Below are 63,701 nucleotides of genomic sequence, written 5' to 3'. Positions count from 1 at the left end.
CCTGTTAAAGGCTCTATAGAAGAAGTTTGCCATACTTGTAATACTGTTTTACAAAGGCTCCTGGGATTTTTGTTTCATTTTGCGTATGTCAGGTATGATTTGTATTATTTTGAAACATGGACGTTTCAGCGGTTTTTGTAACATGCCAACTCACTGTACTCAAAAGTTTCTGTGCTTCAATTGAATTAGTTCTGATGTTATGTTGTAATCACCTTGAACAGAACGACACAGACGAGACACTTATCTTCATGTCCTTGTCGTCATTTACACATTCCTCCTATTTTGAGTTGTATCATTATCATTGTCTTTAGCATGCTTTAATGACTAAACGTCAGATTACATGTAAGTGTAAAAACCTGTTGCATTTTACATCGTTGTTCTTCAGGAGCTGGAATTAGCATTAAGGCTTCCCATAATACAGTTACATTAGGGGTTTTTTTATGACAAACTAATTGATTCATTCAAATAATTTTTTTTTGTTACTTTTTGAAGGAAACTTTTCACAGCTTTTTACATGAGCAGTATAACCAGTAGTATCAAAAACAATGTAAATGATGGTTGATTTGCTATTGTTAGCTGATGACTTTTTTTTACAGTACCAATAAAGTTTTTCTCTTATCCTTCTCCTGGAAAAAAAAATCATTTTTGTACATTTTCCATGTCACTATCTGCATGTTTGGAATTGGTATTTATTTAGATTATGGGTGTCACAATAATTGTAACAGAACAGGAGGGCATCAAATGTTACACATATATTTCACCATGCCAGGATTCATGGCTAGATAGAAAGCAGCATGATTCACTGCAGACTTTTTTTTAAACTAATGCAAAATTCCCATATTGTTGAAGGGTTTTAAACGGGAATAATTAAATTACTGTATTTTTTAAAAACGTTTCCATGGGTTGGATAAAAAGTGGCGCATAGGCCGTTTAGACAGCTAATCCTCTCTCTGTCTAAACAGCTTCCTGGTTTTCAATTTGTTCAGACTGCTGCCTGTTAAAATACAAGTTGCTAGAAATGCTCCACAGAACAAACCCCAGTTTGAAAAAAAATCTATTGAAGCTTTCAAGTGGAAAAGTAAAAAGCTGAATAGTTTAGTATGCAAGCTAGCTCCCTAATGACTTCCATGTACTTTTGTCATCTCCATTAAAAGTCTTAGAGCTCCATTTAAATTATTCCAGAAACTCCAATGGGTTCACCTACAGCCTCCTCTTTATCAAAAGTGTTGACTCTTTTAGCCAGTTATTAACATGTTAAACCTAAGCCGAAGTGTAGCAGTTAGTAACCATCCTCCACAACCCACGACAACTAGCGAGATCTAGCTAGCTGTTGTGCTATATGAAAATACATTCTCTGCTGTAGAAGGGTTTCCAAACTTTGAATTTGATACAGTCAAAAGAGCAACCATGAGCGCTTCCAGCTACATAATTAGTGTGGAGTCTACATTTTTTCCCCTCTGCATGCAGAGGATCAGAGGATGTGGGATGTTGAAAGGGGCTGGCTGAATAAAAAAAAATGAAGAATGGAGAAAATGAGGCAGTCAGTCCTTGAAGCAGACAGGAAGGAGCGAGCTTGCAAAATAAAAAGAAATAAAGAATAAAAAGTGGAAACAACAACAGCTTGAACCCTCTCTCTCTCTCTCTCTCTCTCTCTCTCTCTCTCTCTCTCTGTCCCATCCAGTTCACCATCCCTTCATTGCCTACAGCAACGCTATACCAATAAGGCATTTAGCAGAAGCTAATTCTAAGGCGCTAAATCTAATCAATAACATTATGTCAACATAATATATCTCCCTCAACATAGTCAGATTTGTTATTACGCAGCTTCCTGTATAGTTGTGCTTGAAGAAGTGATTGTTTGGGACACACTTTCCAGTCAGTTTTTCAGTTTTATAGTTGCTGCGTCAACTCCCACTTTAACATATAAATATAAATGTCCAACTACATGAAGAATCCTTAACAGCCAATAACAAAAACTTCAGCATAATGTTGAACTTTATTCAACTGAAAGTTTACAAAATCACTAAGTAAGTTAGCACTCGAGAATTCAACCAGAAAAATTACTTTTGGGGAAGTTAGGTGTGCTAAGAGTTTCCAGAGTTAGCAAAAAGGCTAAAGTGCTGCACAAAACATGTTCTATTAGTAGATTTGCAGAAGTGTTTGAAACCATTTGCCTAAAGTTGAATCTCTGTCCAGTTCTTCTCTGATGACCTCAGCTACAACATCTTTAAACATGCAGCTTAGAGACTTCATCTAGTCCAAAGCACCTAAATCCATCTAGGAGTCTGTATCAGTACTTAAACATTGATCCAGTCTGGAAGGCTTGAAGGGGCTCTGGATGAAAATGTTCCGTAAAAGACCTGCAGTTGTAACTGCACTGAATATTACAAAATATCGAGTCATGATAGCCATTTAAAAAGGTTTCACAACCATGTATCTTTTTCCCTCCCATTGCTAATTTTATATGATTTGAGTTAGTCTATCATAAATCCCAATAAAGTATGTTGAGATTTGAGGCCGTGGGGCGATTAAAAGTGGATAAGTTCAGAAATATAAAACATGCATTTTGTCAGCTGGAAGTCTTTAGCATGATTGTGCGACAGCGGCCATCAGGGGTTCAGACTGGCAGATTTATGAAAGCATGCAGAGCTTTAAATTGGCGGATGGAAGGGTGATGTGCATTTTCATGATCGCTGTAATCTTGAGCATCTGTGTCAAGTTTGAAAAAATGAACTTGTTAAACTCTGCGGTTCAGATGGAAGAATCTGAGTTTTGTTTTTTGGGTTTTTTTGTTGTTTTTTTGCCCTGACAGCCAACCTAAAATTTTGTTGGGTTGCTTTTTGTTTTTTTTTAATACACCCTAATCTCCAAACAAAAGCCTTGCTGGCTGGGATAAGAAAAGGCATGTTAATGGTCCTGCAGTTGCACCACAACAATCATTTCTATGCTATAGCTCCGTTTCTGGTCTGGCTCGCAGATCTTCAGACGATATTTGTGGGAAGTAAGCTCCTCCCATCAACCACTGTCATCAGGCTGACCAGGCTGAGGGCACATTCATGCGAAACCGCCTCAAAAATATATCATTATAGAAATCTACAGCTGCTGTAATGAATGTATAGTTCTGATGAGAGCTGAAGGAGGTGTCGACCAAACAGCCTGGGAGACGGCTGTGCCGTCCACCGGCTGACATGTTTACGGTGAATCTCGTTCACTTTAACCTTCCTCTCTCCTCCAATTTTTTTTTTCTTTATCGCTGCCAGAAGACAACCGAGGCCCAGAAGAATGTGCTGATGTCTGAGTGTTTCATCTTGGTCTCACATTACCGCCCAGACTGAACCTCACTGACCCATCTCAAGCAGACACACACATACACACACAGATGTTGGTATTTGTCTTTGTGGCTGTATTTTGATGCTTCCAGTATCCTTGGTGACCGTGTGAGGAAAACAGCGGGCTGGAAACAGCTGTCCTGTGAGCGCGCGGCGGTGGTTTTTCTGTCACCACATTCACTTGGTTCTAATCCTGGACACAAAGCCGCAGGGGGTTTGTCGTGAGGGTTTGGTGTTAAATCAGATCCAAAACCAACCTCTCAACAACGACGTTTTGACTTAAAGCTGCGGTATGTAAGTTTTATTGAAAAATTTATATTTTTTAAATATTTGTTGAAACTGTACGTATGGTATGAGACAGATAATCTGGGAAAAAATATAGAGCTCCTCTGCCCCAAGAGGCCGGTGTTAGCGCTGTCAATCACCCTCCATGTGACGCTGCTCATCCCCTTCTTGCTCTCTTCTGCGCTGCAGCTAGCATAGCCTGTCATGAAAGCTAAGGCTAGCTAGCATAACCACCAATGAGGGCGGATAAATGGTTTCCCTGTAATGTTAAGTTGTTTCTCCACCATTAGCATGTTGACCAGCAAATGAGTTTGATTGACAGCATTAAGCCCCTCCTCCTGGATCTGATTGTTTGGTTTTGGAGCATTCCTCCAGATGGCAATAGTAGCTCACAAAGGAGGTCGATCTTTTCACAGATTATCTGTCTCATATTTTACTGTCACGACACAGTGGGAGTTTGAACAAATATGTAAAAACCATATCGGCTCTGAATTCCATCCACAAATGCATTTTTTATTCTAAATGGAAAATGAACATTGTGGTAGTTCATCCAACTAAAAGTGAACGGTGATGCTGTGGGCAGGGAGGATGTGCAATAGCAGTCAGTCTCACAGTGAATCCAAACAGGCCTCTGACTTAAGACTTACTGTCTTAACTCATGACTGTTATGATATGCTAACAGCTCAATATCAGGGCAACAGAGTCAATATTCCATCTAGTGTGTCCTGGATGAGCCCATCAGCGATTAGCAAGCACTGCTAATCCACCTCATTTGCTTTTGCAGCTCCTCTTATAATCTCTGCCTGGCCGTTTGTTTAATAAGCCAGACAGAGAAAAACATATTATCCAATGATAAAAATACCAATAGGTTATTAATAATGTTTTATCATTGGATATTGTGTGTGTATGTGTGTGTGTGATACTGAATTAGTCTGAACCAATACTTTGAGAAAACACCTTTACACCTGTAGCTCCATGTCTCTTTGACCATGTAGAGATTGATATTTTTGCCCTTTTTCTTTCCCTTTACAGTTAAGCACTACTATATGCTACAAAATAAACTCCAATACAGTTTATTGTTGTAATGTGAGAAAATGTGAATGATTTAAAACAGAACATATGTTGCAGGGCGCTGCTCAGTCCCAAAGCTGACTTCAATCAGGAATTTGATGGTGTAATAAGTCGGTTAGAAAATGTGTCTTGCGTGATTTGCTGCCATTTACAGCTGGACCAGAAAGGTATTTTTGCCAGAGGCGACGAAGCGAAATACACAATCACGTTAATCTTCCAGTAAGCTTTTATCATCTATACATCATCAGTCATAAAACATTGGTATCTTTGGACTCAGGGAGTGGAAATGGGAGTGTGGTTCGTAAATATCTGGCGAAATAAACATGGTGCAGATTCAACAGAAATTGTTCACCTGGCTGTCAACCCTGATCACACTTACTCACTGCTTTCTAGGAGCCTCGCAGCGGCGATAGCTGAGTTTTGGAAAACCTCCAATTGGCTGGGTCAGATCTTCCATGGAAAAGCACCGCGCTCATGTTACCATAAGCTCAGAGTGCTTTACAGCTCCCACTGATATCAAGTTTCATTTTAAGATTTGACACATGTTTTGGTTTAACGTTCATTAATCTTCGGATAATTACCAACCTGTGTAGCTTGACGGATGACTCAGCACCTCACAGACGAGATGCACTCAGGGGGTTTTTCTCAAGTTGGGGCTGTCCATGTCTCAGCCCACACCGATAAACACGAACTGAAAAACTCACATTGTCCAGGATAATCAGCTCAAAGCAAAGAAATCAAGAGTATGTAGTGAGAAATAAATGTCTTTCAACATAATATTCTCACACGTATCGGCGATGACACCAAGGTTTAAATCTACTCTGTTATGTACATAGAAAATGTTTTAGATCTTTGAACTGAGCTCTTTAAAAAATGGTAGTAAAACCAAAAGTTTTGCGTTTATATTTTTGCTTTGACATCGTTGCCAATCGACAATATGTTGTGTTTTATTAACTTTATATTCTAACACACTATTTAAAGTAGTTTTACTGACATGGCGCCATGTTTAATTCCTAACAGGAAGTTGCAGTTGTTTTGAAGCAATATGATTGGCTCACCATTGCCCCCTATGTGTTTAGCACTTTTAAAACAACGGTGAGCGGCGGTTAAGTGTGGGTTTATGTGAATGAAAACTTTTCAGAAACCGATCAAGTGTGTACAATATTATTTTTTAAGCGATATGACGGAAATATAACATTTTATAAATTCCTGCCTACGTGTGTACAAGGCCTGAATGTCATGTGAAGCACTTTGGAGTTCCTATGCAAATGCAGGCTTGTTAATTTTAGCATTCTAGCTTCTGTGGCAGTGCTATTACGGTTACCACTCTGTGTATTCATGCATATTAAGGTATATTTGGTGTTAAAACTACAAAAAGAAGCAGCTGTAAGCGTTTTTAGAGGGGCTCTCAAGTATACACAGATTTTAGCTATTCACAATTCCCAACACCCGCAAATATCACACGTCAACTGTAATATCTAATTTTGGTTAGCTCATTTTGGTTAGCGACAACTTTAAGCTACCATAGGCTGCAAGGCAAAAACACGAAAAGCTAGCAAGTCACATCACACTCTCTTGCTAACTTAATGTGTCTTTTAACACACTAAAAACAACCTGTTTAGGCTAGGTGATTATCTTCAGCTGTTGGGACGTATCAGAATGCTAGCTGGCTGTTCTCTGTGACGTTTCAGCAAATAGAAACAGAAATTAGTTTCTGGTTTAGTTTGAAATGTTGACGCCGAGATGTAGACCCACCATCGCTACCGAGAACATTTCCTCATCAATTCAGTCCTGGGTTCACATTTTACTGTCAATTTACGAACCTTTTTGCATGTTTGTTTTTTTTGTTTGTTTGTTTGTTTGTTTGTTTGTTTTGATGCTACATACAAAATCAGGAAAACCATTTTTCACATCCTACACATGAATTGTTCATGAATAAATGGAATGTGTTAAAAAGACTGATTTCCACTTGGTGACTGTGAGTCCAGAGAATTCACTCAAACATGTTAGAGTGAAGTCAGATTTAGACCGGAGTGACATCACTTCCAACTTTACCGTGTTCCAGATGCAAGATTAAAAACAAATGGGATGTTTGAATTAAATGCTGTTTTAAGTGAGCACACTAAGTAATACAAACCTGCAACAATATTTTTCTTATTTCAAATAGACTTGTGATCCAATCACTGCCAGAAGTTGCACAACCCTTGTACTAGTAGCACATGTAATTCATTACTCACAGCAAAAGGTTTCAATAATTTCTGATATGGAATGTTTTATAAAAAAAATTTTTACATAAAAACATAAATAATTTTCTCCTTTTGCATAATATTTTGAGATTCTGCACCATTTTGTTTCTTGAATCTATCACTTCTACTACTTAGTCATTCACAGATAAAAGTTTAAAGGAAATAAGTCTTCTTTTTTAAAGAAAGCCATAGAAACGTTGTGTTTCACTGTCCATTTTAATTTATTTTTGAAAATTTCAGTACATCATTTTGCAGTTCTACATCGACCTAATCTTTTCAGATCTTCCTTTGTTCACCCTTCCCTTATGTCATCTGTTCAGATAATTCTTGCTGCAGCTGCCATGCCACTTCTTTTCCAGTCTAGGGTGAAAGGAATTACAGTTCTCTGATGCAAACGTGGCACCAAGAACTGCCCTCAGTGCCCCCCTTACTACCCCTCTCCCCACTCACCAACCCCTCCTCCTCTTCCACACTCTTCCTCCTCCTTTCTGCCAAACCAGTGTGACCACTCAGGCCTCGGGGCAACTTGTGTGGCACAGACTCCCCTCCCCATCTCTGCCTCCACTTCCTCATCTCTCTTGGGGTCTGTCGGTCTTCTTCCATGTTGGCTATTGCTCATTTGTTTTTTTTTGTTGTTTTTTTTTGTTTTGTTTTTTGTTTTGCCAGCCCTAAACATTCTGTTAAATTTGACCAATTTCATCCTTTTGTTGTCGCCGTTTGAAATGTGCAGTTGTGGATAGATGCCAAAGTTTGACTAGATCAGTCTAGTTTAGCTCAGACAGCCTCCAGTAAACCCCATTGTAACTTTTTTAGCTTTGAAAGCTGTTCAGGCCTCTGACTGTGAAGTGAGAGAAACAAAACAGCACAACTGATCCCAACACACAACCACACACTTTTTGTTCTAAAGAGAGAAACCTCCTTCAGTTGCAGGTCTTTAGGATGGTGATACGGTCAGGGTGAAGGTATTGGGGTCACACAACACAGTCACTGCCTGCAACAAACACGGGACATACTAATGCGTTTGTTGTTGTGCTGGTATGACACAACGTTGGGTGTTTGGGTTTAGCCCTGGCTTCCAAGTGAGATTCCAACTGGTGGTGGAAGTAATTTCCTGAATCTGCACAACCATAAAAAAGCTTACCGAACTCCAGTGACCCGTGACGTTTCCACCGCTGAGTGGAAACGAGGCTCTGGTGAACCTGCAAGAACAAGAGGGGATGAATAATAAATGACTGGATGGACCGGGTAATATATCTGTCCCACAGCTAACTACACATGTGGAGGGTGCTAACTCTATTGACATTTCTTATTGGGTGCCCAAACAGAGAGGTAGTTAAGTTTTGGTTTTCAGTAGCGACATTTTTATTGGTAATAAAATTGCGCATATTGGAACGACGAAAATCAATTTGCTTAGTGGAAACTTCATTTAAAAAAAAAACAACAACAAAAAAAGACAAAGGGTTTTTATATTTAAAAGCACTTACTCTGGTAAAAAAGGTTTTCATAAACCAAACATCAAGGCAACAAATACATAAATCTTTGTTCACTTTGTAATAATTCTGATAAATGAAAAGGCTATTAATTTTCACAGGATGTTTATTTCTTTTTAAAAGATTTGCATTTATTTTGGTGGGCCAGAAGAAGAAGGTTAACCCTGGGCAGCTTTCCTATCTCTGGTGCAAAGTTTAGATTGTGTCTGACTGACAACCCATCCATAACATAGATTATATAAACTTTTAGTGTCTACAATTCTTTTATCAACAGTGGAAAAAAAGGGACCTACCAGTCTAACTAAAGCAAAGGCAGCTGCTCCGGAATCAGCCCAGTTCACATGTCTGTGTGTTTGACCTCCAGGTGACCTCCGTCTTACCTGCTTCCTTTAGTCTGGGATCAACTGGCTTCGATGGCGTTCATATCAGTGACTCATATCCTGTCTGCATCGAGGAGAATCCCTGAGCTGTACCACAGCTCTGAGACAGACTGCTGACCGGGAAACTATAGAAAAAGGAGTTCTGCAGATGCATGAAGGGGAAATGAGGAACTGGTTACTTTGGCAACAGGTTAATTAATGAATCTGTTGGTCTTGAAGGTGGAGGACAGAGTGGTTCTGTGTCGTTTTAGTTGGCTCAGTTAAACAACGTTTGTGGCCGGGGGGGGGGGCAGGAAAGGAGCTAGTTTTGTCATGTATTTGGTTGGAGGGAGAACAGATTGAACAAGGACGTATGAAAAAAAAAAGCAGAAAGTCAGAATAGAGTAAAAGGACGAAAAGAGAGTAAAACTAAAACATCACAACAGAAACGTTACAGCATCAGACCTCAACTGAATGCCAACGAATGCAAATATGTTTTTAAGAAACTATTTAAAGTGACCCAGACTGTGGGCGGATCTAATCTGGAATGGTAACGTATTCCGAAGAATTGGAGAAACGACAGAGAAACCCCGATCTCCTTCGCTCTAAAGTCAAGTCTGAGGAACATCTCAAAGTTCTGGACCCAGAGAGTAGTTTCAGAAGATCCTGAAAGTAAAAAAATAAAAAAAGTGCCAACCCGTTTAAACCTTTGTAAGTTACTAAATAAATCTTAAACTTTATCCGACACAAGGAGTGGATTTCTCTGCATTGAAAATGATTTACAGGAAGAACAAAGGAACAGAGATGAAAGAACGCCTGAAACATCCCAAAGACAAACTAACAATAATAAAAAGATGAAAGGTTATGGAACAACAATGCATGATGGAGGCGGCTATTAAAGCACTTCATTAGTGTAGCTCCTACCTTTAAGTGGTAATCTGATTTTTTTCTCTCTTTCTAAGATATTCTCTTAAAATCTAAAATCTTCATTGTCATTTTGACTTCTTGTTTGTTTCCTTGTACTTATGACATTTATTTAGTTTGAGAGTTATGCCATTCATTTGATCTTGTTGTGATCAGTTTGCGTCTCGTTAAAGAACATCTAAAGGGTACAATGTGTTTTCTAGCCACATGGTGTCATTTTATTGCACAATCAAGCAACTATGTTAACTTCAGTTTTTATAAAAATGCTGTATATGCCAAATATGACTGTCTCTTTAAAAACTCCTACTCTTTGTGAAACTCCGCCTTCAGGAAGTCATCCCAACATGGCTCCTCTATTAACCCTTTAACAAAGTTTTACCATGGTAAAACTGCTGCAGCATTTCACTGAGAAGCAGCTCCTATAAGGAGCTCAGCAGATGAGGAGATCCACCAGGTGTTTGCTAATTGCTGATAGCTAGTCTGAAAGAGCTGAGTGTGAAAGAGCTGCTCTGTGAGGTGGAAGCTTGGAAGTTTGGAGAACGCTTCGCCTCGACGGCTGCACTAGGTCCATCCAGGTGTTTTGATCAGATGAATGGTCGCCAGGGAGATTCAAGGATTTTTCAAACATACACAAAAGAATCAAGGCAACACTCCAGGTATGTTTTTGATGAGGGAATAACATTGTAACATGATGTAAAGCTCAAAAAAAGTTGATTTTACTTGATTCCGTCCCTTTAAAGAAATAACCTGAAGAGAACCACCTAACCCCGAGCTAGGTAGGCCCCATTCAGCAACCCCTCCGTGTTTCCCACCACCAAGCTAAGCCCCAAACTGATGCCACAGCTTTAAAACTCTCCTGCAGACTCGCCTGTGACGTGGCCCATCAGGCCATTGGGTGAGTAGGTTCAAACTGCTGCTTTATGCCTGAGAGAATAAGGTGAGTCACACACAGGCTGCAGCATTAGGAAAGGTTTTAGGTGCAAGCCAGGTGAGCGTTGGGTAAGTGGATGAACGTCCATTGGGAGCAGGAATGCAGGGATTGTCCAGCATAATCGGAACACTTATGCAGACACAAACACATGCATGCACTTTGCTCCGGGATTTTCTTTCTTCATCCGTTCCCATTAAAGTCCTCCGCTATGCCGGATCAGAGTGTGTATTGCATAAGAAACGGCTGTTTTTCAACCCTATGGACGACTTCCAGGTATGATAAATAAAGAAATCCCCAAAAAACTGTCAACAGAATCATCCTGACAGAAATAAGATTAGTGTTTCGAAATCACTTTCTAAAGAAGCGAGTCTCCATGCAAACTGACCCCTAAACTGCAACTGCAGAAAATTAATAGGGAGGCAAATATGTTCCGAGTGAAGTCAAAACCATAATGTACTGTGAAAATGCAAAGTTTTGATCTGTTAAACTGTTGCCGAGAAACTCAATCTAAAATTCCACCAAACGCAGCCATGCATGCTCAATGTCCCTCTTTCCCCTGCCAGTGTTGAGGTCCTCAAGCGAGAGGGATGGGAGGAGTGGGGGGAAACGCACACGTGATGCTGATGTCGAGTAAAATATTACAATGCCAATGGAAACATTTTCCTTAAAATAAAAACTGGAAAGTACAGGAGTCTTTTGATAGCACAAGAAATCAACGACGCAGGAAAATCAGCAGAAATCGGAGCCGGGAATTTCAGCTTGTGGTGTTTCCACTGCCAGCTCTGGTAAAAATGTAAGCTCAGGCTCTGAGTGGCAAGTGGGTGTAATTCAAAAAGGGTCTGTTTTCACCCCAGCATTTAAACAGTAGTGGGAACTACAATAGGTTTTACAACCTCTCGCTTTAAGCAGCATGACAAAGAAATTTCCATTGTAAACCCAACAAGTGAGAAGCAGAGCCCACCAACCAGCACAGCAGCTGGAGATGTTCAATATGTCTTTAAACAAAGGAATTTAATGTTATTTGTTAGATGAACAATGTCTAAAAGCCTTTTGTTAAATTTCTGTTCCAGTTTAAACTCTTACTAAATTATGTAGCTAATTCATGTAGCTAAATTGTGTAGCTAACTGATGTAGCTAATTCATATAGCTAAATTGTGTGGCTAAATGATGTAGCTAAATTACGTAGCTAAAACAACTTATTCCCATTTCATGACAACTGGAAAAGCTGCCGCTTTTATCCTTCCATCCACATTTTATGTCATCACTTGACTTGACTAACCAACCATCTGTCAATGAAATTTCAATGTTCTCCAAAATGTCTGTGAATGTCCCCATTAGTCAAATCAGAAATCTGGTCAGACTTGTAGCTGTTTCAAGCATTCATCAATTCAAGGTGAGTAACTCTTCCTTGGTGCAGACAGAGCATCTGCATAGCATACAATGAAATTAAGTTACATTTCTATCATTTGAGGGCGGTGGCATTAGTTGTCTTCACATGTCAACTTCACACCATGGAAATTTTCAGCATGAAAAATCTGTAGCACAAATGTCTTAGCTTGACCCTTCACCACCCAATTTTACCTACTGGGATACAAACTTTAATTGTCAGATATCTAAATGTGCTGTTGACGTGCAAGGCTAATGTGTAATGACTTTTTTGTCTTTGGGCCAGGTTCATAGTGACAAAGAAACAAAACATGTTTTTATTTCTACTTTGAAAACACTTCTGAAAACCCCATGACGATAAGGGTGGTCTGAGACTCAGAGCCTTAACAGCTAATGAGGCTTAACCTCAGTTGGTGTGCATTTCACAGAGATTACAGCTACAGAATCCCATGACATAATGTTATATAACTACTGGCTACCCGTTTGAATGGTAAACTACTGGTCAGTGAGACTGGAAGCCACAAAAGAGGGAATTGCAGCATGTGGGTTGGGAATTTCCACATTTCCAGAGAACTGTTTAGGGGTTTGTTAGGTGGAGGGGAGGGGAATAGTACCTATTTCTTTGTTTAAATTTACTGTTTAACAATTTTCAGAACAGACACAGAAAACAGTTTAATTCAACTTGGCCAAAAATGTAAAGGAATGTACTTTATTCTTCTAAATAGCGAGTGCTGACATTGCTGTGGTTTCGGGAGGATCTCCAAACAATCTGACGAGCATGGCAGTTTTGCACAGAAAAAAAGCAAGAGACAACAAAGTGAAGAATAACTGTTGTAAATCTAGTGAATCCCTTATACATCGGTGCGTAACCAGGTTCTTATTAAAAACCTCTCTGCTGTGGTGTCAGGTCACCGTGGGTCCATCAGAATTCAGGGTAAAACCCATTGGGCGAGTGACCAAAAACACACAGCTCTCCCTGTGAAATCCCACCATCAATAGGGGCTTTTTTCCCCAGACTCAGAGTGCCACAGTCCTCCACAGACTCTCTGTTGACTGTTTTACAGAAACCAAGACAGAAAAACTGCCTTAAGACCTTCCTCTCTATGTGCCACCCCATGTGTGCGGCTAATGCCAGAATAGGATTCTTACATAATCAGAAAATACCTTCTGTGGCTTTTTACAGAAAAACCAGCTATGCTAACACACTGAGCAGTTTCCTGTTGCTCATACAGAAGGATAAGCATTTAACAGCTCTTCTTTGTAATAAACAGAATTAAAGCTTGTAATTTTTGTACCTCCTCCCCCCACCCACCCACCAAGCTACAGAAAAGAGTGCAAGATGCAGCTATGTGTGGTTTGAAATGTATTTTAGAAAATGGTTGATTAATGAGTGGTCAACAAGAAAAGCAATGTAGGGATAAAAAAAAAGTGCTGTAGCAGTGTTTTGTCTGGCCTCGTTCTCCCATTTGTCAAATGATTGTGAAACACCAACTCTTGTAGTCGTGTTGCAGGTTGCAGAGCAACAAGAAAATGTGGAAGAGAAAGATGGAACCTAGCTTCATAAACTGGATTTTTTCCTTGAATGTCAGTCACATGCTACAAACTGACATTTGCCAAGACAAGACTGGAAGGTTCCCCGTTTGTTAAGCAAGCCTTATTCCTATCTGTGCACAGGAGCACACCGCCATCTTGTGGTAAAGACAAAGATACAGATATTTCTCAGACTTGAATATGTTTGAACACTTAATTTACTAAAATTTCAAAAAAGTGTTTTAAAATAGCACAGTTTGCATAATGACTGATTACTATGGCTTACAGTTAATATAAAGCCAAAATTCAGTTTCTCAAATTCAGAATAAGAACATTTTAACAATTTTTAATACTTAAAAAGGTAGTTGGAAAATCAATGTGTGCGAGTTCCATGTTTTTAAGTGGTCTACTGAAATTACTTTAAACTTATTGAGATGCATTCGTAGATCGTCTCCAGTGGGGGAAAAACTGAAGGAAAAACTAATGCAAGAATTACTTTCACAAGTTTTACTTTATTCAACAGTTTAAAACCATGATTTTACATGAAATCAGCATATAAATGAATAAAATAACTTGTAAATGTCATCATGTCCTCAACATTTCCCTCTGACTAAATAAACCCATTTTTAAAGAAACATTTTTAGTGCTTTATATGGCTGTTCTGCTGTGAAAAACAAAAATCTAAACCTAAAACTTAATTTAAAGTTCTTAAAGGCAAGAATAATAGGCAATACATGGAGTGGCAGCTCCTTGCTGATATAAGAATATAATCTCTTGATCTCACGTTATGGCTTTTATTTAATTTCATAGTCGTTTTGGGGGTCCATTTGTGTAGCATAAAAACAAATGTTCACAACATTTACATTACTCTTGTCGTGTTCTGTTCCGAGGTGTACAAAATGTTATTCTTATACATATTTTACTCCCGTTTCTCCAGACTGACCTGAATAATCCGAGTTTCCAATGTGGACAGACTGAAACTCTAACATCTCTGGAGAATTGTGTGACATTTTGTGAACCTCTCCTGAAAAATTAACATCTCAGACAAATGATCGCTACAAATGCAAAGCATTTTCAATTTTTTTTGCAAACAAGCAACCAAATACAGGTGAAAATCAATCAAGTGGGACAAATTCACAGCTTTGGAAACTATAAACACATTTGTTGTACTATGTTTTACAAGCAGCTCACATGACTGAGAAAGTGCCCAAGAAGGACCAAAAATGAGACGGTAAAAGAAGCAAACCTTGGCTATATGACTTCCATCCTGGAGGATATGCTAAAGGGGAAAGTTGAAACTTGTCCAACATACAGCAAGGATTTTTTTTTTTTTACTTACATGGCTTTACATTACTGAGTGCATGTGAAGAAATAATGAAAATCAGATCCATCAGGTTTTAAAACGAGGTAAGCATACCCTTTAACAAAACAAAATCAAAAGTTTTTTGTTACCTTAAGTTGTAATTTTAATATCCCATAAAAATATTAAATTTCTTTTCTAAAAGCGTCGACAAAGCGAAACGCGTGTTTACCGTTTGAACCATGGCTGGTCGCGAATGAACTGCATTAAGGCTGCCGAGGAAAACATTCCAGGTTAAATGGCAGCTGCTCATTGTGCCATTCTGTGCTCAAAGTAACGTTCAACCCAGCTTTCCCATCGACTAGGTGTCAATTTTGTAATTGTAATTGGACGTTTGTAAAACAATTTAGCCCTCCCGCGCGAGCATTTTACCCTGTCAACAGTCCAGCTCACGTGCGCTGTTACAAATGCCCCGCTTTCTCGCTTTCTAATAAGAACAGCCGCACGCGCTCCTCCTGAACATAAGATCGCGAGAGGGTTAACGCAGAGGGTAAACGCAAAGTCTTGTTCCTTTAAAGTCTAATAAGATATAATGTGGTAAGTTTCTTGACCACCAAGAGAAACAAATGCCATGGGGAGGCACCGAATGCTTCGTTTACAAGTACTAAATAGAAAAATGTTGGAAGACAAAGGAGCGAACAAATCGGGAGCCGTTTAAAGTTGCGGGTTAAAAATTCTTTGAGATTAAGTGGTTACTGCATGCGTGCTTTACTGGACCCATAAAACTAGGGGTTTCTTTTTGAGGTTCTTTGTAGCTCTTGAATCATTTTTGAATCCCTTTAAGTTTCACAAAAGACAAAATACAATGACAAATAAACGTCTGGGAAAAAGAAAAAAAAAAGGATCAAACACCGACTTTCTAGTCAGGGCTCAACTCAGCAAAGATGGCGGTTCAATAAATGAACTCACCCTGAAACTAAGAGGTTCCTTCACAGCTAAGACAGACAGGACTCACTGATAAGCGAAGGTTTGCCTTTCAGGCTGTGCTCTGATTGTTTGAAGAGAATACATGAATACATTTCGTAGAAAAATAACCATTTGCAGCCACTAGGCGGGGTGCTGGTCCTGATTATCAGATCGCAGCTGGCCTGGACTCTACTTTCACACAACTCTGTTGCTTTAGAAACGAAAACAATGCGAGGTCTGTTGTATTGCACATATAGGAAAAAATAAAACTTCTTGTTCAAGTCTGCGACATTTGCGGTGGAGTATCCCTGTTAGAAGCGCTGGTATTTAAATGACTTTGAAATGATACAAGTACCGTAATGAGACGGTCAGGAGAAGTGAGCAACTGGAGCGGTGAGAGAAGACGAAGCCCATCTCACTATTTTTACATAAAGCATTCAAAAGCTTAGAAAAACCTAACAATTCGTTCCTTTCCACTGTTTATTGATGGACCATTATTTCACCATTTTCAATACGACATGCTACCACTAGGGGGAGCGTTCAAATCAACCTCTGAATGTCTGAATCTGGGTTTTGGTCATAGTTTTGACTCACTGCTCCACGTACAGTCCTTTGTATGCTGGTGAAGGGAATTTTCCTCTATAGTTTCAGGGAATATGAAGTAATCACAATCATCAGCTGGAGAGAGAGAGAGGGGGGGAAATCCACAAAATCAATAAAACCGAACAGAAAGGGGCAGTGTGGCTCCTTCTAGTGGTCATGAAGCCGCCTGTAAGGCAGAAAACTGGATTTTATCGTAGATTGTTTTTCCTGCATTAACACAATACACACCCATTATAAGACAGCATAATAAAGGCAGCAGTGACAGCAATTCATGATTGATTTGACTCTAAAAAATACACAGGGTTCAGCCTATAGCAGGAAGTCTCTCATCCTTTATATTAACCCTTTTTTTATCTTGAAGGCACACAATCTACCGCAGAAGTATAGTAAGAACCTTTAATTGTGCAAAACAGCTCAGTTAGTATTTTGTCAGTAAAAGAAACGTGTTGCATTGTACGCTCCACCAGAGCTGCTAAGTGTCTGTGTGATTTAATCCAACAGGAACCCCTCTGCGTTACATCTGTTGGCGCTCCACGTTGCAGATGAAAAGTCTGTGTATGCAGTGGCGAAGGGCGGCGTTTCCACCAGCGCGATGAGCTCCACTTCCGTTTGAAAGTGGCTCAGAGACGGTGAGGATGTCCAGACTCGGCAATCGGCTCTTCCAAATAAACACAAACCAGAAATGTTAAAAAGTAAGCAGCACTTCTTCTTTATTCCCCTTTTTAGTTTAAGCATCCAAAATTGTGTTTTCTGTCAAATGCAGCATGGTCATCGGGCGGTACCTCTGCTCCAACCCGCTGCAATCACTGGGACTTGGGCGAAGAAGAAGTGGTTATGGGTGACGGTTTGGAGGCTCCCGACGCCTGTGCGTTGACGATGACCTGGATGACGAAGTCCTTCTGGATCTTGGTGTCCTGCAGGCGCGTCTTGTCTGTCAGCAGCTTGCCAGAGAAGAACCAGCGCTGCTGCAACACGTCGATGTCCTCCTGGGCCTGCAGCTGCTTCTTCAGCTGCCCGATGGTGTCGGCCATACTGGCGTTGAGGCGCACATCCTTCCCCGTGGACAGTCGTACCTAACAAAGCAGATGGTTGAACCGGCCAGATGAAAAATCTTTAATAACTTTACTCCAATTTTACTTCATGGATTACCACAGACAGAAGCTGCATTTAAAATATAAATGTGTGTAAAACTTTGTTGATATTCCGCTAATGTTGAGGAAAAAAAACAAATTAGCAATTGTGTTGTTTCCATTAAAGAAACAAAATCACACATGAACCAGTTTATGTGACAAGTCGGTAAAAAACATGCAGCGCCATCACCGCCTGACTTCTTTATTTTTTCTGCCAATAGTAACATCTGGTTGTTGATCACGTGACTCGTGTGATGTGGAAAAGGTGTTTCTATTACAGTTTTGCAAAATACACAAATTTTGAAATGGCTGAACAACCACACCACTCTAGCGCAAAAACTGTATTGAAATAGTTTTCGAAATTGGCATGCATCCATTAAAAAATTTATTTTCATAATTCCAATTTCCAATCTCTTGACTGTGTATTTTAAAAAGAATTTTTGTAAATTTCCACCAAAAAGTCAGAAATTTTTAGATCACAATTTTTTTTAGCAAAAAAGTTAATTTCTGACTTTGAAAAGTTTAAAATTTGCGAGAAAAAAAAACTTTAAATCTTAGGAATAATCTTAGAAATTTGAAAAAAGTGGAAATTTCTCAGTTTTAGTTGGAAATTTTCTGAGTTTCAAAAGTTGAAAGTTTGACTTTGAACTCAAATTTCCAATTTTTTTACCTAGTAAATTTCAGTGTTCTAACAAATTTTCAAACTCAAATTTCCAAACTTTTTCTAGAAAATTGACGGAAATGCACTTCCCCCCCCACATCTACCACAAATTGTAGGATAACTTAGTAAGGCACACATCGTAGTACAGGTCTGAGAGGAGTTACCTTGAGTTGAAATTCTTTTTTAGATGCTACGGGGGGTTCAGGGCTGTCACTGCGGTCCTCATCGCTGCATTCTGAGATGAGGTTGACAGGGGGCGCTAGGCAGTAGACTGGCAGCTGGTAGCGATTACCCAGTTCGTCGTAACATTCGGTCAGCGTCCCTGTGAAAGGAAGGGAAAAAGCAAACGTCTAAAGTGTGTAAATGTGAGGAATTGTCCCGATGGAGACGGGCCTCACCGTGCGGCAGAGTGATGCTGGCTCCATCCACTATCGCCTGGGCCAGCTCGTGGTCATTGCACTCCAGGGCCACGGCGGCGGCCTTCAGGGCGTCCCAGATCTCCTTCCGGCCCTCAAACGCCGGTGCCGTGTCCCAGAACTCGTCTCGCTTGCTCCTCAGCTGTCCCTCCGTCATTGGGTAGTCGCTCTTCCACTTGGGACGGTCTTTTTTCAGCGGCTCGTTCCGTCCTGGGAGAGGGAGAACGATAAACTAACAGCAAGAAAAAAATATTTCTGTAGGATACATTGGCTGAAATCTTTGTCGCATAAGAAACTTCAATGAACTCTGTTACATCTTTGCAGTTGAATCATTTCATGTTTGGACAGTTTGTGCCCTCTGGTTTTGGATGTTGTGCATCTAGAAGGATTTCTGCTCTTTTTGTTTTTACTTTCCAACACTTGTTAAGATGGGTAGCCATGGCAACAAGTTTTTTTAAACAACTACGAGCAGCTAATTGTCATCTCAAAACCTCAAATAATATGTGAACTTTGACCCAAGTACCAGAGAGCCTCAAATTCAAAGAGGAATAGCAAAAGCAAATGAGGTGGATTAGCATTTCTTGCCAATAAGTTGGATGATGTCATGAAAGACATGTTATTGTGGAATAGCATCTCCAATGCCAGAATATGGAGCTGTTAGCATGTCATGAGATTGTCACACAGCAAGTCTTCAGTCAGAGGCCTCTTCAGATTCATTGGACAACTGACTGCTACTGGAGTATTTTTGAACTGAATTTAGTTAATTAGGACTGTTGCTATTGTACTCTGATGCCCCTAAATAAAATCCATTGCAATATCTGTGTGTAATTTAACCATTTTTTTTTTTTGTTTTTTAGAAAATATAGTAGTATAGAATGGATTTGTAATCCTTACAGCATGATGCTGGCACCTCCTCGTGGGGCACATGGCTGATTTATGCTTTTTTTAATTACTTGCTTGTCAATTTAGTTGGACACCCATGTCCTGCAATTGTTTCCTACTTTTTATAATTCCCTGATGACAGACAGTACTTCTAAAAAAAGTTTTACAATCCATTCCCACTTTAGACTTTACATTCTACAAATATACACTAATTTCCATCAAATCCCAGTAAAATAAAAACTGTTGTTTGCAGTTGTAGCATGTCAAAATGTGAAAAACCTCAAAGAGGCACAAATACTTTTTCAAGCCACTCAGCCACATTAGTTTCTAACAAGAATATATTTAAAGAGCCTGAATGAGCTCTGCCCAGTTTCCTATGAACACAATTTGATTGTATTTGCATTTTAGGGCTAAAAAAAAATTTAAAAAAAAGAAAGAAAGAAAAAAAAAGACTTCAGCCTTAGTGTTCAAACATTCGTAAGCACAGGAAAGCAGGAAAGCACCGTTCCATTAAACCAGGTTGGACATAGTAAGAGGGTGAATAATATCCGATAACTGGACGATTCAGTGAACCTTTGGTGAACAGGATTCTTGGTTTGAAGAGCATGGAAACAACTTTTTGTTCAGATTGCAGATTTTTCGCAGGCTGGTGTGTGTGCAACAGATATGAACCCACAGAATATGATTCTCATTTTAACAGCAATAAAAATACATAAAAATAATTTTAAAAAAAACCCTGGCAGGGAAGAGAAATCGGATCCGTCAGAGACAGCAAACACTCCCACCACACACCGACGTGTCGTCCCAGTCTAAAATTAGCAGGTGCTGCAGAGCTTGCAATATGCATGAGGGATGTGTACCCTACGTGTGTGTGTTTGTGTAACCCTATCTGTGTCGTCCACCATCGGTTTCAACACAAAGCGCAGGCACGACTTGGACACTCTGCCGCTTCCCATTGTTTACTGAAGCTCCTAATGAAGTCATACCTTCCTCTGAACATGTAAATTGTTCCTCAAATTTTTGTCAAAAGACATGGCTTTTGTACTGCAATATCAGAAAGAAAAAGATGTCTGTACCCTTAAATATGAAGTACAACACCTGCTTCAATTAGACATGGGAGTCACTGGTTGGTGTGTAAAATATAAATCAGAACAGTGTGACATGAAGACCACTGCCTCTATTTAGACTACATATGATAAATCAAATTTAAGACCTTTATAAGACTATTATGGAATTTAAGACCTATATCTATAATTTCTAAAGAAATTTACAAACTTCATAGCCAACTGGCAAGAAATTTGCACTTGCCCAAGATGGATACAACAAAGCAAGATAGCTAGCAAGGATGTGTTAGCAGTAAGTTAGCGGTAGCCTCAACTGTCTTGAGTTAGAGAACCCAAGGACTATGACTGAGTGCAACTCAAACTTTTTCCTGACAGAAAATCCTGCAAGGAAAAAAATTAGAAATTACACACACAAGACTAATGCCATCAAGATAAAATTTAAGACCGGTGATTAAAATATTAAAAGGTCTACTTTCTTTTTAAATTAATTTAAGACATTTTAAAACCTTCATTTTAAGACCTTCATAGATTCAACACTTTAAGGATGCATGGAGACCTCAAGAGAGAAATCATTTGTACACCAGAATCCAGCAATTTTCAGAATGACTGCCTCTGACCAAATATACAAAAATTTTCTGCCCATTTGGTAAACTCACCATATAGAAACACCACTAGACTGTCTGACAACAACTTTCTTATAAAAGTGTGAGAGTTGGATCGGTTAGAGTTTCAACGATTACTTCCAGGAACCACTGAAACAAACAGCCGCCATTTCCCACAGAATGTCAACCGTCACCCATTCTGATGAATGTATAGATCCAGAAGATGCTGGATATATTAATATTGGCAGGATAATCTACTACTTTAACAAGCACTGCATTAGATAGCTGGAAGAGGCTTCCAAACAAAGAATAATACACTTTATTGGTGCAGATATGAAAATTTGACCGCAAAGGGAAAAAAAAAAGAAGGGATTTCCATTTAATTTCAGCTCTGTAAAAAAAAAAAAAGGGTCAAGTTTGGTGTATCTCTTCATTTACAGTTGATGTGGTTAGTAGATAAATAAACTGTTTACTCAATGTCTGTGTACATGCCATTGCATTTTGGTTTGTAATTAAAAAATTCACATCAATTTTGGGAGATTGGTGATATTGGCCAATACTTGCATGTCAAACCAATCTTTGTCACTGATATTATCTACCTCTGCAAAGGTCTGAAAAATCAGCCATCGTCTTCTTTTGTTAACAATAATCACCCCACTGTTGCCATGCCAACTCAGCAATTTTATATAAAAATATATTTAGAAACTTCAGTCACAAAAAAAAAAAACTTGTTATGAGTCAAAATAGGAATTGGCAAGTCAGGCTTTTTTCAGATCAGTAACTGGTTCGAAAACTGCAACCGGTGCACCACTAGTAAGAACTCAGAGAGAGCACTCAGCAACAAGAAGAAAAAGAAGAAAGGCCTTCCAGAGGCTTTGAAACAAAACCTTACACAAGATCCAAATCTCTTTTATAGTCATCTAATGTGAATCAGCCTCATACTTCAGAGCAGTGCCCAGGTCATCTGACGGTGTAGCAGATACTTTACAGATCATGTTTGTGTTGAAAATGGAGCTCAGGTCTGGGGTCAGGGAGAACTATCCACATACATTACATTAGCTCTAACTTCTCTGACAAGACAGTCATGAACTGTTTCTACTATAAATATTGACAAAGGGAGATTATTATAGTACAGACATCACAGTCACTCTAATCGAGTACGTCTTTAAATGGACCCAACCGTAACGTAGACAGATTTAGCTACCCTGCCAACTGCACATTTGTTCAGCAAAACTCAGTTTGTGTTGTTTAATCTACAGATAAGCATGTTCAATCTATTAAAGCTCAAGTAAAGAAAGTACAAATGATTTGAAATACATTTTTATGCATCAAAACACAATTAAAATGATGGCTGCACTAATTCTACCATTACATAACAGGTGATCGGCCAATGCATGTGAAATCGTTCTCATCTACCTCCACAGAGGTCTGAAAATCAGCCATTGTCTACCAGGTCATATCTACATGTGTGCAGTTAATAGTCTCCCTACTGTTACCTAGCAACTTTTAAGACCAAAAAAATATATATCTGTATTGGCAAAAATTGACCAATACCAAATGGCCATGCATTAAAAAACAGGAGGAAGTTGGACAACAACTGAGTCGATGAACATAAAAAAAGAAGCTGCATTTCATGGAGGATAGATTTATCCTTCCCAGACAGCAATTGTGATTTTATTGTATTGTTCCTCAATTTAGAACCACAATAAAACCTCAAAACAGTAAGCTTGACTGTGTTTAAATAAGATTCCTAACTGAAACCACTCGCCTTAAACGTCTTGCCCCCAAACTTACTGAGAAACTTCAGAGGACTCAAGTGGGAGAAGCACAGTTGACGGGAATAACTGTGGTCTGGTGTTTGGGTATGAAAAATAGGCAGAAACAAAAGGAAGTGATTTGGAGAACAGCCCTGCTGAACACAAATAGACAGATGAAGCAATGCATTACAGACAGATGAAGCAATATCAAGCTGTTTCGCTCCTGCTGGGCTCATAAAAAGCAGGGTCCATGTGAGGAGGCTGCATTGAAGCGGGATATATTTATGAGCGCTAATGAAAGGAGTCATGAACAAACAAATAAAAAGCCTCTCTGGTGCTACGTTCCATCAAACACGCCATAAACACACAAAACAAATGAGAATGAGAAAAACAACAGGTGGTTATGAAATGATTTTCTGGCTCTGCTGTAGCATCGCGCTGCTAAGGTTGCGTTTTGCCTCAGACATTTAAACAGCCTTACACATTCTCCTGTTCTGAGGTCATTAATGCATGTTGGCGCATTCTCTCGCTCAACACTAAACGCACACGGAGCGGCCTTTTTATTGTAGCACAAACTAAAAGGCAACAACTTGCTACAAAACAAAAAATCTCCTGCTATGTTTAAGGCAATCAGAAACACTGTAACTGCTTTCAGCTGTACTTTTGTCAGCTCATAAAATTAGTAAAGCAAAACTGAAACAGTATCAGCATGTTCATCCAGGTGCTGGTAGAAACGCTGGCGGCGTGATGCTCCCCGTACGGCGGTGTACGGCAGGCGCTTAACACATCAACATGTTTTATAGGAGTGCATACTCCCAGGTGAAGTCAAACACCTCTGTGCAAGCTCATCACCAAGGCAAATCATCCAGGTTTCTGGAGTGGTTTCCAAGTGGGTAAAGTTTAGCTCTCATATTACTTAAGTGTTTGTCGTTTGCATGTAGGACTATATTGAACCTGATCTATGTGCTTTTTTTGTTGTTGTTTTGTTTTAAATACAGACTATCCAACCATGATGAAACAAATGAAAGTTGTTTTGTTCCCCAATAAGAGTATCTCCTGAGTACCAGGAGACTTTTCTAAGAACCGATGTTGGATCACTCTCCGTTCCTAGGAACAACCCTTTTGAGACCTTACACAGACACTGTTTGGAAGAAGGCCCAGCAGAAACTGTGCTTCCTGAGGAAACTCAACAAGTAGAGCTGCTGGTCATCTTTCTATGCTACTGTTATTCTCTCTCCAGTGTTTGTTCATCTGCCAGGAACAATTGGGTCTGCAGAGAGGATCAGGGCTGACCTTCCCTCCATCCAGGACTTGTAGGGAAAGGAAAACATCTCTGCAGACCCCACACATCCTGGACACAAGCGGTTCAGACTTTCACCTTCACGTCGGCATTACGGAAACGCCATTTGCCAAAACAGAGAGTTTCTTCCACCAAGATGTTTTGATGCATAAAGGTGATTTAGAAATTTCCTCGAATCCCACCACAATATGAGTTTGGTTTGCTTCATTCCCAACTAGTCTGCTGGTTTATGACATGGCTAGCAGTACTGATGAGCTGAGGAGAATAAAACATGTTAGCTCCTGGGAGAGCGGTCACCTTAAACCACAAGGGACCAGTCAGTAATGCTTATCAAGGTTAGCAAGCATCTTTTCACGGCTGGACGCTGAGCTCGCATACACCATATGCGCGGGTGACGCTTTGATTAAAAACATAACTGGACCACATGGTTGTCTCAGGACAGAATTTAAAATTAGTTGAACTTTATTTTTAGCTATAAATCCATCACTGCATACATTCAAAAGTGACCAATGAAACTTAACTGAAACAGTTAAAAACTGAAACTGTATGTAGCACAACTGGTGGAAAACAATGAACAACTGTTTCCCACCAGTATTTCTGTTCATTATTTACAGATGCTATTATGAAACCTGGAGTGAAAAAAAACTGAAACAGTGAAAGTAACCTTCCCAGTCATTTTCCAGTATTTGGGGTTTGTGAAGGTTTTCCACATAAAAGTTTGTTACATCACAGGAGGAGTCATTCTTATCATAATATTGTTATTTAAGATAATTGGGCTCAAACTGGGGCCCTGATAACATCATTTTTAAATAATTAGCATACGTTTCATAATATTTGTACTGGTGTAAGTTCATATTGGCCGCAAATGCAAGAAAACATTTGGGAGCTGTACAATTATGTCACACACGCTGCTTTGGAAAACTATTACAATCCAAACAAATGAATTTGCTTTTCAAACAATTCTAGATTTCCCTCAACAACCCAGTGCAGACCCAGCATTAACGTGCTCTGGTCAATAAGCAGACTGCAGAGAATTAACCAAAATCCATCTGGAATGATCAGATCTCAGTTGCCTGCAGAACAGGTTGGCACATCACACAATGTGCTTGTCAGCAGGGCAATAAACAGAACTTCTGAAGGGCTGCTTGTGTTTCTGAAAGATCCAGACTTTGAAGAAGTAGAGGGGATCGTCTTGCCTCTCGACGTCAGATCTGTTCACAGTTTGGAGAACTTCAATGTGCTCCTAAAGACTCACTTTTAGTCCATGCTATTCACGTTAAGTAAATACCATGGACTATGGCATTTCCTGACAGTGTGATTTATCTGCACTTTTATTGTTTTATGGGATGATTTTATTACTTTGTTTTTACCTTACTATTACTGCTTGTTTGTTGTACTGACAACTCTCTGTTGGAGCAAAGGTGAACATTTAGTCCAGTTCCAAGATCTTAGGCTAACATGTTCAAACACCACATCCATCCAGGGGTCATGATCATCTACATCAGTCCTCCTTTTGAACCAAGCGCTATACTGCTAAATCATTCAATTCACTGGACAAGAATAGTTTGTCATCTCAAACCTAAAGTGAGCAAAAGTAATGGAAAATAAAGTATGATGGCCCAAATACACCAAAACCATATTCATACCACAATGACTCGAATGTAATACATGCTGACCAATATAAAAGAAAATAGCCACGTATCACAACTGAGATCGAAACTGAAATATTGACCAGTATCGTTGCCATCATAAGATTTATTATCGAGCAGCCCTGAAATAAAACACACCTGTCTCCAATAGAAATATAGTGGAAAACATAATTACAGTTCTATGCAAAGCAATTAAAGATGCAGTAACACTGAATGAAAAATATAGCATTGTGAGTTTCTGAGAGTTGATTTAAGTACCCAGAAACGCAACATATGAAAAAGCTATGGTTAAAGTTGGATCACAAGGCTAACCTTTTATTTTATGCTATGTAAAAAATGAAAGTTTGCAAAAAAAAGTTCAGATTTTTGGGGAACAATTGGATTAATACAAAGATGCATCATTAGATGAATGGAAATAAAATTATCAGTAGCAGCCCTAGTAAATTACATTTAGGTAAAAAAGAAAACTTGTGAAAATAAATTTGCTTAATGAAAACATGGACATTTTGAAAAACTTTTGGATAAAAGGTTTTGGCTCTAGGAAGAGGTCGTTTCTTTGCCGTATCGAAAGTGATATTTCAAAACTGCAACAGAAAACCTTTTTTCGCATCACACAAGTCACATGATCAATAACAGGCTGTTGCCACTGGTGCAAACCATGAAGAAGAAAACAACAGGAAGTAGTTGGAGGATGATGGCATGGCATGATTTTTAATTATTTAATGAACAAACTAATTCACATGTGATTTTCATTGCGTTTCTTAATTGAATGGAAACAGCAATTGTGGGGTTATTGTGTCGCCATTAACTGAACATTGACAAAGTTAATAATGAAAACATTGTTACTGTTGCCTTGCAGCTAGGAAGGTCCTGAGTTCAAATCCCAACCTGGGTTTTTCTGCATGCAGTTTACATGTTCCCGAGTGGTTTCTCTCCAGATACCTAATAAACACATATATGCTAGCTAACTGGCCTTTTTATTGAATAAAAATAAATACAATTTTGATGTTCATATCGAACACATTAACAGAATGAGAAATCTATCCAGCTACTTGATTATCCAAGTAGCTATTCCATCCAAAAAAAGGGTTGCTTCTTCCCAATGTGTGTAGTTGTGACAAAGAAAAAAATCTAATTACCATAGTGCATTTAGTGATACTGTAATAAGAGTAAATTAGCAGTATATTACACAGCTTTATTTCTAAAACATCTGAGTTTTAAGTACAAGCTAACCCTCAAGAATTATGATAGTCACCAGATATCTTTGTTCCAGATATTTTGATGTTGCAACTACATAGAAGAATAAGAAGAGATCATTTAGTGTTCCTCCTGAAAACGGTCAGTTTATAGAATGAGTCCAAAAGCACTAAAAGCAGACAGTTAGAACATTACATCCCAGCCACGAGCGTAAGCTATTTACATTTTTAAGGAGAGCTGGACGACTACAACAAGTAGGAAAATTCCTTAGAACAAGGAGGCATCTGTAAACAACAAAGCATTAAGTCAACATACAGTGATAAAAAAAAAAGCCATCTTTTCATTTTTTTAGAGAAATTTAATTCCATGCAGGGCATTTTCTTAGAGATTCAACATTATTGGTACTTTTCTAAAACGATATTAGCATGTAAAGTTTTATTTTGCAGTAAGTAAAGTTGGGTTGTAAAGTGATTTTTAGTTTGAAAAGACTGAGGACAAATGTCTCTCTTTTTCTTCCAAAAACTGATTCACATTTTTCAGTTAAAAAAAAAAAAAAACAGAAATGGGGAGAACACACAGAAACGCAAGAACCCGTTACTCTGACCCGTAAATAATTTAAAAAACAAACCAAAAGTAAGCTTTTAGTGTGTCTAATTTCCTGTGAATCTGGGTAAGGCCGTGTCGGCGCGGGTCCCAAAAGACACAGGAGTCAGTGATGCAGCAGGACACGATGATACTTGCAGTTTTTCTCGTTAAACAGTGACTGGGAGCAGAGAGGAAGAGGGAGGGCGTGTAGATATGAATCAGAGCGGGAAATTATCACCAGCCACAGTCATAAACCAGAAGACAGCTTTAATTTTAAACAGCCACTTATTGGCCTCTGCAGTCTGTACTAGGAATCACTTTGGGATGCAGACATGAAGGCAGGGATATGGTTTACTTTTGCATGAAGCTGAAGAAAATAAAGAAAACACTTAATCCTACTTCGAAAACTGGAGGCAACTCGACATCCTTGAGAAAATGAAGGTAGAAATTATTTGCATTCTCCCTGGGCTACAAAGGTGTATTATGTCCTTCATAGATAAAATAAATAAATAAATATTGGCCAAAAAACTCATGTTAGTCTTAGAAATGTTCTTGTCACACCATCTTATCTTTAAAGTGTTTAAAACCGTCCTGATCAAACAAAACCAAATGCACAACTGGGTGCAAAAGCAAAGGCCTCAACCACACTACTTTAATTTTACACTAATATTTTTTATGTTTGTATTCCACAAATAGCTGCAGTATCTTTTGTATTTAAATATTCACTTTGAGATAGAGGAAGCAAAAATAAAAGTTTTCCCCAAGTTCTGCATATGAAAGGGAGGGGCAAGCAAAGTGGAAAATCTTGATTTTATCAGTCAGATATCCCTAAATAAACTCTTGACGTTCCTGTAGGTGTGACGCTCCGTGTAGGACTCTACAGCTTTTTCAAAAACAAAACTTCAAAGATGATGGACACCAGTAATAATCTCAGAAGAATGTTATGGTTGATGGGTAAATCCTGAGAGAAAGATTCATTTTAATAAAAAAAAAAAAGGAAAGCATTCCAGATGACTGACAGTATTCCTAGCAGTTGACATTCCAGCAAGTTCACCTAGAGGGAAAACTAATTGGAATGACGACAGGAACTACATCTTAGGGCATTTTTACGCCCTAAGATGTAGTCCAGTAGACTCTGTTCAATTGGAGGCCAAAATTGCGACATTTGTTACATTTTCAGCTGGTGAGATTCTCTTTCACACTGCACTGTGTCAAACAAACCAAATGCTTTGAAAAACCTGTTCTCCTCCTTACCTTTGGTGGCGCTGCACTAAGAACCACTGAAGCAAACCACAACTAAACCCCTGAAGAAGACACTGAGCGCAACTTCCTTCTTCACAAAACGTAAACAAAATGAGTGGCGTCAGATTTTAGTTTTTGGAGGATTTCTCTTTAGTCTTTAGCAAAAGACTACAAACCGTTTTTACCATTTTACGTGACTTGTGGTTGTATTTACCCAGAATGCCGTGCACTGTAGTTTGTTTGTTTTTTTTTGTTTTTTGGTCCGCATCAGAGTTGATTGTGCATTCACACCTGCCCAAACAAACCGGACTTTCTAGGCAAATAAACTAGAGTTCGATTAAAGCGGACAAAACAAGGCCGGTGTGAATACACCCTTACACTCTTCATGCGTCAGCTAAGTGAGGCCAAGTCTGTACAACTGGAGAAACATCCATTAGGTACAATTAGAGTCACTGGGGGTTAAATCTCCTAGAAGAACAGAGTAAGCCTTGTGTCTGCTGGACCAAGATTCAGAGAGGACCACATGGAACTGCTTCATCTGGTGTTTTAGTATGTATAACAATGTAATCAACAGCCAAACCTGAATATATTAAATCCCACACCTGAAGCGTTTTTCTGAAATAGTATTTTAGACCAGAACAATAATCCAAAGCAAACCCAGACTGAAACCCATCACCATTCAGAAATAACTGAATACATATCAGAACGCCAACACTGTACAGAAGGCCTCATCAGGAATTCATTCAGGCTGAGGTGGCAAATAAAGTCAGACAGTGGATGACGGCTTCATGTCATTTATGCCAAATGACATGTTGCTGGTTGTATTTACTGTGTTTTAACTTATAGGTATGGTGCCCAAAATAAGTAAAACCTCAGACACAAGTCACTTTGTGAGGCAAATATTTAACTTCATCACCGACACTTGGCTGAAATTAAAGTAGAGCAGCAATTTCCAGTTTGTTCAGTTGAGCTGTGAATACAGCACTAACCCTGATCAGGATGCCAAACATTTATGTGGAAGAACAAAGAGAGGGAACTCAGCAGTGTTTAACTTACAGGAAAGAGTGACACTGACTGATATGAAATCTATATCCCGGTGTCACATCTGCTTATTTTACAGAAGAGAGGCAGGAAGCAGAACATCATCATTACTATTATTAACATAATAAAAAAAAAGAGTTAGACATAATGTGTAAAGTTTGAAAAAAGTAATATAGCAAACACAGCAAATGGGTCAGAAGAGGATGAAATTTGACCTTCTGGTCTTTGTGCAAAACTACGTGTTGTTTCCAGACAAACACTGCGTGACACTCTGAACACACCATTCATGGTGGTGGGAGTATCATGCTGTGGAGAGACTTTTCTTTGGCAGGGACAGAACTGACTGGGGAAATGAATGGAGATAAATACAAAAAAACAAAATAAAAAGAAAACAAAACACTGGAATAAAAAACTGCTAGATAGTTTGGGATCACCTTCCAACAGAGCAACAGTCCAAAACACAGAGTCAGAGCTGCAATAGTTTAAAACCAATGGTAACCTAAATTCAATAAAGAATCTGTTAAAAATGGTATCAATATCCACTCTCCATAAAGTCAAAGGGAGCCTGTGTTAGTTTGCAACAATGGATTTGCAAAAATGTAAATTTCTAGTTGTGCAGACTAGATGTTGGTCTACAAAATGCTGACTCAGTGGGGCTAGATACTGATGAGTGCCAGACTTTTTTTTTTTTTTTTTTACATATTTTTCTTTGTAAAAATTATCAGAAACCTCTTCCTTCCACTTCAACTATGTGTCATGGGGTCTATCAAATAAAATGTTATTGTGACTAAAGACAAAATGTTCAGTTTCTCAGGGGGGTTTGTAAACTTCTGCAAGACAATGTTGTGCTCTTTCATTGCAGAACTGTCACAAGGCCAACATGCAGAGTTTTTCAGCTGTGACAGGAGGGAAGCAGTTACATGCTGTGCAGAAAAGTCCCAACAATTCAAACGTCAAGTGAAGAGATGAAGGGGAAGTATATGCAAAGTAAAAAAAAAAAAAAAAAACATTTTAAAATAGTATGCTAGGAAATGACGTCCAGTAAACTGGTGGAGACCTGTTTCAGACCAAAGGTCTGGTAACGAGTCAAATTATTGCCGAGTCCCAGGAAAGCCATTTTACTCTGTTTACTTCTTTACACAAAGGCATATAATAATAAAAAATAAAAAAAACAGGGCAGAACAGATGTCGGGGGATAAATATATGCCATGGCAACAGCAGCAAATGTAACCATTCAGACTGACGCAAGCCAGGAGAGCCGAACGTTTTTACATTTTCTACACTTAAAAAACAGAAGAAGAAGGAAGTCTCACCTCCTCGTCCACCGTTCCTGGCCGACCCTCGGTTATGCGAGTCTTCCCAGTATCTTCCCACACATCCTCCCATGGTTGGAGGTCTGCGCTCTCTCTCCACGGGGTTTTTACTTGATGAACAGGGGGGTCATAGCGGACCAGGACGACGAACTAAGTCCGACACGGAGGGAGGCAGGTGGCAGGTAGAACGTTCTGACCCCGATATTTCATCCGTATCCACAATGTGGATACCCAGTGAAGGCGTTTCAAAGCTCGCAGCAGATTTTTAAAGTCAGTTTGAGCGCTTTCACTACTTATAAGCGAACCGTTTATATGTTTAAACTTCAACAACCCAAGATGAACTGTTATTTTAGAATGCAAGAACCAATGTGCTTATATTCCAGCTAACATTGACAATTAAAGATAGTTGCGAAAGGGTCGCAATGCGCAGCTTTCACGCTAACAAGCTAACCGAGCTAACTAGTTAGCCACCACAACATCAGTAAACACAAACTTCAGCTAACCAACATCATTTCCCCGCTTGCTGGAAGTCCCACAAGTGCGAGGGAGGTAGTTTAGATTCCCCCCAGAAGCTCGGAGAGAAGAGGCACTGTTGTCCCCAGAAGCTGTCTCAAACGCAGCACGTCTTTAAACATCGAAAACGTCTCTTCTCGCTGGTAAAAGGTGACTTGAAGCGGTGAGCTAACGCCACCGAACTTTTCTGGAACGCATGCGCACGAGCGCGCAGGTGGGTTCATTTTTAAAGGTAACCGATGTTTCCCTTCACTCTTGAACGAACAGCAATTTTGGTCACACCCTGCTTTCACTTTGTTAACTATATTTATTCTACAGTTCGGAAGAAATAAAAAGAAAACGAAAAAAAAATGAAGTAATTTTACTTAGTTTCTTTTTTGTTTTCTTTTAATCAATTTGACACTTCCATTGTACATGAACTCAAAAGGAAATGGTGAAAGTTTAGTCTATTTATACATAGCGAACAGAAAAAAAGAGATAAATATAGATAAGTTAAGGAAATTAATACGAAGCTTCTCTAAAATCTCATTTTGCTTTGCATTATTTTCTTCAGTTTACCTAAGATTTAGATTCTTCAGAGTTGTTACCACGGTCAGGTTAAATGGGCCATTTGAAACATTTTTAGTAATCCAATATTCATTTCGATTCTGTTTCTGTAAACCTGAGCTCAGTTCATATAATGCTAAAGGCTTAGGAAAGGTTTATTATAAAACACTATAAACTTTATGTCCAGGATGAATTTAATTCAGTTTGTTTGGGGAGGAGGTCATTTGGTTTTTGAGCTTCTGACAATTATTTTTACCAGCTCAGGAAATATCAGCAAAATTACTAAATTAGCCTTAAATTATGAATGCACTGGGTGAATTCCAGTTCTCTTCGAGGCCCAGGCCAGCAGGGGGCTCAATGAGGCAAAGACTTACTCAAATCAATTGAAAAATACTTTATCCCAAAAGGAATTTTAATGTTGGTATACCACATCATCTTTAAAGTTTCTTCAGAGTTGTCGTGGATGGGAATGCTGCTAGGAAGGATCTCCTGTAGCAGTCAGTCTTGCAGTGACCATGAAGAAGCCTCTGACTGAAGACTTTTGCTGTATAACAGTTGCATGACTGTCATGACCTGCTAACATGTTAATATTCAGGGAGCACAGACAATATTCCACAGGACTGCTAATCCACTTCATTTCATCTAACAGATACGATTTCATATTTTTGACTTATTTGTCACATAGAAACAGAATCTGATATTTATTTTCTTTATTTTGTTATTCTTTAACGTGACCTGTCCAGCAGTGTAGCACTCAGTTATTGTCTGAGTGCCAAAGAGAAGCCAAATAGATTTCCTTTCACAAGTGGAGCATTACGGCTTTTGCTATAACGCTCCACTTGCATATATAATAAATTAGAACAAGCGTTCCAACGAGTTTCGTTTGTACTGAAAAGTACCTTTTGAAAACTGACAACCTCTTGGCAGGTATTAAACATAATTTTCATTAAGACCACATTACTGTAACAAAATTGGTGTGATGTAATATTCTAATTTTAAATGGCATGCTATTATTAAGTGTAAGTGGAAAACCACCTTTGTGTAAAATAATGTGTTTCACTTAGTGATCAAGTTCCTGAAATAAACTGAACTTCGAGTTTCCAATAATATTTTAATCTATAAAGTTATAAATTATGGAATTTTTTTTTTACTCGCAATGGCGGAAAGGGGCTTCCATACTTTTTCCACTAAGCATGTTTGGAATCCGGATAGTACGTGAATGCATCACTCCTTTCAAAAGATGTTGAACATTCTTTAAGATTTCATAAATACGTTTCTTTCTAAAAGATAAACAAGTAGCTTAAAAGGTATCTGTTTATTTGTCCTGTCATCTGTTTTATTCGATGGAATTTGATATGAAACGTGAGTTGTTCTTATTGAGCTCAACTTCTCGCGCATGCGCAATCCCCAGCGGAGTGACAGGCACGATGGCTGCAGAAAGTCCTTTGCTGCTGTCTCTGGTGGAGGAATTTGTCTCAGGACTTCAGGACAGCAAGGCAAAAGATACTGCGACAGGTAAGTGAGCCTTGTTCGTACTTTGGTTGATTTAACAGTAAACGAGTCAGCGTGAAAGAAACGCAGGCAGGCTGCAGAGCTGCCCTCTAAGGATGCGCAACACGGCAATGCTACGTTAACTAGCTAACTTAGCACCACAACATCCTGTGTGGTGATACAGCAGCCGCGTGATATAAAACAACTGCGCTTAGAAGCTGCTATATGCTATTATTGTTCAATAAAGCAGCACATCATAAGGAGTTTTATTTTGTGCTGTCACTTGACAATGAGCCGCTGGACGGTTGTGGTTTAACCGCATTTTGCCTGCCCTGCTAACCGTTGCCGCTGGTGTGTTTGTGTCCGCCTGGGGAAAAAAAAAAGCAACATTCTGTCAATGAACCCTCTGAAATTACCTTTGAACCCACCGATGCTGCTTGGTTTTCTGTAGCTGACAATAGATAACATTGTGAGGAAGAGGATAAGTGGCAAGAATTAATAATAGAAATTAATTATGTTCCCACCCGCCCCCTACAATTCTGACTTTAAACAACCACATAAAAAATCACTTCAATCCGACATATTCCTCCAGAAAGTTAGTTCTCCACCTGCGCCACTCACATGGCTGCCATTGAAGCTGGTTGGCTTTTTCCAGTGTCCCAACTCCTCTTCCCTTAGTTTCTTTAACCATGCATGTTTGCTTGGAGTTTACAGCTCAGTACGGTTATTACTGAACTTGTTTTTGTATCTTCAGGTGTCAAAGATGGACAGTTTACCGTCCTGCAGCTGGTGGAGGCACTTGGGTGAGGAGCATCTTCAACAGAAACTACAATCACTCTTTTGTTTTTGTTTGTTTGTTTAGAATCATTCAACCAGTGTTTATTTCCATACATTTTAAAAACTTCTGAAGTAAAAATGTGAATATAGTTGCAACACCTGTAATAGCAACTTTTCACTTTACCTCAGTTTCAGGTAGATGTTTACATACTGCTGATCTGACCAGAACTTGAGCTACAGTGCCAAAAAAAAAAACACTATTCACCCCTCCGAATGTTTTGCACTTTTATTGCTTTTAAAAATCTATCATGATCAACAAAATTTGCTTTTTTGACAAAAAAAAAAGTCAAACTAAGCCTAATTTTGTTGATCAGGATAGATTTTTCTAACAGCAACAAAAGCGTCAAAAAACAACCATGCACTGTGTGAGTTAGAATTGCTCTGAGATGAACAGAATTTCTCCTGTTGCTGCTGCAGGCAGAGCCTGACCAGCTCCCAGCCTCACACTCGGGCCCGAGGGGTCCAGCTGCTCTCTGAGGTCCTCCAGGACAACTATGGGGTGCTAACGGAGAGAGAAGGTACACGCCGTCCGCCTTCACTCCTCCGCTAACGTAGGACAATGAATGAGACTTGGTGGCCATTTTGCTATTAGCCGAAGTGACGAGTTTCCCTCCTCCACAGTCGAACTGCTCCTGGCCTTCTACGAAAACCGCCTGAAGGACCACTATGTCATCACGCCGCCGGTGTTACGAGGGCTGCTGGCGCTGGTGAGTTTCTGCTGGGCGGGTTGACAGCAGCAGCAGCGTCTCAGAAATGAAACGACAAAAGTGTGAAAGGAGTAACCGACTGCTCTGAGTCTGTGTGTGTTTTTTATTTTATTTTCTCTCCAGACTAAATCCAGGAAGCTGCCTCCTGGTTCAGCTGTGTCGATGCTGAGGTCTGTGTTTCAGGATGTTCACGTACAGGTGAGACCTGACACAGTAACCAATTTTACGAGTAGATAAATTGTTCCAAAAGTTATTGCGATAAACGATTTAATATTGTTGTTTTGAGACCATTTCCAAGTAATGTCTATTGTTTATTCAGGAAGATTTTATTTCATCTTCCTGACGCCTGACTGATAACACACAAAAATACTCATACAACACAGCAGACCATTTCAACTTCTCACATATAATATCACAAAGTTACTAGTATACCACATTGTACAGATTTCACATATAAGCCTGGATGTTTAAAAGGTGAGATGTAATAAAAATAAGTCTTCAGTTCTCTTTTAAAAGAAAATGTTCAGGTAATTTATTCCATTATCTCAAAAGATCTTTGTAACAGGATTGACTTATTACAGTTTACAATTACTAAATGCATGTTCGCCTTTTAAAAGACCAATAAATGCTAATTTTGTAAATAACATTGGAATGAAATACATTTTGAATATCCCAAAAAATTAAAAACACAAGCAAAAACAATAAATAAAACGGAAATAAAAACCACACACCATCAAAACTGTTCTAAGAATGGATTATGATTTCTCTGTAAACAAAGTTTTTCTTGCTCATTTTGTTTCATTATGCATTAAGTTGATTAATTGCTAATGGCAACAGATGTACAAATTTTGCATCCAAAGCAAATTTTTTGTATTTTCTCTGGATGAGTACAATTATTCTTCATTGCTCTTTCATTTTGAGCCACAGCAACAAACTGTAACCGCTGTATGTTGCCTGCTGTCCTCATTTGCACAAACCATCTCACTCGTGCGATATCTGACCACACTCTTTCTAGCCTAAGTGGCGTTCTTCTCGCTTTGCTCTTCGAGGCACTTCCTCTTGAATGAAATATGTTTTTGAGCTCAGATGAATCTCGTCTGACTTGTTCTACATCCTGTCTGTGTCGTCCCCTCAGTCTCTGATGCTTGCAGAGAGAGCGTGTGTCTACAACATGCTCATCAACCTCATGGAAAGCAGGGAAGACGGTAAGAGAAAACGTTTTTAAATGAGCTGTTCGATGATCCTTGGAATCCATGATCCATTTTTTTTATGCATGTTTGAACAATTCTTCCCTCTGCTTTTGGATGCTGCGCAGCAGGAAAGAGTTTTACTCTTATTGTTTAACTTTTCATCAGCTGGTATGACGTGTAGCTATGGTAACAAGCTATTGTTTCAGCATCTCAAAAGCTCAAATAATACCTGCTCTTAAGAGTTGAAATGACAAGAGGCTGATTTGCAACAACTGATGATGATGTCATCCAGGATATGTTGCTGTGGAACATCAGCTCTGCTGTTAGCATGTCATGACAGTGACAGTATTTTTGCAGTTTTGCAAAATACACGAATTTCGAAAAATTACCTCATGCTAGCGCGAAAACTTTTAATAGAAAAATCTGTTTTTTCAAAATTTCAGTGTTTCTATCAAATAAATTTATTTTCATAATTCCATTCAGCGCAATTTTATGATCAATGGAATCGCAGCTCGTCACGCGGAAACAGTCTTCAGTCAGAGGCTTCTACAGATGTGTTGAAAGACTGACTGCTACCAGAAATCCCATCTTTGAAGATGCCCTATCTTGTTAATATGCCAATAATTTAGCAGGTGTTGAAAGAAAATGTGTAATATTAGGGAATCATTCAGAGAAATGTCGATTTTTGAGGATGGCATCGTGTAAATGTGCTTCAAGGTGGGGGTCCATTCCAAATTATGAGTTGTTGTTTTTTTTTTCTGTTTGTACCTCTTTCAATGTTCCGCAGAACTGAAAGGTTTGGGTGCAGATTTTGTTTTTGGTTTCGTCCAATCGATGGACGGTGAGAGGGATCCCCGCAACCTTTTATTGGCCTTCCAGATTGCCAGAAACATCGTTCTGCGGGGATACAGCATGGGTAAGAGCAGACAGAGACCAGACATGTCTCCGTTGTTTCTCTCTGAGCCGTCATGTGACCGTTATGGCTCCCATTATTTTCCGTCTCAGGCAAATTCACCGAGGAGCTGTTCGAAGTGACGTCCTGCTACTTCCCCATAGATTTCTCCCCGGTGAGTTCCTGTTTATGCAGCCGGTTAGAACCTGTGGCCTGTTAGAGAACAGGAGTGTGACAGACTGACACATTAACACAGCTGCAGCACATTAGCAGAGATAGAACTGTTCATAGTGGCCAATTTGATATGAAATAAAGACTGGGAGAGGTTTATAATGCGTCACTGTGTTTGACACTTATTTTTTATTAAATGTTTAGATGCCATTTTTTTGTCAGAATAGGTTTATAGATTTTATTTATTCCTAATTCTAAATTAGCTGCCTATTAGCCCTTGAGTGTTTTATTAAGATATCAACAGATGGAGGAATTACACATCACAGTGCCATTCCAGTCATTTGTTTACAATGACTGGGAATTATAGCATATATTATTTTTTTTTGTCTGAATCAGTCACTAAATAAAGCGACTTTTCAGACAAAAAATGATCAGCATTGGCCAAAACAGGAATCAGTGGCTCAGACTTTTTAAAAATCAGGCTCTTCCAGAAAACCACAATCGGTGCACCCCTAATCCAGAGACTGTGTGATTGTTGAAGGTTGTCAGTCGTTTGTTGATTTCCACGTTCATGTTCTTTTTTTGTATTTAGTGTTGTAGCTTTCGTCTTCTGTCAATGTGGGAGATGGGAGTTGACAGCAAAATTGTCTCAAAAATCAATAATTAAATTGGTCATATGCTGAGTTAAAACGAACTTGATATCATTTGCATGATTGTTTTTCTCATCTCTCTTTTTGTCCTACCAAAAACTGGATTAGTGAAGAAACTTGCGCTGAAGTTTCAAGTTTCTTCATGAAACTTTGCAGGTTCATTTGTCTCAGCTGGCGTCTTTTTTGATGGACAGTTTAGTTTATGTGTATTTCTGCATCCATTTAACTTTTAGTTTTGGTTGTTTTGTTTATTTATTTTTGATATTTCCGCTAGTCCGATAGTTCCGGTATTTAAATTCGTTAGAATTAAAATTTATTTATCTTTGTGAATGCATTCTTGCATTATTATGCCATTCTCATTATATTGCTTGAAAATGGTCTTAAAAGAACAATATTATCATTTGTCACAATAACTGCTGAGACAATTTATCATCCAGCAACATTAGTTATCGTAGCAGGCTGAGTTGGCACATATAAACACTACGACACAATCGAACATAGTTTGGTTGGAGTGCAGTAGTAGTTTCTGTCATTTCTAGAATGTGGCCTCATCAGTTAGCTTCTGTAGTCTCATCATGTCTCTTCCCCCCTGCCCCTCACCATGTCCAGCCACCCAACGACCCCCACGGCATCACCAAAGAGGAACTGATCCAGGCGCTGAGGGCCGTCCTCACCGGGACCCCCAAGTTTGCAGAGGTACAACGCCGTTACCCCATGCACACTGAAATCTATTGCGGAGCCTGAACTGGTTTCTGACTTCCAGTTCCTGTTGCCGCTCATCATCGAGAAGCTGGACTCAGACGTCCAGAGCGCCAAGCTGGACTCGCTGCAGACCCTGGTGAGAAACGCTTCAGAGTCGCGTCCCAGTCAGACGGGGTTTAACGGGACAGTTTAACCGGCGTGTTGTTCCCGCTGCGTTTCAGGCTGCCAGCGTGGGACAGTATGAGCACAGAGACCTGGCTGAGTTCCTGGAGGGACTGTGGAGCTCGCTGCGCAGAGAGGTTCGCTGCAAACACACCCTTTTCTTTTCAACTCTTTCTTCTTCACTGCAAAAACACTAAATCTTACCAAGTATTTTTATTCTGGTTTCTGGACCATATGTGTTATACTTGAAATAAGACAAAACTAACTTTCAAGTAGCTTTTCAGCAAGATATAAGAGCAAGTTTTAAGTCAATAATTCCTTAAAACTGATTAAAAAGTTTTAGTTCCACTGGCAGATTATTTCATTGATAGCAGGACAATTTTCCCATGTTAAAAAAGCAAAAATCTGCCAGTGGAACTAACACTTTTTTTTATCGATTTTAAGGAATTCTTGACATAAAACAAGCTCCATTAACTTTCTGAAAAGTTACTTGAAAGTTAGTTTGTTTTATTTCAAGTATGATAAGATATTTGCGCTAGAAACCAAACCAAAAGTATTTGGTAAGATTTTGTATTTTTTGCTGTGTTAAGTTGTGTTTCACTTCAGCTTTAGGATGTAAAGCCATTTTTTGGGCTGAGTTTTAACTTCATGTTTTCCATGAGCTCAACCTAATGCATGTGTGTGCTTTTTTTTGTTAGTTTGTTTTTTTTTAAACCATAATATCTGGTTGCCTTGCTGCAGGTGTTTCAGACATCCAGTGAGAAAATCGAGGCAGCAGGCCTCGCTGCCGTCACCGCACTCACTTCCTGTCTGTCTCGCTCTGTTCTCAACTCTGACTTTGAAGACTCCCTAAGCTCCTTCCTGGATCTGGTGCTCAGAGGTGAGCTACATATTCACAATGAAGATCTAAAGGGGGAAAATAAAAAGCATGACTGGCAGAAAGCATAAATAAAAGGTCGTTAGGGAAGCCGGTGAGTTATAGATATGAACAAAAGGAAGGCTTTTTTAAGATGTGCAACATTGCAAACATTGCTATTTATTCTTATTTTACTGAGATTTTAGAATTTGAAGTAAGGCTGGATGATATGGATGAAAAACGCTTCATGATATAAGCGCTTAATATCAGTTTATCTATAATTATTGATTCATTTTTTTGTTTTAAATATCTGAAATACTGCCAAACTGGTAGCATTAGAAACTGCTGCTGTGCAAGTTACTCAGCAGGTTGTTGCTAGGTAACTAAAGAGAGGTTGAGTGGCTAAAGTCTTTCCTCTGTCTACATCCCAGAATGCTGTGCGGTTCTGGATCAGAGTTCAGTGAAATCACTGAAAATGATTTATCAATATTGATCACGTGTCTCATTGTAATAAATATTGTTATTGATTTATTGCTCAGCCATAAGAAAAACCAAAGCAAATTGTTCATTTTTGTGTGGGGGGGAGGAAAAAAACGCCCCATTTCCAGGATTCCCACAGCGAAACACGGTGGTGGCAGCATTATGCTTTGGGGAAGCTGGTTGGATTTGATGTAAGGAAGGATGGACCTAAACAAAGAGCAAAACTGATAGAAAATCAATTGGTGAATTATGTTCAAGGTTATGGTGGTAATATGACAAAATGTTGACAGTTTTAAGGGGTGTGAATACTTCTGTGAGGCGTCTTGTCTGTTTTTGATTTGAAAAAAGGTTTTTTTATTTTTTTATTTATTTATTTATTTTATTTTTCAGACTGCAAGCACCATCTGTTTGAGCCCGACTTGAAGCTGGTGTGGCCCAGCACTAAGCTACTCCAGGCCGCTTGCAGCGCCTCCTACAGGGCGGCCCACAGCATTACAAGTGCTGTCGTGCCCCCTCTAGTGGAGCAGTATAACAGCAGAACGCAGGTTAGTTTTTTCTATAAAAGTGAAATGAAGGTTTTGTTGTCATGGTGACATCGTGTTAATCCAGGTGTTTCTCTGCAGTGTTCCCACAGGCGGACGCTGCTGGAGGTGGCACAACGTTTCATCCAGTCAACTGCTTCATCTCAGTCTGTAGATCATGGTGAGGAAAGAGTTTCCCTTACTGCTGTAGTTCAACTTTTTTGGTAACTTTGGAGAAGATTTGTCCAAAAATACTTAAAATGTTTTGGAGGCTTGGTGACCCCGAGAAAACCCCATGTTCAATAGGAAGGGGTCCTATTTTATTAAAAATGTCACAAGTTTCAAAAAGCTTTTCAGCTCGTTAAGTCAAAGCAGAGTTTGGCTAACATGATAGTAGAACAGAAAGCAGCGTTTTCCTGCCATGCTTTCACAATCTCACTTTAATTTCTGCTTTCACTGCAGAACACAAGCTTAGTTGAGTAGTTTTTTTTTCTTTCTTTTAGACATTTTTTGTTTTACAGGCCACCCATTTCTGATCTCTGACGTCTAAAACAATAAGAGGCGCTGATACAGATTTAATCAGATTCTGAGTTTCCTTTAAGAACTGCAATAAAAGAAGACATAGGAACACAAGGGCTAATATTTATTTGCTGCCTTTCTGTCATCGGTGGTCATTAATTATTTACATTAGGAGCAGAGGAGATGTCACACTGTGCGAGAGATGAGTCTCTAACTGCATTTTCATTACAAATGTGCGCAAAACTAAGTCGATATTCTGCTAATGTTGAAAAAACACTATTTTGCAATTGTGGTGTTTCTCTTAAATAAATACAGTTTATGCAATAAATGCATGATTAAATTTGTTCATGCGATAAGTCTGTAAAAAATATGATCCTCCGACCGCTTCCTGCCGTCTTCTTTGTGGTTTGTGGCAGCGGCAACATCCGGTTGTTGACATTGTGACGCGATAAAAAGTGTTTCGATTGCAGTTTTGTGAAATAAACCAATATTAATACGGCCAAAAAAAAAAACACCTAATCCTAGCGCCCAAACTTTTTTTACCCAAAAATGAGAGTTTTTCAAACTTGCCGTGTTTCCATGTTGCAAATTTATGTTTGTTATCTCAATTTTCTTTTTTCATTCTCTGGCTATTGAAAACTACAGCTACACAGATGCTGTAAATCTGCTTCCTCTGGTGACCGTCTGCTCTCTGTCTCTCCAGATGAGAGCTTGTTTTCTGCATATAAAGACTCCCTGTGCAGCTTGGTGTTCTCAGCTCTATCTGAAAGTAACTCCAGTCTGCAGATCACCGCCGCCTCAGTGCTCACCTCTCTGGCCCAACAACCAGGTGAGCAGCACACCAAACCCCACTCTGCCCCCGTTGATCCGGTCAGGTCAGGAACGTCTAGAGGCGCTGAAACGCTCGTCTCCCCCCAGGTCTGCTGCTGGACTCTGACATCGAGCTCGCCGTGGACCACCTGACCAGGCTGCTGCTGACGGATGAGGATGAGAGAGTCAGGTCGGCTCCTGTTGCTCTGCCTCTCACTTTTGTGAATCCAGTTTGTAACGGTTCTGTTTCCTCTGTGCGGTCAGTGTGGCTGTGGTGGAGTGCGCCGGAGCTTTGGCCGAGCAGCACCCTGCTGCCTTCGTCACCAAACTGATCCCAACGCTGAAGAAGGAGATGTTTTCTGGTGAGCAGATGGAAGGAGGACTGAAACGATTAATTGATTACTGAAATAATTGTCAACTAATTTAGAAATTAACTGGATTAGACAGACTAAAAAAAGCCATTTGGTGAAAGAACAACACACTTTGGGCAGTAATTAAGCCAAAACAGTATAAAAAATATATACATTTCACATAAAGTCTTCCATTAGGCACCTTTTGTTATCCAATTATTAATCAGTTAATTCAAATAATAGCCAACAGATCATCTTTACACAGCATTGACATAAAACCAAGCAGCCAGGGATGAGGTCTTCACGTTTTTTAGCTGCAGATGCATCCATTGCTACAAATGATCAATCGTTTACTAATGTATTGCTACCTTGTTAAATTTTAGGCAATAAAATATTTATGTTCTTATTAAGAAAGGAATTTAAATGTTTTATTTGTGTTTTTTAAATGTTTTTCTAAGACCGCATTTAAAAAGCCTCAAGTGCTTGAATAAAAAAATCTGCAGAATGTTCAGACTTTTATTTATTTGATTGTCAATTTAATGACTATACTTTATTAATTTTAGAGGGAAAATAATAATCATTTGCAGCCCCAGATGGAAATATTCTGTTTGAAATCTGATAGTTTTGCGTTTAGAACAAATTTCTTTTTCCTTTTAAATTTAGACCAAAGAGAGTCGTCCGAGCTGCGTTCCCATCATGCAGTGCGTCAGCGATGCTTGTCCGCGCTAGCCGCGGTGTCCGTCCGGGCCAGCGTCGTCATGGAGAGCACACCCGTCCTCCTGGACGTCCTCTGCTCGGCGCACACAGGTGATCCTCCTTCCACCGACTCTTTTCTGGAGTTGGGAAGCGATTGAAACGCTGACGACATCGTTTCTTTTCTTTTTTTTTATCCAGATCCCGATCGTTTCTGCGTGGACGAGGTGGTGCGCGCCTGCCTGAGCCTGCAGAGGATAGCGGAGCGGGTCCAGGACGGCGAGGACACGAGCCGATGCTTTCATGACATCATCGTCCCTCGGCTGTTGTCTCTGGCGCTCCAAGCTGCACTGCAAAGTGAGGGGCGGAGTTTCATCAACAGAAAACTCTGAGGCGCCGTGATGAAACAGAAATAATTAGTGTGTTTTACAGGCGACGGGTCATCGGGTCGTTATAGTCCGCTGGTGGAGGAGGAGGTCCTTTCTGCCATGGTTCCTGTTATCAGCACCGCCTGCTCCCGCCTGCAAACGTTAGCATAAATACAATAAATTATCAAAAAAAATCTTCATTTAGAAAAATCTGAAACCTGTGACTTAAAAGGGCAGTTTTATGTAAAATTCACTTTTTTGAGCTTTATATCATCTGATAATGTTACTCTCTAATCAAAACATACCTGGAGTGTTGCTTTGATTTTTTTCATGAATCTGTGAGAAATCCTTTCCATGGCAACCATTCAGCTGTGCAAGATGCCTGGGTGGACCTAGCCCCGCCTCCTGCAGTTACTAAGCTTCTGAGCTTTTCCTACTGAAGCATCCATTCAGCTCCTTCAGACTAGCCAGCAGCAATTAGCAAACATCTGGTGGTAAAAATGTGGTCAGTAGAAGAACCATGTTGTGATGACTTCTTGAAGGCAGAGTTTCAGAAAGAGCAGGAGCTTCTTAAAGATACAAAGGCCCAATTTTATGGCATTAAATTACAAATTCAAATTTCTTTTAAGTCATATAAATATATACAGTATTTTTATAACAACTGAAGTTAAAGCAGTTACTTGATAGTGTTACAAAATGCCACTATGTGCCTAGAAAATGCAAAATGCTGCCTCTTTAAATTTATTTTACTGCTGATTGTTGCTTTCCCTCATCAGTTTGATGCCTCTGTTCTGATGTCGGTGGGTTTTCATGTGGTTTCCTGTCGGGGTGTTTCCGTGTCACCAGGTTTGCAGAACAGACGGCCTCCAGGGCCGTGTCGCTCTTCCTGGACGGTGACGTCTCGTTTCTGCCCGACAACTCCTTCCCACCGCGCGTCCAGCTGCTCCAGGTAAAAGTGTTTCAGACAAATAAAACAGTTTCCCAAAGCACGATGCTGCCACTCACTGAGTTCACAGCAGCCAGTTGGTGAACTTTGTTTATACCACCGAGTAGATTTGGTTACAGCGAAGTGTGTCAGCATTCTTGCCAAACAGGAAACTTGACATAGACACACAATAAATAGAAAAGCAACATGACTTAAAGTGAAACTTTTAATCAGTATTGAAACTATGCGAATTTGAATTGTGGAAACTTGTGGGAACAGTTTTACATTTCAAATGTCTAGACGGGAGCCTGTATGGATGGGATGATCGAGGGGCTGCACTAACTAGTCAACTATTTCGCCATACAGCTATTTAAAATGACTTTTTTAAAATATCTTCAATGAATGAAACATTATTTTCCATTAAAAAAACAAAACACTCCACTCAGCATGCAGCATTTGAAGAAAACAATCAAGCTAGTTGCACTTTTTGAAAAATCAATATGGACCAAAACACCATTCCCACAGCATGACTCTGCCACCACCTTGTTTAATCATAAGGATGGTATGTTCAGTTTAAATCAGAATGTAGGCATTCTAAATTAGGTGACTAAATTTACTAATTAAGTCATTTAGTAAGTGTAATCAGCTGTATTTTGTGTTATCTGAGTAAAATCAGCATAATTTATAACACATTTTTGTTCAATTAATTTTATGTTTCTTTAGACTGTTGCGCTGCGTTGCATTGGTTCTTAGCATTAAATTCCTTTAAAATATGTTTAGATTTCTTATGTATAGATTTTCTTAAGCCATAAGAATACTTTATCATCTCTCTACCTGACTGGAAACATTGGAGTTTTTTTTTTTAATCTCTGCATTATGTTTGAAGTGTGTATTATTATTTTCCCCTTGCAGCAGCAGCAGGAGGAGGATTCATCCTGGCGTCAGACCCAGTTGGTGTGTTTGCTCATGGCATGTGTGTGTTCGTTACCTCACAGTGTGAGTCTCAACCCAAACTTTGTTTCTGAATTTTACTAAAAAAAAAAAAAAACAACCCTTGTGAAGCTGAAAGTGCTGCGTGTGCCCTGCAGGTGGCGCTACCCCAGGAGGAGCGGCTGCTGTTGGAGCTGGAGGAGCTGAGCTGCAGCTGCAGACACCCACTCTCCTACACATCGGCTGCCAAGTGCTTCGCCGGCCTGGTCAACAAGAAGCCACAGGGTGCGTCTGAGCATCAGGTTTTTGTCTGAAACAATTAGCCTGTGATGATGTTGTTGATGATGATGTTCTGTCTGCAGGGCCTTCTCTTGACAGTTTAATTCAGGGCGTGATAAAGCGAGTGAGCGGTGAGCTGGACCGACCCTCCTCCCCTCTGCGCACTCAGGCCTTCACACTTCTGGTCTGGGTGAGAATCGCTCAGCTGCAACCTTTCATTTTCTCATTTTGAATTTCTATCTCAGACTATTCACACTTTCCTTAAAAAGCCTTAAACTCAAACATCTAAAATTAAGACCTTTGAACATCTTAAATTTATTAAAGAAAATGTAAGTCGGCCTTAAATATGTCAGTCACAGGACGTAAATTGCATTATGGCTATGTAGGTTTTCTCTTACTGGACTTTTGCATCAGGCAAAAGTTTGAGTAGCACACAGACATCATCACTGCATTAAGGCTGCTCTTAACAAGGTGCTAATGCTTGTTGGCTAGCTGGCTAGTGTTTTGCATTTATTGAATTCAGATTTATTCATGTCTCAAATGGGCAACTAATGTTACAGCAGGTATAAAAACTAAACGACAAAGTATCAGAAGTTAAAAAATAAAAAAGAATAAAACATCCCAAAAAGACATCAAATCTAAATCAAAAAGTTCAAATTGAACAGCAGTTGAGTGAACGACGTCCACAAAAAAGGGAGCTAACTAAGTAGCTTTTTGCTACGTTTTTTTGCTAGCCATCTTTGCAAAAAAAGATGGTTAGCTAGCTCTTTGCGTCTACTATTTAAATAAATAAATTTATCAGCAATTGTCTGGACGATATTCGCAAAAAAGATGCAAAAAAAGCTAGCTAGTTTTTTTGCAGTTGACTGGACAGGATTCGTCTTCACCTTTGGCCTTGATCTGGTGAAGCCTTTCAGAAACCCTGCATAAAGATCACACTGTTTTTTTTTCTACTGAAATCATGTTCAGGTTGCCAAGGCTCTGCTGCTGCGATACCACCCTTTATTCTCGGCGCTAACCGACAAGGTGAGACCACTGTGAGATGTGAGCTGTGAGTTAAAAACTAAAGTTCTAAGTTCTGAGGAACCTGACCCGCTCTGTGCAGCTCTTCTCTCTGCTCGACGACGCTCTCCTCGGCCCAATGGCTGCTGACAGCTTCTCGCTACTGATGAGCGACTCGGCCGACATCCTGAACCGCGGTTGCCACGCCGACGTCCGCATCATGTATCGGCAGCGCTTCTTCAGCGAGAATTCTGCCAAGTTGGTGGAGGGCTTCAACGCTGCACCACAAGGTTAGAGACACTTAAACACATTGACACTCATCAGCAGCACTGATCTCACCTAAGTTACTCTTGTTGGTTGCAACACACAACTTGAAAACAAGACCGAGATAGTAAGATGGCACTATGAGGCTGGAAAACATAGTAGTGCCCCTTTAAATTATGAACATTGTGTGTAATCTTGCTTGTGTATGTAAACTTGTGACCGTATGTTGTTGTTTTTTTAACTGGAATGTGTTTTTTTGGTTTCCTCTCTGGTCTTTTTGCTGCCTAACAGAAAAGAAGGCCAACTACCTGAAGGCTCTGTCCAACATCGTCAACAAGCTGCCGAAGCAGGTCCAGGTGTCTGAGCTGCCAGCTGTAAGGGCCACACGTTTCCTCTCTGGAAAACAGACCAGTTATCTGGCGTACCGATCGGTGTGACGTGTTTTTGTCCAGCTCCTGTCTCTGCTGCTGGAGGCCTTGACGTGTCCCGACGAGGGCGTCCAGCTGTCCACTCTGTCCTGCCTGCAGCCCGTCCTCATAAATCCCCCGCAGGTCCTGATCCAGCAGCTGGAGGCGCTGGTCAGCCGGCTGCTGGCCCTCATCGGCAGTCCAGCCATGGTGAGGCTCTGCTTCCTGTCCTGACAGCATCAGAAGGAGAGTGATGCTGTTTGCTTTACTAAAATATGAGGATTACATCAACAAATGACTGAAGTGTTTTCATTTGTTTATTTATTTTATGTTTTGTTTCTTTCCTTCCCAGAAAATCCGCATGGCCTCCATACGATGTGTTCTCGCTCTCTCCTGTTTCCCGGCTCACGAGGTAACAAACGCTGTGGACCTGTTCCTGTTTAAGACCAACAGATTCATTATATTTAGACTTTATATTGTTATATAGATTCATTTAGATCATAAAACAGGGGAGGGAAATTATGTTAGTCTTTTTGGGAAATAGTGAAGCAATCATAGATCTTAACTCTGAAAGAGAGGTCACTTTCTCTTCATTAGTTCAATTTTTTCCTTCCTGACTTTGTTTGTTTTTCTTATTTATTCCTCTTTTCTTACTCAGTTTATTCCTTTTGTTCTGTTTTTTTTTCTTTGTGACTTTATTCCTAGTCCTGTTATCAAACTCATCCATCCTTTAGCTTTTACAGTTTTTGTATTTAAATCCAGACTTCAGTAGAAATATCTGCTCTTCACAACGAATTTTTGGATTTATACTTTTAAATAAAACAGAGGGCTGATAGATGATCTTCTGAGTGTGTAAAAAAATTTAAATTCAGACACAAAATCCTGGCAGGCAGCATGTTGTCAGCTGTACGTCCTACTATATAAACCGTGTGTGTGTGTGTGTGTGTGTGTGTGTGTGTGTGTGTGTGGAGGTGTTGCCGTTCCGGTCGCGAGTTCTGCGAGCGTTGGCTCCGCCCCTGGACGACAGGAAGCGGCTGGTGAGGAGAGAGGCGGTCCAGGCCAGAGCAGAGTGGTGAGGTCACATTGTTTCAATCTGAACCAGCTCATTTCAAAAACTTCATTTGTTTCCATCGACTCATCCTGCTCAGAAAGTTTCATCAGTTTGTAACTGAATTCATCTTGATTTTGCGTTCCCACTGCAAAACCCCCAAATCTAACAAAACTAACTTAAGTAACTTTTCAGCAACTATAGGAACTTATTTAAGTCAATAATTTTTGAATATGGATAAAAGAAAACCAAAAATGTAATGGAGAAACACTGGTGGATTTTTTTCACTTACAGTGAGACATTTTTCCTTTTTTAAGTGAAAAAAAATCATCCAGTTATCTATATTCAAGAATAACATATTTAAAAGAAGCTTTTTTTTATTTCACTAAAAAGACACTTTTAAATGTCTTTTATTTAAGTGAACTAAAAATATTTTCACTAGAAACTCTCATGATAATATTTCGTATCTTTGCAGTCCAAGTCTTTGATTTTGTTACATTTCCCTGCAGGTTCCTGTTAGGAAGCCCTGGTGGAAGGTGATCTCTGTCTGTCCGTAAAACCTCCAGGACCAAGTAGCAGAGCGCTCTGCCTCCCTTCTCCTCCTCCATTCAGAAAAGTGTTTGCTTCAGCAGTCTGACTGCACACACACACCCACACACACACACACACACAACGTGGTGAAGCGTTTCATGGATCTGTGATTGCCAGGAGCCGTGCAGCAAGTCACAGACGCTGCCGACTGAATTTTATAAATCATATCATAAGCCAGACAACACAGTTGTTTTTGTTTTTTTTTCTTTTTTGGAAAAAAAGTCATGAAGCTGAAGACATTTTGTTCAGTGCTTCACTGTTAAACATGGCCGGTTGTTAATACAAACCTTTTTATTACTATTATTATTATTATTTTATTAACTAAAAAGCAATAAAGCAGTTTGAGTTTCAGTGATCCGTAGATTCCTTCTTTTCGGTATTTTCAGCTCATGTCGGCTGAAAAGCTTCAGAGTTGAACTTTATTTAAGCCCTGTGCAGCTCCGGACCTCACACTGACAGCCTGCGCCGTTGCTCTGAATGTTTAGGACGTTTGAACGGATTCCGTATGAATCCTCTGACACGTAAATGGAGATTGTTTTACTTCTTAAGCGTTTTGTGTGGACTCACGCTGGAAGTGTTATTGGTTTGCCTTGTTTTCTGTCGATATTTAAATGTGGTTGTTGTGTGATGGTTGCCGTCGAGTCGGTGAGAATGTTTGGACCTCAAAAAGTTCTGCCAAGGAAACGGTGCCTCGCAAAAGTGTTCACACCCGTCGGACTTTTCCACATTTTTTTCTCCTTAGTCAGACTTTAATGATTTTTTTTTTTTGTTAGAGCAACAAAAAATTATTGCATTATTTTGAAATCAAAAGAAATGAAGTTTTCAACTTTCTCAACAGTCAAGTTAGCTTTAGCTTGCTTTACTGTACTCTTACCACAGATTCTCATTTACATGGCTGGTTCTAGAGGGGGGGTTAGGTGGGGTCAGTTCCCTGGCAGCACTGGATCTGGACTTTGTACTGAAGATATTATACTGATTAATTTTCTTATGGTGATATGTGCTGACATAGAGACTGTAACTAATTGTTTCCTTTGACCAGTTTTATTTTTTTCTCTTCACAGTTTTTCCTTTTTAATAAATTAAAAATTATAAATGTATTTCTGCCACTTTGAAACAGCATCAGGTGTCTGAAACCTGCAGTTCAAGAGCTTATTGGTCCCACCAGGTTTTCATAAAAAAATTTTCTTTTTTTTTTTTGTGGTCAAAATGACTTGTTTTTGGTGCTAATTTACAATGAAAAGCAGCGTCATGAGTAAGGCTAATGCAGCAGAAGAAATAGAGCCATCTGCAGGTGTGAGTTAGCAATCACTTAAACTCAATGTTTTTGACCGTTTTTGCGAAAAATGTGCATTGAATTCACATTGAATGCAGACTGTTTTGCATTTGAGCAAAACAGTCAAGACTTTTCAGATATGCATTTGTTCTGGCTCCCCGCCCTGGCCCTCTGGTAAATATCGTCTAGAACCCTTCAATGTGGACTTTGGCTGGGCCATTTTCCGTTTTGTCGTGTAAAACCTTAAGTTACTAAGACTGCCACGTTAGGAACATTGTTGGATATGAAAAATGTTGACTATGCTGGACTTTTTTTTGATTACATAAAGTATTTCATTGTTACAGTGGCATGGGCATTAGCCCCGCCCACTCAGCGTCTCAGTTGCGTCATGTGAAGGGTTAGCCTCAATAACATGGATCAGCTTTGATCTGAACAGCTACATCGAATTTCCATTGTTAATAATTTAGCTTCATATTGTCCTGTGTTGTTGCTCTTCTGCGTTTTTGTTTTTTTTTGTGGGGTCCGATTGACTCCGACGGCGAGACGAGAGGGTTAGTTTGTGAATACTTCTGCGAAGCACTGTAGACAATGACTAATGTCTAACTTTGTTTTATTAAAACTTTTCTTTGTAAATTGACCGTATGTCTGTTTTATTTATCATCCAAACATGGAGACAATCGATAGCAGAAGATAACAAAACTTGTTTTATTTAAAAAAAAAAAAAAAAAACAGGAAGTGGAGCACAGCTCCTATTGGTTGCTGATTACATCAGAATCTTGTCACAAACATTCAAATAGAAAATTGAAATAAAAATGTCTTAATGGAAATATTTCACAGTGCATCATTTGCTAATAGAAACTGCCCCATTTACAAAACCAAAGAAGCAAAAAGACTTGATTAAAAAAAAAGCTGGAAGGAAAGAGTTCATGTTTTCCTTTCTTTGGCACCAGGACACATCAAGTCAGTAGTGCTGAATGTAACTCCCTCACCCCCCTCTAAACGTAACATGGAAAGTTGTAAACAAATATTAAAAATCATCAAAATGACTCAACACTTGGATCTGCAGCAACCAAAACATTTCAAGTTGAGTCATGTTCAGTTCCCAGAATGCATCAGAGCACAGCTCCTCTTCCGCTGTCCGATGTGAGGGGAGCAGAGAGGTCAGATGGCCATGGGGTCGCTGCTGGTGGAGGGCCGGTCCCACATGAGGCCGTCCCCACTGGGCGGGTGGCTGGAGGGCAGCAGGACCCGGGTCAGCCAGTGACTGACGGGGAAAAAGTCTCATCGTTTCAACAGAGATGACTCAGAAATATTCAGATAACAGCAAGAAAACAGTATCAGTTTATTAGAAAGGAGCAGGAACTGCTAAATATGATGAAGGTTTTAGAAGCCGGGCAGCCGTCAATCAGCTGTGTTGGGAATTTGATTTGCGTTTATTTCTGATTGGACTAAAAGCATTTTGGCACTTTTTAAAAGTTATGAACCAATATAAATCCTTCTTCATCCATAAAGGCCTAAAATTATGGATGGAATTTACTGTTCAGTTTGACGTTTTGAAAATAAATCACAAGTTATTAATTAATTTGCTCTTTAAATTTATATTGAAACAGATACAGCCAGAGTTAGACTCTTAAATTAAAACCAAAACCTTGAGTCTTACTTGGATTTATTCCTTCCTCAAACCCTAACTTTTTCTTCTCTTCTTCCTTCCTTCAATTCTTACCTTTCTTTTTTGATCACTTTCTTTATTTCCTTCCTCGATCCATAATGTTCTTGACTCCTCTCTTCCTACCTTCTCTCTTCCTCTGTCTCTGCAGTCCTTCCTTCCTTCCTAGATCCTTCTCCCTTTATCCCTGACTTTCTTCCTTCCCTCTCTTGTTCCTCAGCCTTCTCCAGGTGTTTCCATTGATGAGTTCAGAATTATTAAACCAACATATGAAGATGTTTTGTGGCTCCTGGTCTCACCTCCTTGTTTCCACTCCAAAGAACAACTTCCAGTTGTTCAGGCGGCCATGATGGTACGGGTTTCTGAACACCTGACAGGGAGAAGAGGAACCGTTAGAACAACAGCAGCCATTGTTTTGTTTTCATGTCTGTTGAAGCAATCAAAGGGAAAAAAAAGTTTTATGAAGAACAAATGAATATTCAATTCAATTCCTGGCCGGTGGTACCTTGCCGTTGCTCTGCAGCCGTCTGGCCTCCTTGCAGTTGATGTGGCGCTCCACGCTGGTCTCTCCTCTGCTGATCAGCTTGGCGTGCCACAGGGTCAGTCCGCCCAGCGCCACTGCCACCGAACTGCAGAACCAACGGGTCAGAGCGGAACAGGAGAGCCATTACGAAACTGCCAACTAGCTGCAGGGAGTGGTCTAGGTTCTGTGCAGAGCACCGGCTCACCTGGTCAGGACCCAGAGGAAGATGATGCACTTATGGCCAACGCTCTCTCTGGGGCTCAGGTCTGGAGGCGGAGTCTGAAAGGAAGTCTAGAAACAGACAGGAAGTACTTCAGACTGGATCTTTAAGGATTTATAGATTTCATAAAAATGCAGTGCAGTTCATTATGGCAGATAAAACTAAAGAAAATGAAGAAAAAAAAATAAACTAATTTTTCCACTGTAAATAAATTTTGTGGCGCATGAGTTATTTAAATTAGCTAGTTTGGACACTGCTGCTAGATCTAGAACTTCATAAAATTCTAGATCTAGAACTTTATGAAGGGGCAGTGAAGGTACTGTAAGATAAGGTACAGTAAAGACAAATAAAAAGAGTGAAAAAGTTTTATTTTGTTCACAAAAACCTGGATAAGAAAAGATGAATAACATTTTGACATCTCTGTAAATGATCATAAACAAATGATTAGGCTTTTTGTTGTGCAGCGCTGCATATCTTCCAGACCTTAATCACATGGCCTGTGTTGTTTACTTCTCAGCTTTTCAGATCCTTAATCAGACGTAGATTTGAGAACAAGATCATTTCCAGGTGTCCTGTTTCTATCTTTGCCCTCCATCTGAGATCAGATTCTGCCTTCTGACTTCCACCTCACAGATGCTGTCACTACAAACATCTCATTAAAGCTCCTAGGCCACACCTCGGGGCAGAGGTCGTCAACGTTTACTATCCAGAGCCTTCAGTTCCCTGAAACGTTTGTCTAGAGCCACAAAGCCCATAAACGAAACGTTGAGTTATTTCATTGAAGAATCATGACTGTAAATTTATGTTTAGATTTTAAAGTATCAAGCTTTAAAAAAAATGAGGACAAAGGTTGCATTGACTGAAGTTTTATGATCTTTAAAACAGCCTGACCTGCTGATTCTCTCATGCATGTTTGAGCAATCCTTTAATCCCCATGGCAACCATTCAACTGTGCAAAACGCCTGGGTGGACCTAGCTCCGCCTTCAAAGACGAAGCTCCTCCTCTGAGCTGCAGATTCCAAGCTTTAGAGCTTCCACCTCTCAGAGCAGCTCTACCCCGCCACTCCTCCACTCAGCTCCTTCAGACTAGCCAGAAACAATCAGCAAACACCTGGTGCTTAACCTGGTGGCTAACCCTTACCCATCTCATCATAGGAGATATTTCTCAGCTCAATGTTGGTTAAAAAAAAAGTTGTTAAAGGGTTAATAGAGGAGCCATGTTGTGATGACTTCCCATAGGTGGAGTTTCAGAAAGAGCCGGAGTTTTAAAGAGACAGCAGCCCAATTTCAAGGAACTAACTTACACTGCCAAATTTCTTAAGTCATATTTGATATATGTAACCTTTTTACAACAATTTAAGGTAACATAGTTGTGTGATTGTGCTATAAAATGGCGCTATGTGGCTGGACAACACACAATACTGCCCCTTTAAGTTTGAATACAGTCATCAGTCATATTTTGTTGATCCTAAATGGCCAAACAAGGCTCTGGTGATCAAACTAAATGGAGGTAAAGCGCTCTGAACCCTAACAGAACTCACTCACCTCTATAGCGCTGTAGGCATCCAGAAACAGGTTTCTGCTGCTGATGCTGCAGTAGACGCAGCCCAGGGTCATGTAGAGGCAGAAGGAGAAGAAGTATCGATGGTTCAGGTGGCCGACACAGTTGTTCAGCCAGGCTGGGAAGGTGTTCAGGTCAAACATTTACAGCAGATTCAGAGAGGCTGGAGCGCTCCCATCGTTTTCATGTGGAGCCGTTTCACATGTTCTACGGGCTGAAAGGATACGACAGTGGTGGTCCATCTTCAGGACGCACCTGCAACACAACAGAAACAGCTCTGTGACATAAAGATGGGCCGAACCGGCTTGGCGCCCGGGAGGAGAGAGAACAGCTTACAGGCTGCAGATGCTGCAGTGATGCGTCCTCGGCGGTTTGGGGGTGATGCATTTCTTACAGATGGAAACAGATGGAACGTCGCGTTTGTCCTGAAATACACAGACATGGAAAAGACTTTACTGAGACAATAACGGTCCGCGATGCCTCGGAAAGACCAGGAATGTCACCGTAACTAATTACAGCCGACAATAAATTGTCCCACAAATTACTGCGATAAACAAGAATATTGTTTGTCGCAATATATTTTCAAGCAATATATTGGCAATGTTATCATAATGTAAGTTTGCCATCTGTTATGAAGTGTCATTTGGTAAATAATGACAATTTTAATGCAAAATTTGCATTAAAAGTCCATTAAAAGTATCAACTTTGCATTAAAAGTGTCATTACTTTTCGAATGACTACTGAATACCTTTGCCAGTTACGGTACTTTATGGTGGATGTAGTACCTTGGGTGGGTGTCCGGGGGAGGTGGTGGTGGCCTTGTAGTAGTGGAAGACCACCAGGATCAGCAGCCAGTGGCCGCAGCAGAGATGCCAGGCGATCCAGTGAGCGGGGTACGAGGAGAAGATGGTTGGTAAGACAAACAGGTAGACAATGATGACCACAGAGGACGTCAGCAGGACCACCAGGCACACAAACACCTGGAGGGGTACGGGGGGAAAGAGAGATGCTGAAGAGAAACCAGAGCAGAGTCAGGGCCAGTCGGTTGGAACAGAGAGCTCACCACTCCAAACCACCGGGTGACGTTGTCCACGATCCAGTAGACTGGCTCGAACGCGCAGTCCAGCAGCGTGTCCGAGTTGGTGAGGCTGTTGTAGTAAAGGGAGCGAAGCAGCAGCTTGCCGTACCTCCACGCCGCTGTCAACCTGACCCCGACCCGACCTCCTCCTTCCTGCGGGCGGCAAAGCCGGCGCAAGCGCAGCGCCAGCCGCATGGCCCGGGACAGCTGCCACCTCCAGCTGCTGCCCAGACGCATGCCACCGCCGGCCACTCGCCTCCGGAACACTCTGCCCTGCAAGCACACGCACGCGCACAGACACATGGACCAGCAGTGAGAAACGCAGGCCGTGTAAAACAGGAGCTCGTCGTACTGGAGCCAGACGGCCACCGAGTTCTCCATCGTCTTCCTCAGGTAGAGAGCGGACGTCCAACAGGAAGACTTGCGGTCGGTGAGGGAGGACAGTTTCCTAGAGAATCTAATGGCACCTTTCACTCACAGCTAATGGAAAACGAAGTGATCAAGTGCAAAGGGACACCTGTCAGCCCCCAGAAACCAACGTCTCCTTTGAATAATTCAGGACCGGGCCAGATCCGCGCCAATTAAGAGGTCCAAGAAATTAGGAGGGGAGAAGCAGAGCGGTAACCCTGTAAGGAGGGTATGAGAGGGGGGAGGAGGGAATGCAAGACGATGAAAGGGTCCGGAAGGACATAAAGTGGCTACATGATCCTGAGGCGACATTTCATCAAGCTGAGTACTGCTCCCTCTGATGGTGCTTACAAAATTACAACTGGCACCGAGACAGAGCCTCCTAAAAGTACTAACAGCCTGGGAAGAACCAGCCTCTTGTTCTACACTGCGGCGGTTCTGGACTTATTGGAAAATGATTGCTTCCCAGAGGACTTAACTCCTTTGAAGTTTGAAACAATTTGATCTGATTTTACACAATCGCAAACATTTGGCAGTGATGTTTGAACAGTTTCAGCTCGATGGAGCTTATGGAAATGCTGTGGGTCGTAAAACTGCATGGGTGGTACAGCTATGACATCTTTACAGCCCCTTTGCACCAGCCCTGTTTAGTCCGACTGAATCCAACTCTAATACGTTTGCCGAGAAAGTCCAGTCAGTTTGGGGTGGGAAGTTCTGGTCCGCCTACAAACCTAGATCTCAGTTTGGTTGATGTGAACTCTGGACCAGTTCAAATGCCAATGCCAAGGCAAATGGACCAGAGACTATTCCAAAAGCAAGGCAAGGGATTCTGGGTAAATATAACCAAAACAAACCCGTGTGTCTGGTGCAAGAGGGCGAAATGGCTCATGGTTTTTAGCCAACAACAAAAGAGAAATCTTACAACCTAAAATCTGACGCCACTCCATTTTTGCTTGTACTTCGTGAAGAAGGAAGTTGTATTCAGTGTCTACTTCAGAGGTTTATGAGTCATTTCCTTGAGCAGTTCTTGGTGCAGCAGCACCATAGGCATGAGGGGAGGGAACAGGATTTTCAAAAGGTTTGGGATGTTTGATACAGTACAGTGTGAAAGAGAATCTCACCAACTGAAAATGTAGTGCTGCCATTTTGGTTCCCAATTGAACAGAGTCTACCGGACTATCAGATGTGAAAACATTCATTTGAACCACATACTATAGCCTTATATAGGCAGACTACAATTCTAAAACAGCTGCCTTCTATTCGCTAACTGGCCTGGTTGAAACTCAACCAGAGAAATCGAACTCAATGGGAGAAATTCCACACAGAACGCTGCAGGGAGATGAGAATCGAGCGGAATTGCGTAGGAATGCAATGGCCCGTTAAATTCACACACAGTTTGTTGTGTTACAGCCAAAAACTCTAGCGTGTTTTGTGCAATATATCAACACCAAGCAGTAGACAACTGATGTGGGAGAACAACAGAGTGTTTTACAATTCAATATCTGAAAAGTCTTGTGTGTGTTTGTATTCAGCACAATGAGTCAACTCTTTCACGTGTGCTTCTCCTTCCGCTTCACAAATATTTGCCACTTTGTGTTGCTCCCTCACATAAATTCCCAATAAAATCCACTAAAGTCTGTGGTTCTAACGTGTCGTAGTGATGGACGCCAACAGGAAGAGAGTAAAGTCAGGCTATTTGGTCGGTTCAGACAATTAAAAACGATGGAAGTGCATGAAAACATGAGGTCAAGTGAGGTCGAAGGGTACCACTTTTTTCAGTGACCACCAGGTCTTTCCCCTTTAGAGATGGATGATGATGGAACGGTTTTCGACATAAATAAGTGAGAGATAAACATGAGGACATACAGAGCGACAGGTCTGCACAGATGGGATTTCAGCTGACTGGGAAGAAAAAAAAGGTGTTTAAAAGTCAGATTATTCATGTAGTGAACCTGACAGGAAGAAGGGACAGAATCATGTCGGAGCAGAATCTCTATGGTAACCGATGTCCCCAATCTGCTCTGAGATGGGAGGCGGGCCAGCACTTCACTGTGTTTCACCGTAATAAGCTTTACTCCGTCCTCTAATGGAGGATGCCATTTTCAGTCCTCAAATTTCATGATCCACACTGTATAGAAACCTGATCCATCCCCCCTCCCCGCAAGCAGAAGCTGCAGAGTTTTCACTGCTAACGAGTTGGGACTTGCTTTCTCTTCTCCTCCGAATGTTTATCATTTCTTCAAATATTTATTTTTACACACACGGATTCATTCGCAGATAATATTTGACTTTTTTTTCTCGAAAGTGACACCAACAGCCTCTTACTCATTTTGGCTCTTTTTGCCACCTAATCTGGACTTCTACTAGCAGAACAGTCATAGATATATCTCTGCTGCTATGGTAATGGCTCAGGTCAATGCTTCTGAAATGTTTTAATCCACTAAACTAATTGGACATATATTATATTATAGGTATAAATAAATTATTTCTCAGTCATTTATTTGCGTAGTTACGCATATTTATTTTATATTTGCGTGTTTGCTAAACAGTTGTGATGAGAAATGTAAATACACAATGCTAACTCAACATTAGCACCACACAAAGACATTAACCATCAGAACTCCAACTAGGCCAGACTTTAGAGGGGCAGTAGTCCAGGGCTACAATTTCTGGGGATGTCCCGAAATATTTTTATTCTATTTGGTCATTTGTTTTCTTTCACCTTTTTTTTTTTCCATCATTAGATTTGGGGAATTTGTTTGGGATGTGACTCTGAAGTTATCAAAACCAAAATGTTGAATGTGAAATTAAACTGTTTAATGTTATTTATGTCATTATTTTCTAGTTTAAATTAAACGCAATACAACTGACTGGACACCCTGTGATTTTTTTTCGTTTTGGTAAATTTATAGAAACATAGAAAATATTTATTTTCTATTGTTTATCGTCATGCTTATGCATTTCTGTCAATATTTAAACAGTGTATTACCCTTCAAAGTCACAACCTTAGACCAATATCACGCTTTGTAGCACCATAAAGAGAATAACACATTCATAAAGCTAATGTTAGGGTCAAAATTATGTGCTTTCTCTGAGCAGTGTAACGCTGTATGAAGCCAGAAACCGCCACAGAAAACCCAAGTTAAGGTCATTTTACCTTCTGACTTGTATAATCTCGTTAACCACGGGCATTCCTCCAATTAGTTACAGCTGTATTACATTAGCAGACTAGCTAACCTCTAGCATCCCCCACCTTTGTTAAGTGTTCAGTTAACGATAACAATAATCCACTTTCAAAGACATAGATTAGCAACGGAGGAGTTTACCTGCTCAGAAGAACTATGTAGGCAAGTGATGAAATTGTTGTCAAGTCATGGTTTCACTAATCAAGTGACCTACAAGAATTTCACTGACTACAGAAAGACCGACAGTACAAAGCGGTGAGATTGACGAAGTTCGTCTTTTAAGCAGATGTCTCACTAACATATAGAAAAAGTAGAACTTCCTTGTGTTAAGGAGGAGACATAAAATTAGATAAATATTGAGTTAATTTTTAAACTAAACACTACCAACAGCTGCATTATAAAATAGTTAAATACACAAAATTGAGATTAATCGGTGTAAAATTAGTTAAAGTGAGACCTCTCTCTTTATTTTTATCTTTTTTCCTGACGGAGCTGCGTTTCAGGTGTATTCGGAACTGGGAAATCCAGGGACAAAAACAGGAACCTGGGAAACGTCCCCCGAAGTCGGATTTCCCACTGGGGACTTGGGAGCGACTCCGACTACACTCAGTTTAAGACTTATAAAGCCAACTTACAATAGTAAAAAGTGGTGAAAACATGTTTATTTTACAAGACACATGTGTAAGCGTGCTTCTAAAGTCAATGTTACATGTCCCACCTGCAAATCTAAACTAAACATTTTAACTGGTGTTTGCTTGTGGAAAGCAAAGCTTAAAATTATGTCCGTAAGAGGTACTGCCAACAATGTCTATGCGCATCACCATGTTGAAATCCCGACTTCTTTTTCGACTATCTCGAATGCATCTCCGGCTTCCGAGGTAACTGGAACTCAGCATCAGAAGCACACAATGTATCATGGGAAATGAAGTCACATTTGCAAGTGCAATATTTTTTAAAACATCTCCTAGCTCTAGTAAACGATGCATTGAATTAAGTTTTGAGCCATTGTTTACTGTAACTTTAGCTCTGACAAAGTAGCAACAATGACAATGACATCAGCGCAAAAATTTAAAGATAAAAAACCACCTCGTCACCAAATTACAGCCTGAATCAGGAAGTCCAGAAGTGTCATGTGATATGAAAAAAAAAATGGCTTCGGTGCAGTGGTAAGATGCTTTTTCTCATTCTAAAACATGTAGCTATGAAAACCGAACTGTTAAACTAGTCGTGTATTTTAATATGCGACGTTTAAGTATGCATATATTGCATTTAACTTGTAGCTGTGTATTTTTAACCGTTTTTTCTACAGTTTTTAGCTGTTACTTAGCTAAAGCCATAACATAACAGCCACTAACTTATCGGTTGGAAAAGCTTGTACACACTTTATTTATTTATTTATTTATTTATTTATTTATTTATCTATCTATCTATCTATCTTTCAAGTTGATAGTTTAAAGCAGGACTAATTCAGTAAGCGTTGTGTGCTGGAATTGTAGATAGGTTTTATGAATACATCTCCTGCTTGTTGTGCCAACAGGCGCTCTCGTGGGCGAAACTATGAGGCAGAGCTGCAGAGGTGTCATCCTGAGGGACTTCCTGTCGAGTTCGGAGACTACCATCCCCTCAAGCCTATCATGGTATCACCTGCCTCCTGTTGTCCAGCCTCCACAGTCTGAAACCTGCTGACCCGATTCACAAAATGACCCCTCTCTGTTTCCGTCCAGGTCACAGACACAAAGACCCGCCGTGGAGCTCGCAAAGGCAGCACCTCCTCATCTTCCTCCTCATCCTCCTCAGCACCCGTGGACCCCCTCAGCTCCATGCTGGACGGGACAGACCCCCTGTCCATGTTTGCCGCCACCGAGACATCGGCGGCCGCGTCCCACAGCAGCTCCGTGGGGGTCAGTTCACCAGCTGACCCGGCAGGAGAAAAACAAAGAGAGGGGACGGGTAATTCTGTTCTTTTAAACAGACATGTTGTGCTTCCAGGATCTCGGGAGGAAGAGGAGGGTAAAGGAGGAAGAGGCCCTTGGAGCCGACTTTGAGCCCTGGTCAACGAAACGAGGAGAAATCCTGGCCAGGTTCACCACCACTGAAAAACTGTCCATTGTGAGTCTGACATTTTTTCAGACATGATTGCATGTAGAAGCTTATTGGACTTTGTCACACACTGCCACGGCAACGGTTTAAAGTTAAAACCTAAAGGCTTCTGTGTTTCTCTTTGCAGAATCTCTGTATGGGCTCTGACAGAGGTAAGACCACTTGTTTTGGATCTAGTTATTCTTTTTATTTATTTTCTTATTATTATACTTGGTTATACTATTATACTATATATATTTGAATGAGTGTGTAAACAGGTGTCCCGTTTCAGTGGAGAGCTGACAAATCCGTTTTGTCCACCAGGAAAAGCTCCCAATCCAGGATCGTCGGCCGTTTCAGAGAAAGTCCGCACTCGCCTGGAGGAGCTGGACGATTTGGAGGAGGTGCATCACTTGTGGTGACTACATGTTAACAATCGTCACTGGATTGGAGCAGGTGTGTGACAGCTTGGTGTGTATGTGTGTGTGTGTGTTAAAGGGTTCCCACAGGGAGCTCCTCAACCTCTCCCAGCAGGATTACGCCAACCGCATCGAGGAGCTCAACCAGTCCCTGAAGGAGGCCTGGTCCTCCGACCAGAAGGTCAAAGCCCTGAAGATCGTCATCCAGGTAACAACACACACACACACACACACACACACACACACACACACACTCCTCCTTACTCTTCGGGGTCAACCACACTGACCTGTGAGATGCGTTCCAGTGCTCCAAACTTCTGTCCGACACGTCTGTGATCCAGTTCTACCCCAGCAAGTTCGTCCTCATCACCGACATCCTCGACACTTTCGGTGCGTTCACTTCCTGTCAGCTGCTGCTGCTGTTGTCGAGCTGTTACATCATGTTGTATATGTGTGTGTTGTAGGCCGTCTGGTGTATGACAGGATCTGGACCATGTGTTCAGACCCCAGACCTCTGCCGGGTAAGTCTGGACATGTTTCCATTTCTGTCACATTAAAGCCTCCAACTTCAGTTTACTTCACTGGGGTTTTATACTCTGGATCAATATGAATTAGAATCCTAAAAGTGTGGCATGCCTCTGAATTCAGAACCCTTTACGTTGATGGCACTTAATGACATCTAGAGCCTCAGTAGGTAAAGTCAGGGAGTTTCTCACTCTCTCTCTCAGACTCCTTCACAGTAGAAGATGTGAACGACACGGCGAAGGAGACGTGCCTCAACTGGTTCTTCAAGATCGCCTCCATCAGGGAGCTGCTGCCCCGACTGTATCCACCAGCAGATGTTTGAGTTCTGGAACCAAAGCTCTGAGTCAGGGTGGAAGAGTTCCTGTGTGGGGTTTGAGGACGGATGTGCAGAAGGCTCCACATCTGGGCTTATGTAACGATTGTGTTTGGTCAGCGTTTGGAAGCTGAAGTTGACTCTTTAACCTCTGACCTCAGATATGTGGAAGCTGCTATCCTCAAGTGCAACCGTTTCCTCAGCAAGTCGTAAGTCTCCTCCAACACCGTTTTCCTTTCTGAGGACTGTCCACAAACTGACTCACGGTTCACCTCTTTGTAGAGGAATCCAGGAGACCCTTCCCCGGCTGACTGCCATGATCCGTGGGATGGGAGACCCTCTGGTTGCCGCCTACGCCAGAGCTTACCTCTGCAGGGTGAGTCACCCTCTCCTCCTCCTCCCCCGGCCGTCCTGCGGCTCAGACCTGACGCCCCTTCCGATCCCCAGGTGGGCATGGAGGTGGCGCCCCACCTGAAGGAGAGTCTGAACGCCAACATCTTCGATCTGCTCACCACCTTCAGGCAGATCAGCGGTGACAGCGTCCAGAAGCAGCTGCACTTGCAGAAGGTGGAGGTGCCGGCGTACCTGATGCTCTACTCGCCCGCCATCAACTGGATCCTGCAGTGCGTCGCGTACAGAGCTCCGGAGGTAAACGCCTGTCCGCTGGGCTCAGCCCAAACGGGCATCAGCTGAATGAAAGTCTAACTGTTATCCCATCGCTGTTTCCACATCAGCCACTTCTCACAGAGATGATGGAGAGATGCAAGATGATGGCAAATAAGTGAGTAGACCGAGCAGAAAGGGGCGGGACATTGTGGACTTAGAGTTTCATCATGATGATGTTTTGTGGTACTATTGGGATAATGATAAAAGTAACAATAAGAACTATGTGCTCTTCCAAAACACATGTGTGATTTGTATCACTAAACTGCACACAGTAAAGAATTTAATCATATTTTCATATGTATTGATAGCAGCTGCACTTTAATTAAAGATCAGTGCAAAACTTTGTTGATATTCCGCTAATGTAAAAAAAAATACAATCTCACAATTCTTGTGCTTCCATTAAATAATAACCGTAATTAATATCACGTGAATAAGTTTGTTCACATGATAAGTTATTAAAAAACATGCCGCTTCATTATCCTCCAACTACTACTTCCTGTCTTCTTCTTCATGTTTTGAGCCAACATCCGGTTGTGGATCACGACTCGTGATGTGAAAAAAGGGTTTCCATTGCAATTTTGCGAAATTAACCAATTTTGATCAAATAAATCCACCTCACCCT

General features: G+C 40.4%; 4 protein-coding genes across 9 annotated transcripts; 2 read left to right on the top strand and 2 right to left on the bottom strand.

The window, feature by feature from the left end:
- Nucleotides 1–14,043: 14,043 nt before the first annotated feature.
- ubtd1b (ubiquitin domain containing 1b) lies at nt 14,044–31,979 on the bottom strand. 3 transcript variants are annotated; one of them, XM_015018167.1, is made up of 5 exons: nt 31,260–31,979; nt 18,610–18,837; nt 18,376–18,533; nt 17,203–17,493; nt 14,044–17,079 (listed from the first exon to the last, which is right to left on the bottom strand). In XM_015018167.1, exons 1-4 carry the CDS (start codon nt 31,330–31,332, stop codon nt 17,224–17,226), a joined length of 729 nt encoding a protein of 242 aa, XP_014873653.1. In that variant the 5' UTR covers nt 31,333–31,979; the 3' UTR covers nt 14,044–17,079; nt 17,203–17,223. The 3 variants fall into 3 exon arrangements, with proteins under 3 accessions (XP_014873653.1, XP_014873654.1, XP_014873652.1); XM_015018168.1 differs by having other exon boundaries at nt 14,044–17,073; XM_015018166.1 differs by having other exon boundaries at nt 14,044–17,493; nt 31,260–31,978.
- A 1,728-nt stretch (nt 31,980–33,707) lies between these two features.
- Nucleotides 33,708–51,073, top strand: mms19 (MMS19 homolog, cytosolic iron-sulfur assembly component). 2 transcript variants are annotated; one of them, XM_015018162.1, is made up of 31 exons: nt 33,708–33,833; nt 34,564–34,612; nt 35,064–35,164; nt 35,268–35,353; nt 35,477–35,551; nt 36,489–36,558; nt 37,331–37,459; nt 37,549–37,610; nt 38,866–38,952; nt 39,020–39,094; nt 39,180–39,257; nt 39,862–40,000; nt 40,847–41,001; nt 41,080–41,158; nt 42,200–42,325; nt 42,415–42,496; nt 42,571–42,668; nt 43,320–43,463; nt 43,551–43,706; nt 43,782–43,878; nt 44,564–44,666; nt 45,555–45,638; nt 45,731–45,857; nt 45,935–46,041; nt 46,821–46,877; nt 46,957–47,143; nt 47,409–47,491; nt 47,570–47,734; nt 47,877–47,936; nt 48,496–48,596; nt 49,082–51,073. In XM_015018162.1, the coding sequence occupies exons 1-31, from the start codon at nt 33,746–33,748 to the stop codon at nt 49,110–49,112; spliced, it is 3,081 nt and encodes a 1,026-aa protein (XP_014873648.1). In that variant the 5' UTR covers nt 33,708–33,745; the 3' UTR covers nt 49,113–51,073. The 2 variants fall into 2 exon arrangements, with proteins under 2 accessions (XP_014873648.1, XP_014873647.1); XM_015018161.1 differs by having other exon boundaries at nt 45,552–45,638.
- Nucleotides 51,074–51,347: 274 nt separating this feature from the next.
- LOC106936911 (probable palmitoyltransferase ZDHHC16) lies at nt 51,348–59,382 on the bottom strand. Of its 3 annotated transcripts, none has more exons than XM_015018164.1 (10): nt 59,219–59,381; nt 55,470–55,757; nt 55,192–55,386; nt 54,743–54,831; nt 54,633–54,661; nt 54,391–54,524; nt 52,831–52,916; nt 52,608–52,731; nt 52,402–52,472; nt 51,350–51,700 (listed from the first exon to the last, which is right to left on the bottom strand). In XM_015018164.1, the coding sequence occupies exons 2-10, from the start codon at nt 55,719–55,721 to the stop codon at nt 51,598–51,600; spliced, it is 1,083 nt and encodes a 360-aa protein (XP_014873650.1). In that variant the 5' UTR covers nt 55,722–55,757; nt 59,219–59,381; the 3' UTR covers nt 51,350–51,597. The 3 variants fall into 3 exon arrangements, with proteins under 3 accessions (XP_014873649.1, XP_014873650.1, XP_014873651.1); XM_015018165.1 differs by lacking the exon at nt 51,350–51,700 and adding an exon at nt 52,269–52,323 and having other exon boundaries at nt 59,219–59,382; XM_015018163.1 differs by lacking the exon at nt 59,219–59,381 and having other exon boundaries at nt 51,348–51,700; nt 55,470–59,192.
- Nucleotides 59,383–60,082: 700 nt separating this feature from the next.
- Nucleotides 60,083–63,250, top strand: LOC106936909 (UPF0505 protein C16orf62 homolog). Its single transcript, XM_015018160.1, has 14 exons — nt 60,083–60,243; nt 60,615–60,714; nt 60,802–60,978; nt 61,067–61,186; nt 61,305–61,329; nt 61,481–61,560; nt 61,655–61,783; nt 61,881–61,965; nt 62,040–62,096; nt 62,304–62,400; nt 62,575–62,622; nt 62,696–62,789; nt 62,861–63,061; nt 63,148–63,250. Exons 1-14 carry the CDS (start codon nt 60,215–60,217, stop codon nt 63,196–63,198), a joined length of 1,293 nt encoding a protein of 430 aa, XP_014873646.1. The 5' UTR covers nt 60,083–60,214; the 3' UTR covers nt 63,199–63,250.
- The last annotated feature ends 451 nt before the right edge of the window (nt 63,251–63,701 follow it).

The sequence above is a fragment of the Poecilia latipinna genome, unplaced genomic scaffold (assembly GCF_001443285.1).
Source record: "Poecilia latipinna isolate Pla-1442-1.1 unplaced genomic scaffold, P_latipinna-1.0 Scaffold2240, whole genome shotgun sequence".
In the NCBI taxonomy this organism is placed as follows: domain Eukaryota; kingdom Metazoa; phylum Chordata; class Actinopteri; order Cyprinodontiformes; family Poeciliidae; genus Poecilia; species Poecilia latipinna.
Note: the sequence above shows the minus strand (reverse complement) of the source record. Positions and strands in the feature narration are given on the sequence as shown.

Bases quoted from the DNA above. Each gene is read 5' to 3' on its own strand.
- ubtd1b (XM_015018167.1), bottom strand. From the start codon at position 31,332: ATGGGAGGATGTGTGGGAAGATACTGGGAAGACTCGCATAACCGAGGG. The intron at 18,838-31,259 runs GTGAGACTTCCT...TCCCTCTCCCAG, and splicing joins CAGGAACGGTGGACGAGGAG to GACGGAACGAGCCGCTGAAA. The intron at 17,494-18,375 runs GTAACTCCTCTC...CTGCTTTGTTAG, and splicing joins AAAAAGAATTTCAACTCAAG to GTACGACTGTCCACGGGGAA.
- mms19 (XM_015018161.1), top strand. From the start codon at position 33,746: ATGGCTGCAGAAAGTCCTTTGCTGCTGTCTCTGGTGGAGGAATTTGTC. The intron at 37,460-37,548 runs GTAAGAGCAGAC...TTTCCGTCTCAG, and splicing joins TCTGCGGGGATACAGCATGG to GCAAATTCACCGAGGAGCTG. The intron at 47,937-48,495 runs GTAACAAACGCT...GTGTGTGTGGAG, and splicing joins CCTGTTTCCCGGCTCACGAG to GTGTTGCCGTTCCGGTCGCG.
- LOC106936909 (XM_015018160.1), top strand. From the start codon at position 60,215: ATGAAAAAAAAAATGGCTTCGGTGCAGTG. The intron at 60,244-60,614 runs GTAAGATGCTTT...TTGTGCCAACAG, and splicing joins AAAATGGCTTCGGTGCAGTG to GCGCTCTCGTGGGCGAAACT. The intron at 61,187-61,304 runs GTGAGTCTGACA...TTCTCTTTGCAG, and splicing joins CCACTGAAAAACTGTCCATT to AATCTCTGTATGGGCTCTGA.
- LOC106936911 (XM_015018163.1), bottom strand. From the start codon at position 55,865: ATGGAGAACTCGGTGGCCGTCTGGCTCCAGTACGACGAGCTCCTGTTT. The intron at 54,525-54,632 runs GTATCCTTTCAG...ACACCTTCCCAG, and splicing joins GAAGATGGACCACCACTGTC to CCTGGCTGAACAACTGTGTC. The intron at 52,732-52,830 runs GTGAGCCGGTGC...TTGGTTCTGCAG, and splicing joins TTCCTCTGGGTCCTGACCAG to TTCGGTGGCAGTGGCGCTGG.